We start from the raw sequence: 70,520 nt of genomic DNA on the forward strand, positions 1-70,520 counted from the left end.
TAGCCCTCATTTGGCCCCAAATGAAATGTTACTCACAGCTCTCACGTTATGCAATTACAGTCCACATAAGCCTCTGAAATTTTAAGGTTCTGTGTGTCACAACCTCATTGTAGCAAAAGATGACTGATAACAGCCTCCTGCAAATGACATGATCTGTGGTGCACAGGGCAAGGGCATAAGGGAACCGGCGTATGGAAACTGATAGGAACTCAATGTTTGTATGCCCTCAAAATTAAACCTCTGCTTCCCAATGTGAGGATGTTTGGAAGTGAGGCCCTTTGGGGGCCGTTCCTCTGCCCGGGAAGGGACAATAAGCCTCAACCCAGTGGCTGCAACACCCCCCCTTACTTTTCTGCTCAGGAGAGCACGGGGGGGCATCACCCAGGGACACCTCGGACGCGAGCCCCCGCTCACTGAGTCTGCGCTAAGTCTAGCTCACTTCGGATGACTCGCGCATAAATCCAGCCTGGTGCAGGGGTCGTGCAGGGGTAACCTTCCCACCCCGATGGGGTTGGAACGGGGTTTCCTTGCCCAGGGGTCAGCAGGCACAGCTCGGGACCCTTCCCTGCTGCGGCAGGTGGCAGCCCAGTTCTGTCCCGTCCCCTGACTCCTCCCCCCCACCCCGACATCCTGGAGGCAGACGTCATCAACTCATTTTTCTCTCTGCCAGCCCCACTGGGGGAGTGAAATAGCGGATGACGGCAGAAGTTCTCCAACGGGAGGGTGCTTGAAAATCAACAGGAAGTTGTTTAAAGCCCAGGCTTGCCATCTCTATGCCGTACCTGCGCACCCGAGCTGAGAGGGGACCCCCATTCCCAAGGCTGAGCCTGCGGTGGGGCCCTGAGGGCCACACTCAGGAGGTGCACGCACGGCATGGTGAGCAAGGGCTCCTGCCAGGAAGCCGAGTCTGCTCTGGCCAGTCGTGCTGGGAGGCCAGGGGAGGCGTGGAGAGTGGAGCTCCCGGATCCTCACAGGAGGGGAGCGGGGCCCCTGGAGCAGGTCCTGCCGCCTGTGATCCACCTCTGCTGGCTTGCTGTCTGGAGGCAGAGCGGCCCCCTTTCTATTCCGCATGGCACCCCAAAAATGACTTACCCACAGTAGGTCTCAGCAAGCATACTGAGTGAATCAATGACTCGTATTTTCAAGTGAAGTTCACCTATGGTGGGCCACTTGCTTATCTGTAACCAAAATATGTCATGAGTTAATGTTTACATTGAGAGGTAACATTTATGTAGGCATGATATCTGTGATTTGTGCTAATTATGTTGAGGGAGAAATACTGGGTTGGCACAGAAAAGAAGTTCCTTAACATCCCTTGTGGAGCTGGAGAATCCAGATGTTGGCTGAGACACACCCGTCTCTCCTGGGTATGTTTTCAGGACCTTCATGCTTTGACGGCAAGGCCAAAGAACTCAATTTTGAAAGGTTTGGATAACGTTTTCACGTATTGAAACATCCCCTCTGTGTCTAAATATTAGTAAAGCATCATCTTCTTCAGCCTTAGATTTACATTCTGTTTCTGAAATGTGTGTCTCATTATCTGAGAAGCTCTGTTGCTTTTTACCGCAAATGCAGAACGGGGGCCACTCTTGAGAAATCGTGGTGACTGGGTCTGCCTCGGGAAGCCAGGTCTGACCGGCCCAGCAGGCTGCAGGGGACCTGGGGACAGCCCTGCAGGTGGCCTCCCAGAGGGCAAGCTGGTATCACGCAGGATGCCAGGTGGACATGGGGCCGGCTCGGGCTGTGTGCTGGGGGTTCTGTGTCTCCATGTTGTGGCCATGGGTCTGCTCATGGGTTTTCTGTTGGGCGGTGAGATCCTGCTGCAGAAGGCAGCGCCCGGGGCCCTCTGCAGACCAGTGGAGGGTTAGTCTGCTGGTGCTGGTTGGGCTGGTCCCACCGCATCCCCGTTTGCCTGGTCCTTCCTCACAGCTAATCAGCCTGCAAGATCTCTTTTCCCACTAGGCTGGCTCTTTCCTCTTTCTTAGGAAAATTAATCAAAACCGCAGGAGAAATTTGTCCTTTTACCCAAATCCTAATGCTTCATTTCTCGGCTTCTAGATGCCAGGAAGTTCCCAGGCAAACTGTATCAGGGCTTCTGTGCACTGACGGATGGCTGGGTGGCTTTGAGCGCGATAAGCCAAGATGCCTTTTAGCAACGTCCTGATTTTGTTCCCCTGCATGGTGGGGTGCTGACTGAGACTGTCCCCAGGTGTCGTGTCCCCAGAGTACCATTTACTCCTGCCGCTGTCCCCTCAGTCCATCTTAGGTGGGGAAACCATGGCCCAGCGGTGAGAAATCCGCCAGCTTTAGTGTGCGAAGTGCTGTTAAAAATGTTCTCTGCAGGAAGCAGAAACGGCTGCGCCCTGTTGTGGACGTGGCAGCACCTGCAGGAGCCATGGTTTGATGGATCTTAAGAAAAGCAGACGCCTTAGAGCACAGTTCTGGGCTGGCGATAACCAGGGCAGAAAGAATTTAAAAAAAAAAAAAACAAACATAAGTACTGTTCCATGCCGAGTTGAAAAGCCCTGAAATGAACACAGGTTTAGGGGACAAGAATAAGACATGTAAGAACATAGTCTTGTATTCAGGCATTGCTGTGTATCTGCCCACAAGGTGGGGGCTTTTCTGGGTAGGTGGGGGAGAGTGGAGGGAAGTCAGTTCCTTATTCACGGATTCCAGATTTGTGAAGTTACCTCCTCGCTGAACTATATTTGCCACCCTTGCATCGATCCCTAACTGCACTTGTGTGCTCATGTGTGGACGTGCACAGGCCAGCAAAAAACGTGAGTCTCCCAGGATGCACGTTCCCAGCTGAGGCTGAACCAGGAGACATCCTGCCCTCGTATCTCTCAGGTCCTTCTGCAAACAGGCGCATTTTCATGGTCTACTTAGTGCCATGGTTTTTGCATTTTGGGGGTGCTTTTTGCTGGTGATCTTGGGTGGCCCCAGTCATCCTGCGGAAGTGCTGTCTGATGTCTCTAAGTGCACGAAGGCTGTGATGTCCCTTATGGAGAAACATGCGCTAGGTAAGCTTCCTTCCAGCCTGAGTTATAATGCAGCTGTGAGCGCAGCGTTCGTAAGTCAGCAATATATACGAGCGAAGTTTCTTTAAACAGGAACACACATATAACAAGGTTTTGTACTGATCTATTGACAAAAATGTCACAGATCGGAGGCTCGCGGGAAGCTCTCGGTGTCTTTTCCCTGGAGCGTTGGTTCAGTATTTGAAAATCCATTGTTTCCCAGTGACTTTATAGAATGTAATGACTGCAAACAGTGAGGGCCGACCGCGCGCTTTGTCTCCTGCGTAGGATGGAGAGAGAACAGAGCCCAGAGTAGCCATGCCGACACGGTGGGGAGGGAGGGAAGACGGGAAGGAGAGGAAACTGAAGATGGGTGAGTTACGACGTGGTCAGTGGCAGTAACTCATCTGACAGTTGAGCTCTGCAACGTCCCAGGCTCCGGTATCGTGGCCTTTGCAGCATTTGGGGTCAGTGCCTCTGACCATCTTCCATGGGGATGGAGGAAAGCAGACTGAGGTGGCAGCTCCTAGGGGCATCCACTGGGCCTCTCCCTCCTGACCTTCGAGGCTTATCTCCTCCTCCTCCCTCCTTAGTACCAGAAAGTTCTACCGTGACTCCACCAGAACCCAGCCTCACTCACTCCCCGGCCTGGGGGGCCTTGCTTGTCATCAGACAATTCAAATATGTATGAAGTGCCAGTGTTTCTCTCTCCCGGCCCTAGTCCACGTGCGGTCTTAGTTACCTCTTGTCTGTAACGGATTACCCTAAGTTTAGTGGCTTACAACAGCACTGATTGATTACCCCTCATAGTGTCTATGGGCCAGCAATTTGAGATGGTCCGGTTTGGGTCGGGGTCTCCCATGAGGCTGCATCACCTGAGGTCCCATCAGGGCCTGGAGGACCCTCTTCCGAGATGCCCCGTCCGTCCTGGCTGTTGGCTGGATGCCTCCGTTTCCCTAAAGAGCTTCACAAGCACCCTCGTGAGTTGGCGTCTGGCTCTCCCCAGGGTGAGCAATCCGGAGACCAGGGAAAGGCTGTAAGAGCCTTGACAGGCTAGCGTCAAGCATCCCACAGTGTCACTGCGTGGTCAGTCCTTGTTTGCGCAGGAGAGGCCGCACGGGGGCCTGGATACCCGGAGGCGATCATCAGTGCAGCCATCTTGGAGGCTCCCTGCTGGGTGTACATTTTAAGTCTCCACCGAGCTTTGCAAGGTGGAGGTCCATTCTTAGGGTGTTCCTGAGTCCAAACTCGTTCTGCTCGCCACACAGACAGGCCAGTGCAGCGGGACATGAGGTCTTGGGGCTAGGAAAAAAGGCTTTATTCAGAAAGCGGGCAGACTGAAAAGATGTGGGGCTAATGTCCTAGAGAACCATCTTCCCCAGGTCAAAATTCAGGCTCCTTTTATACTAAAAAGGGGACAGGGTGTGGTTGGTTGTTGCAAACTTCTTGGTGTCAGAATCCTTTGTTCTTGCAGCCATCCCTGTGGATCAGGTCATGGTGTCCCTGTAAACCGCCAGCAAGACAAATATTTTCTGTTCTGCAACTTTCTATCTTTATGTGAATGGGAAAATGTTACACCCTTACAGGCCAGAGCCTTGAGAATGCGCTCTCCTGTCTATTTCAGGCAAGAGGCAACAGTCTTTTACAAAAGGTGCGGAACCTGCAGGACTGAGCCCAGGAGACAGAGCCCAGGGTTAGAGTCAAAGGAACAGGTCTGACGTGGAGTCAGGTTTGTTCCTCCCAACCACAAGGGTAGCAGCAGGGAACGATGGGCTAAAACACTGGTCCTCGTGGAGTATCTGTCTATTCTAATGTCTCTGGGGAGGCAAACGAGGGAAAAGGAGGTTATAAAGCTGGGGTGGGCTGAGGAGCGGGGGTGGGGGGAGATGCAGAGCCCAGCCCCGTTCATCACGTTGACTTCGCGCTGGTCATTCTTCTGCAGGGGACGAAATTTCCTTCCACCAGAGTCGTGGGTTTGAGACAGCTTTTTTCATCTGCTAAGCCTGGGTGTGAGCAGCTGTATCGAATCTTCCACTCAGGCGGCCCCCAGAAACATGACTTTTTTTTTTTCCCCAAAAAAAATTAGCTCAAATCTTATCTGAAAAATTGTGTTTATGACGGGGAGCTTGGGCTATGCGTCTTAATCTACAAAACTGCCGTCTGATAAGATAGAACCACACAAGTGATGTTTTCCAGCTAAAGGCATTTTACAGGGCAACGGTTGTGCAGGGAGCCTTGGTCCCGGGATGGGCGACGTTGGATGGCAAGAGCCTGCTTGAAAGGGGGACCCATAACACATCAGGAAGAGCCAAAGGACATGGTGTTGCTGAAGTAAAAGGTGGAAGACATGAGGATGCTTGTTGGTTTCAACTGTCACAATAATTCGTCTTTGCAGGCTGCTGGCGGGGCTCCTCGGGGCTGGGGCCGCCAAAATCAAAGCCCCAGGAAGGCAAAGACTCTTTTGTAGATGTAACCCTTCAGAGCGCACCGAGTGCAGGATGAAGCCTGAGCTGACTAGGCAGGGTTTTCAAGCGGGAAAGCGTTGTCTCCGGCTCAGTTCTGAGTCTGTTTGTGGGGTGCACACAGGCGCAGTCTCTCCCTCTCCCCTGTCAGGTGCTCCCCATGCCTTTCCTTTCACCATCCCGTGATGAACCAATCCTTCTCTTTTCCATTCAGAGCCCTTGCTCGCGGGTTACCAGTTGCCATGGGTACCCCTCAACACTCTCCATCACAACTGCAGTTAGTTACAGGCACAGGACTATGGGGCTAATGTGCCCAGGTCACACGAGCTGGGACGAGGTGCCACCCTGTCCAACTCTCAGCCTCTGCTTTGCCCCCCGCTCTGCTGCCTCTGGGTCCAGTGCATACTCGCCCCCCCAGGGCGCTGTCCCTTTCCAGCCCTCCCTGTCCTGCGCTCAGAGTGACAATGGTAATGAATCAGATAAGGGGATATTCATAAATTTATCCAATTTATCACTGAAGATGCTAGAGCAACGGAAAGAACACATCCGATTTGTGAGCAGCCCAAACCGGGAACACAGTGGCTTCCAGCCAGGGGACCCCTGGGGACGCTGCCCCAGGGAACATTGGCAGTGTCTGGAGACAGCTGGCATGACTGGGGAGCCGGGGAGGCCGCTGGCAGTCGTGGGTGGAGACCAGGCTTGCAGCGACCCGGCCTGAAACGGACAGGACAGCCCCCACAGCAGAGACTGATCCAGTCCCGGTGTCAGGAGTGCTGAGGTCGCGAAAGCCGCTACGCCCTGTGCTGATGTAATGAAAGGTGACAGATGGAAATGGGTGAGACCAACACAAGAAGTGTGAGGGGCAAAGGCAGCCGTCAGTGTGTAAATCAAGGCTGGGGAACACGCTTTGACAGCATATGGAAGGGCGCCTTTTCATTAACCAGAAGCCCAAGTGGATGCCGGGAGCTGGGGCCACCCGGGGCCATGTCTGGGGGCCACCAGTGCAGCCCAGGAGGGCCCTGTGCACTTGCGTGTTTAGATCTTGGCAGTGGCAGCATCAAAGCCAGCTACGGTTTTAAGAGGGTCTTGGGGAAAATGGGATTGTGCGGGTCCAGGGGACCAGCTGAGTGCATGCTCTGCGGACAGCGTCGGATGAGGGAAGATGCGGGAACTTGGAGCAGAGCGGCCAGCAGGTTGCTTGAAGGTTGTTTCGGGGAATAGGAACTGGAAGAATTCTGTGTGTCCTGTGGGCAAACAGAGGGTGGGGCTGGAGGAGGAGAGTTCGCTGAGAAAGTCTTTCCTACCAGTCACACCCGTCCCACCCGGGACGGGTCCCCTCAGGAAGCCACGAGCTCCGTGCAGGGACCCGGGGCTCCACTGGGGACCGGGGACTCTCGAAGGAGGCTGGCTGCCTATTCTCTGAGGCTCTTGACTCTGGCACCGTAATCTCCCCCGGGGCAAAACACAGCCACACAGTGAGCGTTTATAGTTAGAATGTAAAGCATGTATGTGTGGAAGCTCTAAAAAGGAATGCTCGGCGTGTTTCCCTGTAGCAGGTGTTTTGTGAGCATCTGGGGCGCCCCTGACTGCTGGGTGCAGGTTGACACTTCCAGACCTTGGTGCTTACGTGTTAGAGGGGGGATCACGGGCTCGTGGTGACTGTGATGAAGGAGATGTGATGAGAGAAAGGTGGACAGGGGCACGAAGCCACCTGTCCGCACACACCCCCTTCTGAGGAGGTGACATAGGCTTGAGACCACAGGCCTGGGAAGGAGGGAGCCAGCCAGGAGCAAGGGCAGTGAGCAGGGCTGGAAGACGGTGGTATGGCTGGACAGGGCGAGCTCTGGCAGACGGGGGCAAGATGTGGGGGGCAGGGGCGGAGCCCAGGCCAAACCAAGCAGGGCTCCAGGGCCAGGGGATGGGTGTTTGGGGCACGAGGGGGGGAGGGGGACGGCCTGTCACTGTCACTCTGCCTGCTGTGTGGGGAGCGGACCACAAGGAGGGCCGGGCGGGAGGCAGGCAAGCCTTCCGTCCACGGGAGAGCGAGGCGGTGGGCCCGCCCCCGGGCGGCGCAGGAGGAAGCAGGGAGGAGCCGCGGCTCTGGGGTGCATCTCCGAGGAAGACTGGTGAGGCTCCCTGGAGACCAGCTGGCCCAGCCTCCTTGGAGACTCCCCAGCGCCTGACGGAGCCCCTCGGTCCCTGCAGGGAGCTCCCTGCTTCCTGAGGGGGCCCATTGCAGGAGGGACAGACCCATCTGAAAGAAAACGTGTTCTTTTCTGACCCAGTGGATTAGCTGAGATGTGCGCGGTGAGGGGGAGCGAGGGGCCCCGAGAGCACCGAGGGTCTCGTCCCCGTTAACTGGGTGCAGTCGGTGGCGTTTCCTCAGTTAGGAGGGGCCGAGGGAGGGCCGTGCGTGAGCGACTGGGAGCCCCGTTGGGGGCTCCTGGAGGCTGAGTGGCCTGTTGGACGTTGAGGTGGAAACGCCAGGTAAGCAGCGTTCAGGCCGGGAGCTCAGGCGAGAGAGGTGCGGGTGGGACCCGCAGGCACGTCCGCGGCAGTGGGGGCCGCGGGCGGGGGCGCTGCCGCTGGGCCGCAGAGCACGTGAAGGAAGGAGCCACGGAGGGGAGAGGGGTCAGCCGAGCGAGAGGCTGACCCCCTGATGTGGGGGCGCCGGGCCGCGTCCGGCGCTGCTGGGAGGTCAAGCAAGATGGGGCCTGAGGAGTGACCTTGAGGTTGGCCATTTAGAGGTTGGTGACAATGGTAGGAGCAGGTTCATGGAGTGCAGGCTAGAGACCAGGCAGAGACGGGGGGTGGAGGAGCTCCACTGGGAGGCGACCTGGGCAGACGTGCGCAACCAAGGTGCTGGTGGAGTTTGGGGTGAGTTGAGGGGCCTGGTCCGTGGGGACTGCGAAGTGAATTCACACGTGGAGAGAGAGAACAGAATGTTGAAATGGATACACGCAAAGTAGGCAGCAAGCTCTAGGCACTGCTGAGAACATTATCCCAATGGCTGTGAAATGGAGTCTGAGCTACGGGCTTTCCCTGGAGTCCAAGGAGAAGGAAGATGTAATCCATGCCTGGGACCCAGGGCGGGGCCGAGTCGATGGGCGGGTGGAGGGAAGCGCACGGCACATCACACGTCGGGGAAGCTGCAGTCTGTGCCGATTTATCACACGGAGCAAGGGATGGTGTCTGAGGAGCAGGGCTGAGGACAGCAGTGTGGCCACGCAGCGTCTGTGGACGGTGGCTGCAGCAAAGGGGGCCATCTCCTGTCACCGTGGCCCGTGTCGTGGACAGGGCCCCAGCCGGCTGCTGGCAGGAGCTGGTCCTTAGGAGACGCGAGCAGGGCCTCACACCTGGTGTTCACCCCCCAAGTTAAATAGCCAAGAGTGCGTGCCCTAAGCTGTCCTCGCAATAAAGCATTTCTATTATCAAAACCACCGCCAGCAGCAAGGGCCCAGGGCATCATTCTCAGGCCCACGCCCAGCGTCACCTGCAGCACAGGAAGTCGCACCATCAGAAGGGGAGGGCTGCTTGGCCAGACACTGTGTCTCCAGGAGCAGCCAGGCCTGCGCCCTCCCAGGGAGGCCGGAAAGGTGCCGCCTGCTCAGGGGCGAGTCTGAGGGTCCACCCAGGCCTGGAGCACGGGGCTGCCTCATCACGGCCCGTCATGTCACGCTGACTCGCCACGCCATGGGATTCCCAGCAGAGGGCCCGCGCCGATGCAAACATTAGTGGCAAACCAATGAATCTTAAAAACGATCGTTGTTCAGATTCATGTAAATTTTTAAAAAATGTCTGTAAACACTTAAAATATTGTTTTTGAAGACCCAAGATTTTAGTTGAGGCCAGTGGTGGGTGGCAGCTCTGCATGGGGTCCCGAGCAGTAGGGACAGCTGCGAGAAGGGTGCGTCTGGGGCAGGCGTACAAGACGGCGTGTCCCCCAAGCAGAGGGAGTGTGTGAGCAAGGGGGCGGGAGCCCGTGGACTGGGCCTGCCAGGGATGGGGCCGGCAGGCGAGCGGTGCTTACAGCCGTGTAGCGGAGTTGATGCGTCAGAACCAACAGTGATGATGGGTACACAGAGAGACACGCCCTTTGGGAAGGAAGCTGGAGAGAAAGCAGGGACCCTCAAAGGACTCTGGGCTCCTGGCCGGGGCAGTGCCTGGGCTGGGGAAGGCAGTCGGGTAATACGTCAGCCTCCGATATGACACGGTGGGGGGAAGGGTACGGAGGGGCCAAACCTACAATGCCACCAACACAGAGGGCTTGGCCTGAGATGGAGACAGAAGCAGAGGAGAAGCATTGCTTCCAAAAGACACATCAGCTCCCTGTCTCCCCAGAGATGCTCTCGGTGTCTTGTGGATGTCTCTTGTTTAAAAGCCAACGTGGACCGTACTTTTAAGAGAAAACAAAAGCTTGTTGAGAGATGAATGGTTAGAAACCTCAACAAAGAAAAATCAATCATCGACAGTCAAATCTTAAGAGACACAAATGAGAAAATTATTATACAAGCCGTGACTTTTTAGGGGCTCGCTCGGGAAGACTGATTTGGCGATGTTGCCTGGAGAAAATTCTGTTGCCCCCGCCAGGCGGGTGTTACATTCTGCAGCCCTTTGTACGGTTATTTATATCGGGAAGAGGCTTTTTCATGTAATCGTGTGTGCATGTGTGTTTGTGTCTCTGTGTCTCTGTATGTGGGCAGGGTGTGTGTGTTGCAGTGTGTGTGCACATGTCTCTGTGTGTGTAACACAAAGGGGCAGGTGCCTCGCTCCTAGACACACAGGTGCAGTTATCTGAATACTTCTCTGCCCATGCATGACAAGCCCCTTCGGGTTAAGATGTGCACCACTTTGGGTACTTCTGGGATGGGCAGTATCGGTCCTTCTTATCTACAACTGCAGCTGGTCAGTCTTCCCCTCGAAGGTGCATCCACTGCCTTCGCACTTCCCCTCTGGAGTGTGCGTCTGTATGGTGCAAGAAGCATCTCTTTCTGTGACAGTGTCCCCACCAAATGTGGAACCTGCCCTGTGTCTTCAAAATCGGCCCTTCAGACGGTGCAAGGCGGGGGCCAGGAAGTGGTCTGGGGGAGGGCAGGGAGCAGCCGGCATGTTGCTGCGGCCTGGGGCTCTGGGCGGGTGTCACTTTTCATGCCTCCAGGCAGCCGCTTGCCCATCCTACCTCCCGGCCAAAGGTCTTACGTGGTACAAAAATGCGGCCCATACTCAGCTCTCTGGTGTCTGGTGTCCAGTTACAGCGTACGACGCAGTAGACCCTGAGTGTTCGGGTGGGGGTCCGGTAACATCCTCACTGCAGGTGGCTGGCCAGTGTGAGTGTTTACAGCTCTCTCCATCTCAAGAGAACAGTGGGTTGCCCGGGTCCTGCCCCTGTGCCCTGCTGACGGTCAGGTGAGCTCCTAAGCCCTGTTGTGCAAGGGGATATCTCATTTTAGTTAGTCCCAGAATTCTCTGCCTCCACTAATAATAATCATAATCATCATCATCATCATCATCATCATCATCATCATCATCATAATAATAATAATTTGGCCATATTGGTCCAATGTGCTGTTTTTTGGTCCAACATTGCAGGGATGTGTTTGCGAAGCTGATGGTAATGTGGGCAGGAAGGACGCAGGCGCGCTCGTTAGGGCTGTAGCCCCGAGTCCCAGCGGCAGAGCGCCCGCCACCTCTCGCTGGAGGCGCGGCGCTCAAACCGCTTCCTGCTGCTCGGGTCCTGACCGCTGTCCCGCCTTTGTTTCGCCAGGGGGACTCCCGCGCGCGCCCTCGGCCCCAGGAGACGCCGCAGGCATGGCCGACAGCGCCAACCACCTGCCCTTCTTCTTCGGCAACATCACCCGGGAGGAGGCGGAGGACTGCCTGGTCCAGGGCGGCACGAGCGACGGGCTCTACCTGCTGCGCCAGAGCCGCACCTACCTGGGCGGCTTCGCGCTGTCGGCGGCGCACGACCGCAAGGCGCACCGCCACACCATCCTGCGCGAGCTCAACGGCTCGTACGCCATCTCGGGCGGCAGGGCCCACAGCAGCCCGGCCGAGCTCTGCGCCTGCCACTCCCAGGAGCTGGACGGCCTCGTCTGCGTCCTCACCAAGCCCGTGCACCGGCCGCCCGGCGTGCAGCCCAGGAGCGGCCCCTTCGAGGACCTGAAGGAGAACCTCATCCGCGACTACATGAAGCAGACGTGGAACCTGCAGGTGGGCCGCGCCTCCCAGGGCCTCGCGTGAGCCCCTTTCCCCTCAGCCACCAGCCTGCCCCCCTCCAGGGGGACTGCCTCTCCTCCTTTGCGGTCACGCCTGAGAGGCTGGGCCCCGAGGCGCCAGCGATGGGGTTTCTCCACCGCAGGAAACCACTGCCACCCAGTTCACACTGGCCCTTTCGGACGGGCGTCCCAGGCACATACTGGTTTTTGTCTTTTTAAATTTACCCTAGAAGGTCATACTGTGCACATTGCCCAGCACTGGATTTCACAGCCTCAAATCGCCTCTTGCAAAACTTTCCAGATCAGCCGACACACGGCTGCGTCAGCCTGTTATTGGCTACCTGATACTTCCTCCCGTGAACCCTAGTTTATTTAACTATTGACGGATACCCTCACTATTTACAAATAATGATGCTGCTAACATCCTTCTCAACTTCTATGCAGCATCAGCAGGACAACCCTGAACAGGCTGGATTCGCCACAGCGAAGGGGGGTGTGTGGGATTCAGACGTATTGACATACTGTCTTCCAGGAAGGCCCCGGGGTTGTGACAACTTGCATTCCTGCCACACTCTTACTGTCAGGAGCCAGCAGGCTGGTGGACGGTCTCCTGCTCTGACTTACGTGTCCGATTTCCTCGCATCCCCCGGGTGTCTGCTTCACGTGTCCTCCTGTGCTGTCCTGTCCGTGTGGATGTGTGACGGCACAGTGCAGGCTTTCTGAGGAGTCTGCACATCCTCTACTCCTTTAGTGTGTCCTGCACTGAATTCAGCCTTGCAGACAGATCCTACATTTTCAGTATTTTTATTAGTGTTTCTCGAATAAGTGTCAGACCATCCTTCTACGTTTTTTAAGTCAGGTAAATCAGATTTGTTGAGGTGTAGTTTACACCCTCTTTTGGTGTACAGGACTGTGATTTTTGACAAATGCGTGACATCACGTAGCCCCCCGTGTAGTCAGGGTGCACGGCAATTCCATCACCCGTTAGGCACTCATGCCCGGCCCCGGCCCAGCCCCTGGCGGCCCCTCATCTGCTTTCTGGCCCTGTAGCTGTGCCTTTTCCAGAATGTCAGACAGAAGGGCCACCCGGCACGCAGCCTTTTCAGACTGGCCGCTTTCACGCAGCATGAAGTCCTGGCGAGTCAGCCGCGTGTCAGTGGCCGCTCTCTGTTACAACAGAATCCCGCACCCGTATTGCTTCTGCCCTTTGCTCTCTTTGAGTCGGGCGCCTTTCTGGTATGTCACTGCTGCGGCTTTGGCTTTTCATTCCATCCATGAGGAAACCCTTCCATGTTCCCCTTCCCTTCCGTCGCCCCCCCGCCCCCTCCATCTCCTAGTCTGGGGGGGTTGTGGTTTTCTTTTCCCTCCTTCTGGTTCTTCCTGTAACCTTGAGTAAGCACCTTGGATTCCTCATTCACTGCTGCGGGGGACAGCGGCGTCTCTCCCGCTGAGGACGAGGAGGACGGGAATTCAGCCAGCTGTCCGCCTCCTTCTCATTTTTGTTTTCCGCGCTGTCGTTTCTGTGTTGTCGAGGTTCGTCTCCTCTTGCTGTGGTCGCGTCTCCTGCAGGTACAGGCGGCAGTGCCTGTGAGCGTTCAGACTGCAGCCGTGTAGAGGGAGACGGGAAAAAGCACGTCTCCTTTGCTGCACGCGTCTGAAGGCTTCCTGGGGGTGATTAAATGACCAGAGTCTAATACGGAACAATCAGTTCTAGGAGGCGATGGTGGGGAGAGGGCGGGAGGGCCATTCTCTAGATCTCATGGATTATGCCAGGTGGCTTCTAAGGCCCGATGTGGCTTTTAAAAGGCCAACCTCTGCATTCTAAAATCCATTTTGTTATTTATACACTCGAAGGTACTCAAGTAATACATACGAGCTATCGGCTTTATTTCTTGAATAGCCAAACAGGTAAATAAATGTGACTGCATTTTGCTGCATCAGGACTTAGGACAGAGTGGAAATGCCTTCTGCATCTTCCTTGTCGCTGTCACTCAGCTTGTCCCCACTCTCCTCTCCGCGTGGCAGGGTCAGGCTCTGGAGCAGGCCATCATCAGCCAGAAACCCCAGCTGGAGAAGCTGATCGCCACCACGGCCCACGAAAAAATGCCCTGGTTCCATGGAAAAATCTCTCGGGATGAATCTGAGCAGATCGTGCTGATAGGATCAAAGACAAATGGAAAGTTTTTGTAAGTATTGTGTCTTTTCCCTTCGCCCCCTACCGCCAGGGCTGCCTGGACAGTTAGGGGTAACGCAGCCTCCCCGATCCTGGATTCCTCGTGACCCCGGGGAAGGAGTCACTGCTGTCATCTGAAATGAGCGTGTTGGTCGGCCACACCGACGTCTCACATTGAAGCCGTCCCACTTAATTCGGCATTTGTTTTGTCCAGTCTGACCCCAAAGCAAATACGCTCCTTGGGCCCTGAGGGACGCCGTTTAAAGAAAACGTATTCAGCCACATAGTCTGCTTTTAATGAGAAACATGAAAGGTGTCACATCGTGGTGTGTCCGCTCAGATCTTGCCCCAAGATCTCAGACTTGACTTCTGTCTTCCCTTGGAAAGAAATGCTGATAGGGTGGACGGGAAAGAAAATTTGCCGAGAGTCGGTCATATGAGAGGTCAGTGCAGAAGCTTGATCACAAACAGGTGCGTGGGCTCCAGCCTTTTCCACTCAGCAACGAGGCATGCATCCCGAGCTCTGTTCCCTGGAGGTGCTGGAGATGAAGACCACCTTGGGGCAGGGTCGGTGGTCTGGAGACGGCAAGGCGCTGTCTTGGGCACATGTCGACCTTATTCCCCCGGTGCTGTGGCCGAGGGTACAGAGGGGCGTTGGCAGTGGAGGCACACTCGCTCCTGTGTCTTTGTCCCTGCTCCGTGCCCCTCCAGAGGTGCTGGCTGGGGGTCCCTTCCTTGCCTTGGACACGCGCAGCAGTGGAACCCCATGGTCAGGCACGGGGAGCCACGCCCTGCTGGCCTTAGGAGCTCTTCTTAGAAGTGGAAGTGGTTTCTCTGATCAGCTATCTAGTGAAAGAATGTTCCTCATACTTTACCATAATATCTATTATTTAAGAAATCCAGACACACACTACTGTATATAAAAGAGACAAGCAACAAGGACCTCCTGGAGAGCACAGGGAACTCTCTTCAGTTTCTTGTGATAAGAAAATGCATTGAGCCGTTAGACTTGTGCACTTTTCATGGGTTATGCTTCATTAAAAAGGTTTTACAAATGAAAAAAAAAAAAAAGAAATGATCTTAAGCCCAACCCTCTTTCTCCAGAAGTGATCCTAGAGGGGGCGGGGCACAGCTCAGTGGCAGAGCACCTGCTTAGCATGCATGAGGTCCTGGGTTCAACCCCTGGGACCTCCATTTAAAAAACTATTTTAAAAAAATATAATAAAAAGTGATCCTAAAAACAAATGCAGGGCAGCCCTGGCTGGCACACAACGTGCCTGGATTGGTGGTTTCATGGTTACAGCAGTGGCCGGGGCAGGAATCCTGTGGCAGGCAGATGTCCTTTTCCCTCAGTGTGGCACCTGGCAGCTCATCCCCCCTGAGGTTTGGACTTTTACTGTCTTCTTAGTAATAGTCTCCAACACAGGTGTCACAGGACGGCGTGTGTGGCGTCTGGGCGTGTGAAGTCAGCCCCAAGGCGTGCAGAATCCAAAGAGCAAGGCCTTGCTCGCCATTCGGAACCCCACTCTCAGGCTGGCTGGGGGGCAGCTGTGCTCAGGGAGGCCGCCTGTCCCCCACTGAGATGTGGGGTGCTGCCGGGACCCCCCCCCAACCCTGAGCCAGCCCCACAGTTGTGGCACCTTCCTCCTGAGTCTTGGCAGGCCTCAGCCAAGTGTCCCTAGAGAACATGCCTCCTGCCTCCTTTCTGATTGTGTGAACTGGCTTGTCCATCTGTGGGCTTGTCCACTTTTGTCCACAGGAGGCACTGGATGCCAGGACCGTCCTGGGCAGTGAAGAGGGGGGCATCTTCCTGGTGGAGGCTGCATCTCAGTGAGGGAAGTAGGTGCTGAGCCACTGGACAGGAGCCTCACCATGTTGGAGCATTTAAGGAAGGGGGTAGAGCAGCCATGGTTGGGGTACCAGGGTCCTGTTTTATGCTGGGTAGTGAGGCAGGGCCTCGCTGTGAAGGAGACATTTGAGCAGAGACCCAAGGGCAGCTGGGAGCCATCCTGATGGGGGAACAGCTTGTGTGGGTGCCTGGATGCAGGAGTGCACGTTGAGAGTCAGGCCACCACCGTGCCTGGTGCAGAGTGAGATGGGGAGGGGTGGAGGGTGAGGGCCAGGCCTCCGAGGGCTCTCAGGCATCAGTATGTCCGCCTTCAGGAAGGTGTTAGGGCAGATCCGACTGAAGTTCAGTGGGACCCGCCGGGCTTGGTGTAGAAAGGAGCCAGTGCGGAGGTGGGAGCCTGAGCCCGTTCGCCAGCCACACTGCACGCATCTACATCCACTTGAACCAAAATGTGCTGCTCATTTCTCTGCAGTGATTTCAGGGCTTTTACCATCTCGTGCCTGCTGACACCGGCACGGCCTTTCGTGCTTGTCGGCAGGAGGGGTGGAGTGGGTGCCGGTGTGCAGCCCTGCTGGGTGGCTCTGCTCTGCACGGCGGTCAGGGCAGGCCCGGTGTCTCTTCTGCGCAGGCAGGCCCTTATTGTGGGGATCTGGGGTTTCCTTGCACCCTCCATTGTCCCCAGCCAAGCTGCAGCGAGGAGGAAGGCAGATTTCAGGGCACGGGGTGCTGTCCGTGGTGAGCGGACCTCACCCCACCCCCTTTACCTGATGTTTACAGTTCCTTGTTCAACCTCGTCTTGCTGCTTGATTTTACGCACTTGGAGCTGATGTTTTTGCTTGCAGTTCCCCCACTGGCCCATTCCCAGCCCTTCTACACTCGATTTGGCTCCCACTGGCCGCCCCTCCACGCTTCTCACACCCCCGCTGCTCCCCTCATCCCTGCACACTCAGAGGTACTTGTCCCCTGCGTGACCCGGTCTGAGCCTTGCCCGGCCCGACGGGCCTTCCCTTGGACCCCCCTGCAGTGACTGGCCGACACGAAGAACCCAGGAGGCTTTCAGATTCAAAAACAGAATCTGATCTTTGTGATTCCTCACGCTGGTCATCTTTGTTAGATTGAAAATAAGTTACTGCCTGTGAACGGATCCTGCCTAATGTTGAGCGCTTCGTGAAAGGTTAACCGAGAGGAGTAGTTAACGGACAGAGGGGAAGGGCCGGGGGACGCACGCTAGTGCTGAATGCTTGCATTTCCCAGGAAGGACGAACTTGGAGAGTCCAGTGCAAAAATACAAAAGTTCATTCCAGAATCTCTGGTCTGCGTTACAGCTCAGGGTAGCAAGGTCCCTTCCCACCTTGGGAAGGCAGTACCCCTGCTGCCCCCAGAGAACATGGATGGAGAGGCATCGCATTCCACGAGGTCTGAGAGCTCGATGAGGTTATAAACCCTCACCAACGCAGTTTGAAGTGCGGAGGCTCTGTCCCAGAGACGCCTCACCGTCAGGGCGGGCTGTGCCCGGCGATGCCCGCCAACTCCGGTTTTCTCTCCTCTTGAATTGTGCTGTGAAATCCATTTGCGGTGACCAAACACCTGCGCCGGAAGGGACCTTACTGTTGATGCTCTGAATCCCTTGATTTCCAGACAAGGGCTTAGACACAGGGGAGCCTGCCCAAGGCTGTTGGGCAAGTGAGAGGTGAGGGTTGGCATGGGGGGGGGTCCCTGATGTGTCTGGGCTGAGAATGGGTGGCAGCAAAACCTACACCAGGGGACCCCAGGGCCACCAGCCCCAGCCCACTCCCCCGGGAACTCAGCTGGGACTGTTCAGGAGCGGCTTTGCGAAGAGAAGCCGTCAGGGACTTCGCACTGTGCTTGGGGATACAGAACGTAGGTGTGAAGGCTCTTTACAGGCGAAATGCACAGTGCGCGCCTACGGCCCGTCTCTCTCGGCATCTGCGGTGTTTCTGGAGGCGGTTTCGCATCGCCTGGCGTTGCGGGCCCAGTGTTCGTGTCCTTACAGTTTCACCTGGTGGAGCCGCAGCCCCCAGCGTGACAGGTGGAGGTGGGGCCTTTGGGGGATGATGTAGACAGAGCCATGAAGAGGGGGCCCCGTGATGGGACTGTCTATGACAGGAGGAGACGGGAGCGTCTCTCCACGCCCGCACCGAGGCGAGGCCCTGGGAGCACACGGGAGGTGGTTCGCCTTGGGCAGGCTCCCCGCGCCTAAGCCTTTGTCTGGAAATCAAGGGATTCACAGCATCAGCAGTGAAGTCCCTTCTGCGCAAGCGTTCTGTCACCGCCAGTGGGTTTCATGCCATAACTCAAGGTGGATCCCTCATGAATGGGTTTCGAGTCCTCATTAAAGAGACTTCAGAGAGCCTTCCCCCTTCCGCCACGTGGAGGCGCTAGGAAGGTGGCATGTGAACCGCGAAGCAGGCTCTCAGCGGACACCGGCCCTTCCAGCATCTTGGTCTCAGACCTCCAGCCTCCTCCAGGACCACAAGGATGAAATGCCTGCCGTTTAAGCTTAAGTGTCTGTTCAGGCTGCGGTGTTCTGAGGAAGACACCCGTCCGTGTCTGGGCCTCCAGCCAGATGGGGACGTCAGACGGGGACCCCCCGGCCCGGGTCCTGTGGGTGTGGGACCGGAGCTCTGCCCCATTGGTGACACCAGGGACAGAGGCAGAGCAGACGGGCTGGTTTGGGGGTGCGTGTCCTCGGCTCTCCGAGGCCCCATCCTGACAGCACAGTTTGCCGTTTGAGAAACTGGTCGCGGCTCAGGTGTGGTTTGAATACGAATCTGTTAGGCAAGGGAAACAGAGCTTCCTTTCCAAAAATGTTGCATCCTCTCCATCGAGGGAGGGCTCTAGGATTGGTGGGATACAAAGCATATGCAATTTGGAGACCCTTTAAAAAAAAGAACACAAAATTTGGCACAAAATACAATATTTTGGGAAGTAAGGAAAAAATCACAATAAATTACATTTTTTAAAAGCTGATAAATACTACAAACATACAAAATTTAGAAAAAAATAGTATAATTTTCTACTTAAGTGCCTGACACATCTCTATAGTGCCTTTGATTTTGACATCTTTTGACTGCTTAGTGTTTGACTGCCTCTTCACTGGGCAATAACTTGGTAATATTACTTTCTACGTATCCCAAAAAAGAAAACTCTGTCCTTCTGGTAGGTTCACAGCTCACTGTGAGTAATGCAGGTACATCTTTAGGATCGTTGTCAACGCTGAGATAGGCAGTCAGAGTGGAGGAAAGAGTAGTCTTCTCTGGGGGTAATTAAGTATCTTTTACAGATCGTACAAAACCCTCCGGCCGCGTGGTGACATTGCTTGGGCCGGATGAGGCCGTGGGGACAGGCCGCGGTCAGCAGGCCGCGCACCCTCCCGTGCAGAAATATCTCACGCTGTGGTTGGTGCAGGGCAGCTAAGAGCTCTCGTGCGCGTGCCCAGTGTGCATCTCGTCTGCTGAAATGTGATGTGCTGTGCCCTTCATGTCATCATGTCAAGTGTCTCAGAACAAAAACGCTGTAAAAAGCCCACGTTCTGCAAGCGGAAAGTAATGGAATTGGCACCCTCTTTGTGTTTAGTACCTGGTGAATGTTTTGTTGTTTCTGGCTTAAAGTCCTTGCAAGTCTTGCAGAGTCAAGAGTGAGTCGGAAGCGACCTTTAAAATACACAGATCGTGGTTCTCCAAGTGGCTGAATTAACGTTGCAAAGAAAAGGGAGGATTTCAGATTTGTCAAGGGAGTCACTAAACCAGGAAGTCACCAATGCCTTTTTCATTCTAGTTCCTACTTTCTGACTTTAGAAGTGTGCTGCTTTAAAAAAGGAAGCTACAAAAATAGGCTTTCATTCCACAAAGTGTAAATGCATTCCACCAGGTAAATGCCAGGCATTGTGGTAGGACTGTGACAAACATGACAGACGTTGTTCCCTGCCCACACCGTGCTTCCAGCCTAGGCGGAGGATATTAAACTCAGAGAGACATGCTGCAGAGTGTGTGACATGTGACAGTGTTTCCCGCTCCATCCAGCACGGTCATCCCATCCAGCTAATGACACTGCTGACCATTGAGCAGGATCTTTATTTCCACTCACTCGTTTATTGTCCGTCAGTCCACTTGTTCTGAGTGTCCGAGCGCAGGGCCAGCCACCGTCTTCATGAGTGGAACCCCACTGCTCAGAACAGGGTCTCAGTGGCAGGAATCTTTCAAGGGAAACGGACCCTTGAGCCTCGCTTTGAGCAATAAGGAGAAGAGGATTGATGGAGAAGGGGAAAGGGGGTCCTGGGCAGGACGGACTGCTGGTGCAGAGTCTTCGGGGTCAGCACTGTGACCTGAGTGTGGCCTGGCCTGGGGCTGCGCAGGAGTGACAGTTAGTGGTGACGGGGAGGCGGTCAGACCCGCCAGGAAGTCCCTGCTGGTCCTAAGGGGTGGACCAGGGAGTGGATTGTCCACTTAGGGACACACTGAGAGGGGAAAAGGGACCAATGACAGGATGGGAGGGGTCAGCAGGGGTCAGCAGTTTGAGTCTACCCAGAATCAGGGATGTGCAGGTCAGAGCCATGTGGTCCTCTTCCAGGACAGCCCTGACCTGGGGACACCAGATGCCAGCCCTGACACCCTTGACCATTAGAACAACACCTTTCACCAGTGCCCTCCCCTCCGCTCCCCCATCCCATCAGGCAGACTGCTTGGCAGAGGGATCCCTCTCTTTGGAAATAGCTGTCAGTAATCTTTTCCAGTGCACGTGCAACTCTGTATAAGGGAGCCCTAAAAAAAACGGGTTTACAACGTGGCACACTTTTCAGAGACTTTGAGATAGCTTGTAACAGTGTACACTTGTGTTCCCTACGAGCAAGGAACAAAGGTTAATTAGGAGAAGGGAGAAAGACTGAAAGCAGTGCCTTCATTGGGATTCCACAGGACGGAGACAAAGTCCAGAGCGGTTGATGTAAGCTGTGGTCCTCAACCTGCTGTGCGTGTGCAGACCACCTGCAGGCTGGAGAAAACAGCCTCCGTACTGTTCCACAGATTCATATGGCACAGGTTTCAGCCGCCTCCCCTGAGTTTTTAACTCACTGGGGCTGGGTTTTTGTTTTTGTTGTTCCTCTCATCTTCTGTGCATCATTAGGGCTGGTGTGTCTCCTGGGCCTGCGGAGCTCTCGGCCTCACGCTGGCAGACGTACGACTGTGCGTGCCTCTGCTGCAGCCCTCCGTCCCCGCTCCCCAGCATCTCTCTAGAGAAGCCGCTGTCGGGGACCCAGCGGCAGTGTCTGCCCGCCCGATACAGCATCAGCCCTGGAAGGGAGCCCCTCCCCGTCTCTCCGTACAGCCCCTCCCGGTCGTAGCCACACAGACGCCCGCCTTCCCCTCCACCAGCCGTGCTCCTCTCTGCTGTGAACGGAAAGAAGACGCGCCAGACAATGAGAATGCCTGATGGGCTGGGACGTGCCCAGCCATTCCATTCCGTCTGCAGCAGACACAGTGCAGTGCCCCCAGACTTTGGCTGGTGAGGGTCACCTGAAGGGTGCCACCACCTCCCGGGTCCTCACTTCCCCATCAGTGTCTGGACATCTCTGATCCAGGAGAGCACAGGAGGGTGGAGGAGGGGCTCAGGCCTCCAGGCCCTGCCTGGCAGAACGAACACCCTCCCTGCCTCGGCTTTGCCGAGCGCCTCGTGTCAGTGAGGGCAGGACCTGCTCATCGCAGAGCCCGAGACGTCCACCTCGGAGGGGAGGTGGTGCTCCTGCCCGCTCACCAGCGGCCTCGAGACAGTCTGAAGGCCGGTGAGGACGCTTCACAGCTCAGGGCACTGAAGCCCCACACTCTGTAGCAGCAAAACACAAATCTGTGGTGAGCCCGCTTCTTGTGAGAGACTCGCCGGGAAAAAATACTCTAGTGCTTCTGGGAACGTGCTGAATGAAGACGGCTGGCCCGGAGGGCGGAGGCCGGCAGCCCCCAGAGAAGCTGGAAGGCTAGTCTTTGCTCGTGCCTCGCTGGGCATCCATGTGACAAACCTAGTGAGTGTCCCAGGGACGAGGGGGGCTTCTGAGGAACAGGAGGGGCCCAATAGGAGGAGCGACTTCAGTTTCCAAACCAGCATTTTCCATAGGTTAGACTAAAAATAGCCCAGCCCAGGATCTGCCTGCAGCCAGCAGGCGTCTCACGGTTGCTGGCCGTTAGTGTCACCGAGCCTCTGGTCTTTGTCACCCACAGATGCCAGGCCTGTGGGTTTCCCTTCTCTGCCCTTGTTTCCTGCCAGCTGCCTCGGGGGCTGTTCAGGCTGCGTGACCACCGCCTGTCCCTGCGCCTGCCAGTCCTTCAAGTGTGCTCACCAGGGAGCTGTCGCCGCTGGCCTCGTGGGAGCTGGCCCAGGCTGCCTGGCTGGGGCTCTGGGAGAGAGGCTCCTCTGGGACCTGCTCCCTGCAGGACTCATGGAAGCACGTGCTTTTGCAGAACTCCCCGTCCAAAAGCAAGACCTTCCCTTTCTGCCTTACACAAGCTCTCTTTTAAGGCTGTTTTAATTATGAAATATTAAACGCACAAAAGAGTGCATTACCCTCTATGTGTTACCAAAGGCAAGTTCACGTGCCCACTGCACCACGAGGCCAAACAAACTGAAACACGAGTTTGGAGCAGAGAAAGGTTTACTGCAGGGCTGAGCAAAGAGGACGGGGTGGCACATGCCCAAGAAAACCCCAAACTCCTGGAAGGGTGGCAGCAAAGCATATTTAAAGGCCGGGTAAGGGTGGGGGGTGTGCAGGGCACCTGATCAGCTCGTGCACAATCTCTGACTGGTTGATGTTAAGGGAACAGGGGGTCAACACTGTCAACCCCCAGGCGCCAGACGGTCTGGATCATCAGGTGGTTCATTTCATCCCTTTGTTGGTGGTTTTAAGCATCTGACAAACTCAGGAAATATGCATGAGATACTATTATCTGGATGCTTCAGAGAGGAGCTCCAGCAGAGGACATGGGGAGGGGGTCTGACGCTGGAAGCCCCGCGGGGCCTGCCCCGCACGTATGCGCCGCTTACTGGATGGCTCTGAAGCAAATGCCGCTGGAGTCAAGAACTAAACCACGGACAGTGTCACCGGGGGCCCCGCCCTCACACCCCAGCCCCTAGAGGACAACGCTTCCTGCACCCTTGTGTCCAGCCTGTTCTTGCTTTTTTCTTCTTTTCTCTCTCTCTTTTTTTTTTTTTTTTGCCACCTAAGACTGACCTATGTGTACATCTCGCAACAAAACCGTTTGCTTTTGCCTGTCTGGGAACTGCATGTGTGTGGAATCACGGTGTCCGTTTTGCGATCGTGAGAGTCACCTGTCCTCTGTACCCCTGCTGCTTGTGTGTTTTATCCTGTGACACTGCGTGGTATGAATCCCCCCCTGCAGACTCGCTCACCGTGCAGTCAGTGAACACTCAGGCTGTTGACAGTTTTTGATAATCACAGATAAAGCTGCTATCAGCATCCTTGCACTCAATCCAGGTGCAGGACGCACACAGGTGGCGTATCTTCGAGTAGGTTGCTCACTCACAGGGGACAGACAGGTTCAGCTTTAGCAGAGAACTCAAAATGGTTTCCCAGATTGGTTGAACCGACTCACGCTCCTGCTGGCCGCATAGGGGAGTGCCTGGTGCCCCCCTGCTCAGCAGTGTTCAGTATCTGGCATCAGTCTTTTATTAAATTTCTTCCAGTCTGAAAGGTATGTAGCAGTATTTCCATTGCAGTGTTCATTTGTGTTTCCCGATTTCTGGTGAGGTGACGGCACCACCTCGCTGGGCGTTCTGCAGTCCTCCGTCTGAGTTTTAACAACAAAAGGTCAATCAAGGCATAAAGCAAGATGGAGAGGTAGCGACTGGTCGTGAATCCAGAAAACCAGAGCTCAGATCCAGTTCATTGTTTCCAGGACCCCGAAGTCCAAGACTTAGAGGACTCGAAGTCAAGGAGGGTGATATTTTGCAATGGCTTGTGGACATTGTTATTCCAAGGCCACCTGCTTATATGCTTATAAATGCTTCCTGTTAAGAATGTATATAATTCTTTATACTTCCAAACTATCTTATTTGTTTGCCACCAACGCTTAAGAAACAAGCAAAGCAGGCATGAATAGTCCCACGTTATGAAATAGCTTCCCTGCTAGATTGACTCACTTCTCCCCCGTATGAAAATCTGTTTTACCTTTTATGTGTGGCTGTTTTTCAGTTTGACAGCAGCCGCCTGGCCTTCCTGCGCCGTGTGACCGTGAAAGAGAGCTTACACTTTGAGGTGCGGGTGATCTGGTTGAGTTGAGAGAAAAGGCTGTTTTCACAGTGCAGGGTCTGGGCGTGCCCCGTCACCCACACCAGCTGCCCTGAGCACTGGGGCATGGCGGGAACCCGTTCCTCGTGCACAGCCAAGCACGACTTAACAGAAATGTATTTTTGAAACAAAGTTCCAACCCCACGTGACACAGCTTAGCTCTCAAGTCCTGGGTTAGCTTTTGGCGATCAGTCTACCAAGTCAAGGAAAGTGTGACCACGTCAGCTTCCAAAGCCCGTCTCATAGGTGTGGCCTCGTGCAACCAAGAGGAGGCATTGGAAATGTACGCCAAACGTGGAAATCCCACCAGCTTGGCACATTTGAACTCTTCCCAAAATACAGTACATTGGCCACACTGCTTAACATCTGGGGGGACTCAGGGTCCTCATTGTAGAAAATGCCATGGCTAGAGAGGCTTTCTGGGACCTTCTGGGACCTTCTGAGACCTCTGTGACTCACCGTCTCTCAGATTTCATGATCCGAAGGGCTTGAGTGGCTGAGGGGGAGGATGGCCTGAGGATGGTGATGACTAAGGAGTTCTTCTGAGGGAGGGGGTTCACCTCCATCCCCAGCCTGTACGCCTCGGCCTGGACTGCACCCTCCCCACGTCCCACAGGCCTTCCCCGGAGGTCTCTGTCCTCCCTGGAGGCAGCAGCCTCCCTTGGGCAGCACAGTGGGTGTCTCTCTGCTTGGGACTCACAGGTCTCATTCCCTGAGTAAGGGAAGGGTGGCACCAAGGCGCACCTGCTGGGACAAGGAGGCTGAGCGGGGGTGGCCGGCACCACCAGCGCAGCCCTGGTTCTGCTCGCTGGTCCCCACCCTGCCGTGGGTGACATTTTCTTCTCTTGGTGACTTCATCTGCCCTGTATCACATGAAACAACAGTTTAAATTCTGGTCCTGCCCTCTCCTGCCTGCAAAAGGAAGAGGGCCCTGGGAAGTGGGAGCTTTCACCCTTCTCCATCTGGGGTCCAGAAGGTTCCAGAAGGTTCCTACTTTACAAGCCCACCAAACACCGCCCATGCCGCAGCCTCGACTGGGTGGTGGAGCTTCATCGTCTGGAATCCAACCCAGATGCAGACCTCGCTGAAGAGAGGCAGGCTCCACAGAGGCCTGTGGCTCCAGGATGCTGGGGTCCCTGCACTGGGATCTGGCGCGGTGTTACTGCTCCAGGTGAACAGAGGACTCACCCACAGAGCCGGGCTCTCCTGACGCCCACCTGGGCCTCCCAGGCCCCCTGGGCAACCGTAGCACTGCCTTGTCTGGAGTCACGGTGTCACTGAGCTGTGGGCTGGGCCTCCCTTGACCCCGAGGGCAGGGTGCTTCTCCCTGCCGGGCGGTGGGAGCGATGCTGATGCGCGGTCCCTGTCTTGCAGGATCAGGGCCAGGGACAACGGCTCTTACGCCCTGTGCCTGCTGCACGAGGGGAAGGTGCTGCACTACCGCATCGATAAGGACAAGACCGGGAAGCTCTCCATCCCCGGCGGGAAGAATTTCGACACGCTCTGGCAGGTAGGCGTCCTCCTCGGAAGCGAGGGGCCCCGGCCCCTGGACCTTGTTAGAAACGTTCACCTGGGCCCCCGAGGACACCTGGCCCAATCAGGGTCTGCTTTTCGACCTCCAGGTCCCTTAGGTGACGGAGGCTCACAGAGCTTGTCCGGGGCCCCTCGGGTCTCGGCTCCACGAGGTGGAACCCGCTCGGGTCTGCGCTCTGTTTAACAGGACACCCCGCCCTGGGGGCTAGAGGCATTCCTTTCTGAGATGTTCTCCTGGAACCAAATACACCCACAAAACAGGTGTGGATGGCTGGGAAGGGAGGCCCAGGGGCAGTTGATCGGACTGCTCTTTGAGTTGTGAGAGGCCCAGTGGAATATATAAGGTCACATTCTCACTGCAGAACGAATCTTGTTGCAAAATTAAGGGAATGTAGAAAGCACCCAGCATTTCCTGTGCTTCAGGCTGCCCTGGTCTTTTTCAGCCCTGGTCTGAAACGGGGTTATTCTTAACCCACCTTGTAATAAACCCAGAAACAGCTCATCACTGGGGAGCTCCTTAGGCACTAATGGGCCCTGATCCGAGGTCCGTCCCTCCTTCCATCGGGCCAGCGTGGGCACGAACACCTTGGCTTCATTCGAAATCACAGCTCCACGAGGGAACAGCAGTCACCGTACTGAATGCATCGCTTTTAGCAAAGCAGCCTAGATGGAGCCAACCAAGGGACCCTGCCACCCCAAGAGCAAAAGCTGCAGTGAGCTTTTGTAGGTGAGGGACTTCAGCAGGGGGTGTGTTCAGATGTCCACACCCAGGCCCCACGAGGAACCTCGTGTGTGGAAAGGACCCAACTCAAAACCTGATGTTTTTAAAAATTAAAATCAAGGATCCGCATTACCTTTAAAGCACGTAGCGCAGCCACCGCATGGTGTATCTTGGTTCCTAATGCTGCAGTTGTAAAGAAACACTTCTTTTTGGAGTGCTGGGTATTAGAACGTTGATTCATATTAGCCATCACACCGACACTGTCTTTTGGTTTGTGGCTCATTCGTATATAGCTTATGAGGGACCACAGACTTAGCTTTATTTCAATGGTGTCACTTTGTAAGAGTATTTAGCCTTCTGGGTGCTAGTGTCCAGTGGGAGTCAGAGCAGTGAGCAGGGAATGTCACCTTCTGGGATTAAATTCCCAGTGGAGCCTCTCACCTCCCACAAGAATTGCTGACGGTGTGCATTTAAAGGCACCGGCTGGAGTCCATCTGCCAGCCCGATGCTTGAAGGCCTGGGGCGCCGTCGCTGGCATGCGGCCACTTGGCTTCTGTTGACCGCCTTCTCTGCGTGAGTCCACTCACGGCCTCCAAGCCCGCACGCTCACCACAGTGTGTAAAACGTCTCTAATTGACAGAAAGTCCCTTCCTAAGACTTTTTCCTGTATTTTCTGATCCATCCAGCGAATCGTAGTATTCAGCCTTAATTAAATCTTCCCCATTGTATATATATTGAAGAAAGAGCATCAGAAAATGCCGCAGTGCCTCCCACTTTTACAAACGGGGTTTCACTGGTTTTCCTTGACAGCGGCGTCAGATACCTCTGTGTCCTGCCTCCACCCGGGAGTCTGGTGCCATTTTTCTGACGGTCGGTAATTGCCACACCACCCTGGTCTTCCCTTCTTTAGAGCAAGCGTCCACACACCAGTGGACCAAATCTGGCCCTTTTTGTTTTTGTTTTTGTGTTGTCCTCGAAGAAAATGGGTTTTATACTTAATTTTTTCAATTCTTTTTTTTTTTTGAAGCGTAGCCGATTTACAATGTGAGTTTCATGTGTACAGCAAAGCGATTCACTCGTCCATATACATACATCCATGTATTTTTGGATTCTTCAGCATTACAGCTCATTAGAAGAAACTGAATATAGTGCCCTGTGCTACACAGTGGGTCGTTGTTGTTTATCTATTTTACGTACAATAATGTGTATCTAATCTGTATCTAAACTCCTAGTCTGTCCCTCCCCCCAGCCCTTTCTCCCCTGGTAACCACAGTTTGGTTTTTGTGTCCATGAGTCTACTTCTGGTTTGTAAATGCAATTTGTATCTTTTCTTAAAAAATAAATACAGGACTACGTGACAGAGATGGTCTGTGGACTGAAAAAGCCCAAAATATCACTGTCTGGCCCTTTACAGAAAATGTTTGCAGGTCCCTGCCCACGAGGGGAACCCGCTCTCACAGGTATGCCCGCCTCCCAGCCACCCTTGGAGAGTAGGTGGTAGGAAACACTGGCGTGTGAAGAGATACTTAAATGGCGCTGGAGAGATGGACAGGCTGTTGGAGCTGTTTCAGGGACCTCCGCACTATTAGCCTGAGAACACACTATCGCATTTAACAGAGCAGAGGGGGAGCTTTCGTGTCCACTTCAGTAGCGTGTTGGAGCTGGCCAGGTGGAAGCATTTGCTAAGAGGGTGGATCTCATGTTGTGTTCTTGACCACAATGAACTAACATTTTATAAAAAGGATGCCACCTGGAAGGATAACATGTATCACATTCAGCAAACATTCACCCGAATAGGTAAGTTTTGGGAGGAAAGAGGAGTCAGGAGCAAGGAGTCCTTAACTGGAAAAGGTAGCGATAAACAGATAAGGACGAGAATTCAGATCTGAAGATTTTAGCTTGTCTGAAGATGAAGTATCAGTACGAGAAAAGAAAATGTGAACTCTGAGACTGTGTTCCTAGTGCATAATTTTGATTAGATATGAATAAATCTTCTTGCTATTAATTTATATTTCGACGTAGAAGTCAGACACTGTGGCCCAGTTTTCTGGGAGCCGTTAGTCTGTGTTTTGTCAACATCAGGCCATTCTCCAAGGTCACCATTCCCCAGGTCCCAGCTCCTGTGTCCCCTGTGCTGGGATGTCTTCTCTCTGAAACTTTTCGGCTGAATTGTCGGGTCCCTCCAAAGCCTTTGCCCACAGCACTCTTTCAGCATTAATCACTCTCCGTTGTGACTCATCTGTCTGTCTCTCCACCGGGAAAGATGCATCTCATTCACCGTAGTTTATTTTTTGTCCTATCTCCGGGCCTAAGCACACAGCAGAAGTGTTTGTTGAATGACTGAATAAATGAGTGAGTGTTAGCTTGCTGAATTCATTGTCATAATATCACACGGATATAAGAGAATATAAACAAAGAAATGCAATGCAACTTACCAAAAAAAAAAAAAGAAAGAAAACAAAGAAAGAAAGAGAAAGAGGGTGAGTTGAGACCAGTAGGGTCTGCGTGGGAAGGTGGCATGTGGCCTTCTGTCCAGAAGTCTGAGGACGGCAGGGGAGAGGCACAGGGAGGGATCAGGAAGACCACCTAGGAAGTACCATTTTTTTAACTGAAGTCTGGTTGATTTTATAATATTGTGTTAATCTCCAGTGTACAGCATGGTGATTCAGTTATACACACACACATACATATATTCGTTTTCATATTCTTTTTCATCATTGGTTGCTACAAGATATTAAATACAGTTCCCTGTGCTGTACAGTAAGACCTTGTACCTTTGTTGTTCAGGGCTGTCCTCGAGCCATTTTTAAAGTCTGAAAGAGGAGTCCAGGTCAGGGTTGCTCCATTTCCTGCCTCGGTCATTAATTGTATTTCCTTACTGTTTTCTTTTCCAGCTAGTGGAGCATTATTCTTATAAGTCCGATGGTTTGTTGAGAGTTCTTACAGTTCCACGTCAGAAAATTGGGCAAACGGGTGAGTAGCCGAGACACGGGAGTCTCACTCTCTCAGATGCTGCTGACAACCGGCCTCGTTTTCAGTCTGGTCTGTTGCAAATCCAGGTGGGACAAGGCGGTTGTGTCCTGCTGGATTAAAATGATGCTGGATTGCTCCAATCTTATATATATGTGTCATTCATCAAAAACAGCCAATAACTTTAAAAAAACTAATTCATTTTCACTGCTTATGTGAGAAAGGTGAGTGAAAGAGGATAAAAAGGAATGTGTGCAGAGAATGTCCCTACTTCTCCAGCGGTCACAGCGCACAGTCGCAGTGCTGGATCTGCAGTGGAGGTGGGGTGGACATAGGGGGTTCTCACTGACGCAGCGCTAATTGTCCGCGTTCTTTCTGACCAGGCAACGTAAATTTCCGTCCACAGCTGCCAGGCTCCCATCCTGCTGTAAGTGTCATTCAGCGGCGCCGTCAAAGGTGGGGCAGTTGTAAACTAGCACAGTGGAAAGCGCGTTTTAGATAGCGGGGAAGCAGTGATGGTTTTTATCACCCTCGATAAACTGGGATTGCTGATGAGTGTCGGCTAGAAGGTTAAGTTCCCTCCGCTTTCTAAAAGTGTACACAGTGACCATGCGCCCCAGTGTTAAGTCAGACGTACGCCTCCTGGCAGATTTGGGAAATGGCCACATGCTCTTCAGGGTCAGCCCTGACCCAGCCATGTGGAGCCGCGTGCACAAGCCACATGGCCACGTGCGCGATGGAGCAGTGAGCCTGGTATACAAGATGTAAGGTTATCACATGGCGGTAGAGGGTGCGCTTGGTATGTCTGGGGTCCTGGGGTCGATCCCCAGTACCTCCATGAAAACAAACATAGACAAACCTAATTACCTCCTCCCCCCAAAAATGAAAATAAATCAATTAAAAGTACAAATAATAATAATAAAATAGTGGACCAAAAAAAATTTTTTTAGAAAGATGTCTCCCTGAGGTTGACTGCCCAACTCTTTTGGTTAAATCACCCAACACACTGTTGTCAGAGAGCTCACCCTTTCCAGGAGAGCTGCTTCGGCAATAACTCAGTGGAGGAGGGCACAGGATGGGGGGGCGCTCGGGGCCATGACATGAGGGACAGCCCTAGAGAAGGATGGAGCTGGGGGCTTGGCCAGAACCCCCCTCCCCTCCTAGTCAGTGGGCGGGGAGACTGTGGCCTGACCACACTTCTCCCCGTGGGTTTGCCTCCTACGTGCCTGATGCCCCGAAATTGAGAGGATCCTGGCTCTCTCCTCCCTCCAGACTGTTATGAGCTGACACACAGATTTATATTTAAAGCAGGAATGGCATCCTGCCTACCCTGTCCATGGTGGGGACTGCTGACTGCTCAGAAGCTGTGTCTGCACTGAAACAGGAAGGCCCTCCCAGGGACGGCACCTGTCCCCAGACTGGGGGAACCAGAATTTGCTAAAATACCCATGATCTTTGGGGTCAGCCTCTAAAATATAGCACCTTTATGGAGTCATCGTTTTATTTCACCTTTTACGTGGCCCATGGGCCCGGCCAGCCGACTTGAAGGCTGTACCCTCCACGAGACAGATCCGTTTTCCTCTGAGCGGCATGAGGGCTTCGGGCTGAGAACTCTTAAAAGAACAGGAAGCCCTCTGCTCAGTCATTCATCACCTAACGGCTTCAGGAAGTTAGACATTTTGGAAAAATTTTTCACTGACCAGTGAGATACATCCAGGAAAAAAAAATGCATGTTCCTTAAGGGTCCAACTCGGTGAATTTCCACAAATGTCACAGAAGCAGCACAAGGAAGAAGTAACAAAATTGGGCACTCAGGTTTACTTTTAGTTTCCCTAGGACAATTTGTCTTGAGTTTGGGACTTAATAATTCTATATGAAACGTGGGCTAATTAATGCAAAAGCTCGTGTTTTATAGCCTCCCATGGAAAATATTGCCAAAATGTGTTTCCAGCTCCTGCTGCTCAAGTGGCAGGTTTTCCTGGAGTCTCCCCATGATCAGGTGTCGCCCACCGTGCGTCTCATCAGCAGAGTCTGGCAGGGTGATCACAGAGCAGGTTAAAACAGCTTGTCGTGTAACGAACGCAGCCTGTGTTTTCTGAAACATTTACTGTTCCTCTTTGCCGTTGTGGTTTCTAGACTTGGTCAGCGGGCGGAATAATCTCAAGAATCAAATCGTACTCCTTCCCAAAGCCTGGCCACAGAAAGGTGCTAACACGTCCCCGCCCGCTGTCCCTGAGTGGTAGGACCGACACGCGCTCGGCCCCGCGCTCTGCTCTCTGGCTGCCCCTCCGTGTGCCCTGCTGCTGATGCTCCCGCTGCCGCGGTCTCCTGTCCCCGCCGCGTGTAGCCCTGCCAGGCGGCCCACGCCCCGGCCCTCACTGTGCTTTCCGTGTGGGTCCGAGTCACTTCGCTGCCATGTCCATCACGGTGAGCGCAGCTGTCTGCTAACATGTGCGCTGGAAAGTCACTTCGCTCAGGGTGATGGGTGGGAGGGAGTTCTCACCTGGGAAAGTCTTTTCAGAGGGAGCTGAGTCACTTTTGAGTCGCCGGAAGCATGTGCTGCGGCGTGAGGGTCATTGACTAGATAACTTACATGTTGGTGGAAGGAACACCGAGGTTGTGTGGGTCCCACCCAGTGACAACACAGGACCCATCCCTTTTATAAATGCCACATGCCGTGGTAACTTCATGGTGGCTGTAGAGTTCCCACACAGAACTTTCAGCATAACGTGTAGGAAGACGAGATGGAATTTGAGAATGAGAAACACCGTTTTTATTTATGGGACAGTAAGGTGGACATTTGGCTGTACGACAGGATTATGAGGGAAATAAAAAGATGTTGTTTTTTAAAGACTTTTACTTATAATGAATCACCTCCCTCAAAAAGAAAATATATATATATAGCATGCATGGATTGCTTTTTGTTTTTCACTATGGTATAGAATTAATTACTTTATTAATCATTCTTCCAGTGTTCATATCAGTTAGTAGTTTTCCAAACATTTCAGCATATAACTGAGCATCAGCTCATGAAGCAGATTGCCTAAAGTACTTGTTAGAAACAACAGAAATAAAAGACGTGTAAGTCCTAAGATTTAATTTCCAGGTGGGCAGTCTTAGTTTCAGTGTTCCCAGCCTTGCTGACCATAGAACAGAGAAGTGAGTTGAACGTGGTGTTTGATGGGAAGTTCTGTGATGAACCCGGATGGAGTGACTGTCTATTTTGATGGCTGCCAGGCAGCATGGATCACCTATGACAGGGCATCGCTTTTGGGAGGTGACAGTAGGGCTGCCCACGCACGGGTGGCATGTTAGGGGCTGGGGGCCAGGTTGTCAAGGCAAAGCATGCTCTATGTCCATGTCCCTTCTGCCCCATGACCTGGTGCTTGTTTCAAGAGGCTTTGGCCTTGAGCGAGTAACACTGCCCACGATCCAAGGTGAAACTCTCCACAGCTGCCGCCTCTGGCCCACATGGCCCTCGACCCCGGTGAGCATTTGCCCCTTCTCCTTGGAGAGGGCTCACTCCGTGGCCAGGGTGCCATCTCACGGGACCATAGTCCAGGGAGACGTAGGCCAATTGGTGCCCCATCAGCCAAGGGGATTCAAAATGTGTTCTGGTTCAGGGTGCTTTCCAGTCGTGAGTCATCCTTTCAAGAGTCCTTAGTCACCTGCTGCACTGACACAGCTCCATGGAACACCCCAGGGCAGGACCCTGGGCAGGCACAGTGCCCCTTCAGCAGACCCGGACCACCTCCATCGCCTGGCTCCCTTGGCCAGGAGCCCTGGCAGGTGCGGGACACACCCCTGGACCCCACAGTTTGTTTGTCCAGCATTCCCTTTAGGACGTGTGCCACCGCACAGCCCTCCGCCCACGTGCAGTCCCAGAGATGAGTGGTTTCCCTGCAGGGTAGATGCCGCATTCCACAGGTATCGCAAGTCTGTGGTTTCCAAGGGCGTCGTTCAGGGTTCAGCCAGGGGGGCACGACCATTTGGAGATTTATGTATAAAACGTGCATGCACACACACACAAGTACATAGATAACACACACACCTACATATTTATACACACACATCTACATACATGTACACACACGTAAGTACATAGATGACACACACCTACATACATGTACACGCACATGTAAGTACATAGATGACACACACACCTACATATTTGTACATACATACATCTACCTACATGTACACATACACACACACACACACATACAGATATATTACCAGGACTTGCCTTACACAACTGTAGGGGCAAGTTCACTGTCCACAGGGCAGATCATCAGGAAGGGAGGACACCAGGGTATTTTATTTTTAATTATCTCAGGCAAGGCTGAAGCTGTCATTCACAGCCTCTCCCCCAAACCCCCCACCTTTCTCCCTCTTAAGAAAGCTGCAACTCTCTTCTGAGGACTCTCAACTGATTAAGGCAGGCCCACCCAGGGAAATCTCCCTAAATTAAATCAACTAATTAGGAATTTTAAGTACTTGCAAAATCTCTCCGCAGCAGTGCCAGGATCACTTGTATCACGAACACAGGAATATAGTTCAGGCAAGCCAGGCCGACACAGCAGAAAGCCATCACCCCAGGAAACAGTAACCCAGCACTGTTTTAGGGGACAAAGCCCACTCCCACCCATGTCCTTTTTCCAGGCAGGCTGAAGCCAGCTCAGGCCACCCATGGTGACTCTAGGAAGTAGCCAGAAAATACATTTTAGTAGATTTTTAAGTGAAAGAAGAATGTGTCTGAAGAAGTGTAAGACTAGCTAAAAATAAAACATGTGCATGAATAATAACCACAATATCATCAAAAGGAACGTAGTAAACTTGGAATAGGTATTAGTAATGATGATACAGATGGAAGGTTAATCTCTTTAATATATAAAGAGACTTTATAAATCAATAAGCAAAGTTTCAGCCACCTAACAGGTTAATGGGCAGAGGATAGTTTATGGTAAAGCAAACATAAATAGCCCTTAAACGTAGGAAAAGCTGTTCTGTTTCATTGTAAGAGAAATGCAAGTTAAAACTATGGTGCTCTCTTACGTCCATCTGTGAAATGGACCCAGATAAACAAGCTCGGTGTCACAATGTACAGCAACCGTGTGGTGAGTGAGCCTGGCCACACTTTACTGGAGAAGTGTGAAATGGTGCAATCTCTAAGAAAGGCAATTTCACATCCATCAAAATTAAGAGCTCACGTAACCTCTTCACTGCAGTTCTATTATCTGGGTATTTTTCATACATTATGTGCAATCGCGTTCATACGGAAGTGTTTGTTCTGACATTGTGTAATGGACAAAGTCTGGAAATCATTTAAAAGTCAGCCGATGGGAAATAATGCAGTCAGTCACAATGACATCCGTACTATGATGGGTAGCTGGGATCTAGAATTGTTTCCGAAACACAGTGTTAACTGAAGACCCCAAATTCATGCACAGATATGTGCTGATATAGTACAGAATGTTCTAGAAGAATACAGAAAATGCCGATAACCCTAGTTGCCTTGGGCGTAGGAAACGGGGTGTCAGGGAGAACCATGTCGTAAACCCTGCCGTGCCTGTTTAAATTTGCCCTTGCTAAAATTATTTAACCAATTTTAAAAGACAATTAAATATTAGAAACTAATTAATCTGATTAATACTGTGAAAATACTTCTCTGGCAAACAAAAAAAAGGCTGTTGCCTATTTAAATTTATAACAACTTTGAAGTATGCATTGAATTTTCATAGATGCCAGAAATATCAGTAGTTAATTGATGAAAAAAGGGATTGTGTGATTTAAGCAGTGGATTAAAAATATCTTAATTGCTCATCAGAAATATTTTAGGAGAACTAATCCTTATGTTTTCACAAATAGAAGTAGAAATTTCCATTATTTAACCAGAGAAAAAAACTTGTGGGCATTTATGTCAAATAGCTCATCTGTTAAGCTAAGGTGCAAATAACTTGCGTGAATTTGTTAATTTGCTCAACATAAATAGCTGTTTTTTAATGCTTCACGCACAACAAGTGCATGTTAGAACTTGAAGTAACTCAAGTACGTAGTTAATAACAAGTACGTTTTGATCTGCAGGACATTAATTATTCAGAATATTAATTGTGCAGACTATTATTAAACCGGTAATTTGAAATTTCACGAAAACTTAACAGCAGGTGTATTTTTTCTCTTCTTTAGTACATTTTAACGCTTAAAAATGTAAATGAATTTGACTGAAGAATACGAGCATTTGACCCACGCTGTCCTCGCCCCCTGCCATCGCTTGCTCTAAGGACTGGTAGTCCTTACGTGAATAAAATTGCTCCTATTATCAGCATTGGAATCTATTTCTTCACTACTTTAAGGATGCAAACCCATCCTTTTATTAAGGACAGTTGGCAGAGTTTAAACAACAGCATTCTTAAAGGCCGTGCTTCTGTTCCACAGTTCAAAGGCACATTCTCTAAGGTGAAACATAGCAGTTGTGGGAAAGGGTCCCAGAATTTCAAATTAAAACGTGTTTCGTGTTTTCTTCCAACATTTGCATTGATGATGGGACTGTTTTTTAAGACATATTTCATGATTCACGAGGGTTCAGCTGAGAGAGAGAAAGAAAAAGTTCTTAAGTCCTACCCGTTTGCCTGGTCATGTGGAAGCAGTGGCCCAGACCTCTGGGACGGTGTTTCCGCATCACTGTATAAAGCACTGGATTTTAGATCTTTGCTTCAAAGGTGAGGGAAGATGAATGATGAAGGTCGAGTGTTTATTCTCATGGATCTGAAGCAAACCTAGTGTTATCTCATGCCCTGGCCAAGGAGAGTCTGCCTTCGGCTCTGAGTGAAGCCTTGGTCCCCGCTGGGACCACGATCATCCCACCAGGGAACAGAACCGTGGCTGAGCCTACAGGCTCTTTTTGCCCATTTTTTTCGTGAAGTTTTCGTGAAATTTCAAATTACCTGTTTAATAATATTCTCCACAATTAATATTCTGAATAATTAATGTCCTGCAGATCAAAACATACTTGTCGTTAACTACTGCAAAAGTATGTTGGCGTCTTTATTACTGCTGTTGCCTGATTAGAAAACGTCTTTCAAGAAGTCTAGAGATTAAGATCCAGAAACGGACAGCAGGGCACGTGGCGATGCTCCCAGATCAGGAAACTGTGAGCAACCCTGCCGGCTCCCTACCTTAACATATTTTTTCTCTTTTGTTCACTTCTGAATTCATACTTCTTAAACACAGGCACTCAAAGAGTAATTGTCAAATAAATTTTCTCATTGCAGTTAAGCCTGGTAAATAAGAGATCACGATTTATCACCTAAAGTTTCTTTTCATTATTGTGGGGTGAACAGTTTTTACCTGAATTTGTAAAACTTAAAAATCACAAATCGCTCTTTGGAAGATGGGATGGGAAGGTGGCTAGTGCCATCTTGTGGTGTCCTGCAGGTGTGACTTCTGTTCCGAATATCACCAAAAACCAGGAAAAAGACAAGCCAGCCTTTCATTTATACCTTGTTCTATGCAGAAAAGGTGATACTATTGGTTAGGACAGAAAAAAACGATCAACACAAAGCAGGAAGAAGAGTGATGACTTACATAGTGGACCGGCAGCCTGTTTTTCTTTAAATTAAAATTTTTTTTTTAAGTTCAAAGTACTAACGTACTTATAGTTGACCATTTTTGCCTCAGAGCTCACTTTTTTACAAAGTCCTCAATTTCTTCTTTTCAGCTGAGCATTCGATTCCCGAGGCTGTTTGTTGTTCTTTTTGCTAGATGGCACGTTCACCGAGTTCTTTGGGAAGGATGAACCTTGCATTTTGTAGCTTCATCTTTATATAAAGCCACCCCTTTTAACAGACACGGGAGAAAACCTCCCATTTCTCCCAAAGAACAGTCTCTCGAGTGCAGTTGCATCCTCCGCCCCAGTCGGGGGGCGAGGAGGGCCAAGGGGTCCGAGCGGGGAGCTGGCGTGGTTCCTGAGGGGAATTTGGGGCTCTCCGGGCCTGGGGAGGCTTGTAAGCACATGGTGGTCTCTGTGGGCAGCGCTTGAAATGAATCCCTGAGTCGCCTTGGCTTAACAGATGGGAACTGATCTTCTAAAGGAGACCCCCAACCCGTTTGCTTATCCATAGTGAAGACAGACTAGGGGCGAACCCCACGCAGCCAGTCAGAGCACACATTACTCGTCCAGGGCTTCAGGCCGACTGTCCATCTCTGCTAACTCTTATTCTTCGTACCCCAGGTATCCTGTGCAGTACTTTCTACACCTCCGTCTCTGCTTTTAAAACCTTCCCCACAGGATTCCTACGTCAGGTAATTGCATTCTGGCTTAACTGCAACAGCCTTTATGCAACCTTCCTGCTCTGGAGACCGTTCCATCCGGGCGGAGAGGCTGCACCCCGGGAAACGTGCCTAAGCGGGCAAAGGGCCGTGGGTCTTACGGGCAAGAGCAGGGGTGCTGGTGCCCTCTCCTCGTCTGTGGCGGCTGGGCCTGATGTCTTGAAGTTTTGTCTTTGCATCAAAACTTTCCTGCCCAGAGGGAAAATCAGAGAAGCTGCAATGGTAGTAAAATGTGAACTTGAAGGTCTTCATGTGCAAAGTCTCTCCACCTTGGAGTCTGATGGCCGGAGGGACCTGAGCAGAGCGGGAGGACGGCCAGCCTTGGGAATCACCTAGTCTCTCCCGGGACAGTTCTGTCGAGACGGGGTAACTAGACTATACGTGCGAAGTGACGGCCCAGCACATCCAATAGCCTCGTAGTTATACGCCAGTTTTTAAAAGAGAGATATTGTCTTTAGGAATTATTCACACCTATCCTTTCTGTTAATATAAAAACTGGAGCCAGAACTCATTTTTCAATCACATTAGCTTACACTTCACATCTCCCAGTTTTAAGGTTGTTTCCATTCATTCATTCATTCGTTCATTCTCCATATGTTTGTTCAACCCATCGCTACCTAGCACCAGTGGTGGGCGCGGCAGAGCTCTGAGGCGGGGAGTAAACGACTTCACCCCACAGAACTTAGATTCTGTTTTCACCCGTGATACGTCGTAGCTGCTTCTATGAAACAGCTCGAGAAGAATGCTGAGACAACCGTCCAAAAACGGATCCGGTGACATCCCGTTGACAGCACATCAGTGTGTGATGTCCTTTATCCCGTCAGGAGGGCCTCTGCCACAGCCAGCAGTGGTTCCACAGAGCTCGGTGGGCAGCAGGAAGAAACAGGTCAAGGTTTAGGAGACCAGCGGTCAAGTGGCAGCCATGACGCACTGTGGCTTTTGTCCCTGTGTTTTTGGTCCCCGGTCTTGGGCCGGCAGGAAGGCAGACGAAGATTCAGTGTGTGCGGAAACTCAGTGGCTGTGTCAAATTGAGCTTAATGCCTCTGTTTCTTTAAATTTCTCCAAAATCTGGCATTATCTCATTTCTTCGTGGCCAGCGTTGGGGCACTGCTGACAAAAGCAGATATATGAAGTGTCCGCTCAGTGCACACCCCCAAAATGGTTTCAACTGTGCTTTCCCTGCAAAGTCAAATTTAGTAGCAAGGCCTTTGTTTTAAGTTGGGGGTGAGAGTGTATTAGGAACACTTGAGACAGAGAGTTGCAGAAGGGAAAGGTTGTAGGAACATAACACGTAACAGTGGATTTTTACCCCATTATTTCAGTATGCACATTGGTGCAAATCAAGTGAATAATAGAGCAGGTTGCTATTAAGAATGGCCAGCAAATATTTGTTCTGCTAATGCTTCAGTTAACCTGCTCTGGGTACAGGGAAGAATTACCTTCCTCCGGGTTAGCAAAACGAGTCTTCCCTGCCTTACAGGATCCGTGATGATGGTGACAAGGATGGTGACGAGGATGACAGCTAGCAGCATCGCTGGGCCCTGGGCTGGGGGCAGCCGCTTCCTCTCGGGACCCCTAGCTTAGCGGCCCGCGCTGCCCTCTGGCATCTCCCCAAATGTTGCCTGAATGCCATGGAAGATAAAGATACAGGAGGATACTCAGAATGCACGGATGCTTTGCAGTTGGGAAGCAGCTGGTGGAGAGTTAATGTCTCTTTTTAAGTAATTTCCCTATAAAGTAAAGTTAAAGAGAAAGAGTTAATGGAGGGAAATTATCCAAGGGGTAATGAAGACCCCCCAGCACCTTCTAGCAGGTGGAAACAGGCTTTGAAAGGGTGTGTTGGTAGGAGGTACCTTCACCCCCACGGCGTGGTTTGTGCTCTCACAGCACCCCCGTGACCTTGCCGGCCCTCCCACTGCAGGAGCAGGGGTCCTATTTAAGTCTCCGAGCACCCCAGCAGTTGCCCGAAGGATGAGACAAGCCATGTTGTTGTCTGCTGTTTTCCTGTCTCTTTTCCTCGTTCCTTTGTCTTCCCTGCTTAAGTTGAAGTGTGATGATTTAAAAACAAAAATAATTACCCACATCAACTCAACAGTGTTACCAACGAAGAAAACTGAGCTCTTATCCTTTGTGTGCCTCAGACCTCCTCATCCCAAGAGAACCGGCCAGAGAGTTCGGTGTCGTTCAACCCGTATGAGCCAGACCGAGGGCCGGCCAACGACAGAGGTGAGAACCGCTCCTGCAGCCCCTGGGCGTTCGCAGCGCGGGGACACACCCCGCGCTCACTGCAGACCGCAGGCCGGCCTGTAATTCACCCCGCTGCCGGCAGCTGTGACGTGGCGGCGGTTGGCAGTGAGCGGCCCTGTGGGCTGGCGGCCGGTGGCAGGTGCCACGTGCCTGTGAACAGGGGAGACTTTCGGAGGAAATGGCCTGCACAGCCTCCCTCCCAATAAACCGGCTGCCCTGACGATGGTCTTCAGTCCTGCTGCTTCGGAATCTCTCCTCTCTCGCAGTGATCACCAGTATTCCTCACAGCTTCCTTTTCTAAGATTGCGTGCGTGGCAGGGTGTCTGTGTCCACGAGGAGGTCTCAGCAGGCGGTGCGGTAGTGGGCGACTGGTGGACACTGGAGCAATGTCCGAGTTGTGGGAATCTGGATTCTGTGAGGCCTGGAGAGGGTAGGGTTCAGGAAGACAGCCCCTCGGACTCCGCAGGCCTCCGCTAGACTTACCGGATGATCGCCGCTGGGTGACCTTCTTAGGTTTTCCAGGAGGTTTTTTAATTGGTGAAGTTGGTCTGTTTATTACTCCCCCCAAACCGCCCCACAGCTTAGTAGCTTAAAACCACCGTAGTCGTGCAAACCCTCACGCGGGTCAGGAACCTGGGCGGGGCCCGGCTGGGCCTCTCCCCGTCAGACGGCGGGTGGGGCCGGGCCAGCACGGGTGGAGGGGCGCTGAGGCCGACTGAGGCGTCTCCCTGCCTCCGCTGAGCCCCGGGGGCCTCCCGGCCGGGTCCCTGTGCCCGGCCCGGCTGGGCACTCTCCCAGCCTAGCAGGGCTCGGGGCAGCCAGACAACCTGCACGGCACTGAAGCGTCAATAGCCAGTTTCCCGCAGGCCAGGCAGAAGGTGCATGGCCTTCTGGCAGCTCACCTGAGTGTGCCACCAGCCTCGCTCCTGCGGTGCTCTCGGGGGTGACACGGTTACAGAAGCCACCAAGGGGAGATGACACAGACTCCACCTCTCGATGAAAGAGGGTCAGAACTTTCAGACATGGTTTAAAGCCACCATGGCCCGTTAGGAGGACCCCGTCTGACTTTGCCTCTGGCACAAAGGCCCCTTCCCGATGCAAGAAGAGGGGTCAGGTACCACAGGGACGAAGGCTTTCCCTTCCCCACCGTTACCAGCTGTGGGAGAACGCGTCTTGAGTGCCCACAGGCCCCGTAACTGCCCCGGGTGACCCAGGGCTCGAAAGGGGAGGCGTGCCCACAGGATGCAGGAGGGCGGCACTGTCTCGTGGGACCCAGCCCCAGGGTGCTGTGTTTCTGGCCTGCGTTGCAGAAGCCCAGCGCGAGGCCTTGCCCATGGACACCGAGGTCTACGAGAGCCCGTATGCGGACCCCGAGGAGATCAGGCCCAAGGAGGTCTACCTGGACCGGAAGCTGCTGACCCTGGAGTACAAGGAGCTGGGCTCCGGCAACTTCGGGACCGTGAAGAATGGCTACTACCAGATGAAGAAGTAAGTCACGGCTGTGCGCCCTCACATCACAGCTCATGCTCGTGCACGCTCACATTCCAGAAGCTCCTGAGTGTTTTCACGTATCGTGTTCATTTAATCCCAGACACGAACTATAACCCAGCACTGCTGAATCCTTTTTCATCAGCAGTGTAATTTTTGTTCACTTCTGGTACAATTACAAGCAATGCATCCACTATGCATATTAGCTATGTATATAATAATTATATATATCAGTGGTATTATTTATATTATTATATTGGTTGTGTTATTATATTAGTTGCGTGCCTTACAGAGAATTAGGAAATTGAAACAGACAAAACATAAGAAGATAAAAACGTCGTATTTTATGACCCAAACACTTCTCCTGTTAACGAGCCTGAATGTCTATATAATTTTTTTGGATCTTTATGTTGAATTAAAATGCAATCATTCAATGATAACACAGTGCTTTCACTTTTTTTTTGATTGTTTAAATTGTTTCATTCCTCTTAACCAGAAAATTCCTGTTGACAAATATCATTCGTCTGATTATTTATTTGCTTTATCCTATCATTTCAAATGGCAATACATGTGATACAACAATTGGAATAGTGACATTGCTAAAAATCTCTTCGTACTTCATTTGGTCTTTAGAAGACACCCCACAAGGAATGTTCAGGAAAATACTGGTTTCTGAAGTCCTTTGAAACAAATTCTCTCTTTGCATGTGTATGTTTGAGTTAGTATGTTTCTGAGATAAATATAACTGGGTTTGGGTTTTTTGATGCCATTCTGAATTTAAGGAATTTGTATAATTTTTTTTTTCTTGAGTAGGAGGTCTACATGAATCAAGGGTCAAAAATATAGACAAAAGTATAGACGGAAACTTTGGCTTTTAATCCTGCCCCTTCCACCATATGTGTGTGTGTGTGTGTGTGTGTGTGTGTGTGTAATGTATATGTGTGTGTGTGTAATGTATATGTGTGTGTAATGTATATGTGTGTGTAATATGTATGTGTGTAGTGTATATGTGTGTGTGTAATGTGTGTGTATAATGTATATGTGTGTGTGCGTATGACAGCTATGCTTGTTTTTAAATGTATATGTATATATATACACATATATAATCTTACACTTATTTTGAAAAATGAATATAAATTACCCTGTATTAAGGCATAAATTTTCTCAACTAGTTTGCGATGCTGAAATTCTTTGCTTAATTAAATACGTAAATTAGCAGGCGTGACCATGGATGCGTTATTTCGGCTAGAGGTTTAGGGAGAGGAGAGGCCGTGTAGGTCAATTTGGGGCAAAATGACGTCTTTGCAACACTGAGTTTTCCAATTAATAAACACGACCCACCCTTCCATTTCCTGGGGTCATCTTTAACTTCTCTCGGGTTTCTCTTGGCATGGTTGTTTAGTTTTCTGCACAGAGGTCTCGCACAACTTTCCTGTTGGATTCATTCACAGGGAGTTAGTACTTTTGATGTCAACATGTATGGTATAATTTTTAAATTGCTATTTGCTATTTCTTCTAGGACTGGTTTTGCCTGTCAGCCTGAAGCCCAGCAGTCTTGCTGAAGCCCCCTATTATTTTCCACTTATTATTTCCAGTAGTTTATCTATGTATTCTTTAACCCAGAAATTCTCTGTAAATGATGCCAATTTGATTATATTCATCCTGTCCAATCCTTATTCTTCTTATATGTCCTCCTTGTCTTATTGCATTAACTAGGAACTGTGGTTTGATGTTAAATTTAAGTGGCAGGAGCCTCATTCCTTATTTCAGAGGGAAAACATTTAATATTTCACCATCAGGTTTATAGCTGCTCTTTATCAGATTATGAAAGTTTCCTTCTGTTTCTACTTTTCTGAGAGATTTGTTTTTAATCATAAATGGTCTTACATTTTCTGTGGACTTTTATTTCCTCTACTGATATGACCACAGGTTTTCTTTCTCTTTTGTTGTGTTTATGTGGTGAATTACACTGATGGACTTTCCAGATGTTAAACCTGCCTTGCATTCCCAGAATAAACCCACCTTGTCTGTGAATTATGTATCATTCTTTCTTTTTCATAGATTACTGCATTTAATTTATTAACATTTCCCTTAGAATGTTTACATCTATGTTCATGAGTGGTTGTCAGTACATTAGTTTCTTGTAATTTCTCTGCCTGTTCCTGGCATCAGGCTAATGCTGGCCTCATAAAATGAGTTGGGGAGTTCCCTTTCTCTTTTGTTTTCTGGAAGAGTCTGTGGGTGTTCTTTCTTCCTTAAACATTGGGGAGAATCAAGAGGTGTCTGCTTGTTAACTTAGACCCTTACCTCACACCATACACAAAACCACATCCAGGTGGACGGTAGACAGAAACGTAAAAGGTAAAACAGTAAACTGTCCAGAGGTCGCAGAGGAGGCTGTTTCCTTGGTCTCAGGAGGAGAATGAACGGGGAGGGGGCGGACCCAGGATGCTGATGATGTTCTAAACCTCCATCTGTGTAGCAGCTACAGCTTCTGTCCAGTGACACAAAGCATATAAATACTCTTTGAGTCCTAAGCTGAAGCTGTATGTGCTTTTCTGAATGTTATGTCCGACTTACTCTGTTATTCTGTTGTTTTACCTATTTCATTGGATAGTTCTGTTTTTATTCTCCCGTTTCGGAGTTCAACAGAAGAGGAATACTTCCAGCATTTCTGGGAACTGTATCCCAGAGAGATGCAGTTTTTCAAATCATGCCTAGTTGAGTTCCATTCCTTTATTTAAGCCCTGCTATATCAGAATGATTTCAAGAGCTCAAACGTGACCTGGATGATGTTTTTACTAGAAAACAGAAATAATTTGTTTTTTGCAAATTTGTTAAAGCTAGCTTAAAATGAACAAACTTTATTTTTTTAAGTGTTTTGTAAATAATGAACTGTAATAGTGTATGCTTTTTAATTCTGCATCTAGAAATTCATTGTAAGATATATTAAAGGAATGTTGTATTTACATACATTAGAAATACTCTTGAGATGGTAAATCTCAAGGTGTTATTGGAATTCATGTATGTCATAGGTTGCAAAGTTTATTTGAAAGTTATTTGAATATTCCATAATACGTAGGCTTTCCAATTGCTTGGGGCAATCTTCAGTGCTCTCCCATTATGTTTAACTAATTAGATGTTACTTTCTTTGTCTATAAAATGAGAGAACATGATTGGAAAACTAGTCGTTTACAGCATGGCTTCTCAAGATGACTTTCTGTTCCGTGACAGGTACCATTTCTAGCATAGGAGTTATGCTTCATGGAAAATAATTATGTACGAGTGAGCCACTTTGAAAAATTTCTTATGTGTTATGACTTCTTTTGCAGAGTCGTGAAAACAGTGGCTGTGAAAATCTTGAAAAACGAGGCCAATGACCCCGCCCTTAAAGATGAATTATTAGCAGAAGCCAACGTCATGCAGCAGCTCGACAACCCGTACATCGTGTGCATGATCGGGATGTGCGAGGCCGAGTCCTGGATGCTGGTCATGGAGATGGCGGAGCTCGGTCCACTCAACAAATATTTACAGCAGAACAGGTACCTTTAGGCGCCCCCACTGGTTATTCTCTGAAGGGCAGAGTCCACCTGCCCAACACACACAGTAGCCTGATGTCTACAAGAAGCCGTCTCTCCTCCCATGCCTACCCGGTGATGGTCCACACTCAGGGCTCTTGCACGGGGAGGCAAGAGAGGTGCGGTCTTAGGATCAAGTGCTCTTAGTTGTGCAAATTTTTTATCTTTTCCTTTGCTCACTCTGTATGGGCCTGTGGAGAGAATCATTCTTAGACTATCTTGGCAAGCAGTCTCCCCTCGTTCAAGCAGGCAGAACGAGCGCGCTCTTTTGAAAGAAATATTTATTTACCTGTTTGTTTTTGTATTGATTTATTATTTTTAATTCACATATAGTCAGTTTACAATGCTGTGTCAATTTCTAGTGTACAGTATAACATTTCAGTCATACATATATATACATATATTCCTTTTCAGATTCTTTTTCATTATAGGTTAGTACAAGATATTGAATATAGTTCCCTGTGTTATACAGTAGAAACTTGTTGTTCATTATTTTATATATAGTAGTTAGTATCTGCAACTCCTGAACTCCCAATTTATCCCTTCCCACCTCCTTTCCCCCAGTAACCATGTTTGTTTTCTATGTGAGTCTGTTTCTGTTTTGAAAATAAGTTCATTTGTGACTTTCTTTTTTAGATTCCACATATAAGTGATATCACTTTATTTTTCTTTCCCTTTCTGGCTTACTTCACTTAGAATGACAATCTCCAGGTCCAATTCATGTTGCTGCAAATGGCATTGTTTTATTCTTTGTTATGGCTGAGTAGTATTCCATTGTTTAAATATACCACAGCTTCTTTATTCTGTCATCTGTCAGTAGACATTTAGGTTGTTTCCATGTCTTAGCTATTGTAAATAGTGCTGCTATGAACATTGGGGTGCAGGTATCTTTTTTGAATTAGAGTAAAATAAACATTTAAATAAACATTTCACAAGGGAAACCAGTGATATTTTCAGAAATCACTTCTGAAAATATCTGTTGGTCTTTATTGAGGACAGCCGTCAATGGAGTAGCCATGCTGTGCTCACCTGCAGCCACGGTGGGGATGTAGGGACTCACGTGGAGTAAGTTATATTAACAGCCACTAATTACTTCATCCCATTTGCTACATTATGTTCCTACTAAACTCAGGGTTGGTTTTGTTACCTGTTCAATGTTGGAACTGGGATTCCCACTGACGCCTGGGTCTCCGTGAGACAGGTCTGACCACCCCCTTACACGGCTTTCCATGCAATTCAAAGCACACCTTGAAAATTCTACCAGTTAAACACCAGGAGAATGGTGTTCACACTTGAACACCTGTAGGTTAACATGGTTATTTGTCACCATTTGTGACTCTTGCTTGAGAAGAAAAGGAAATGAGTGGATTCACATTCCGTCTGTGCAAGGGGCGTGATTGGTTGTTCTGAAATGAACTACTGTTCACTTTTACTGACGACACCTCTGTGACTTCCAGGCACGTCAGGGACAAGAACATCATAGAGCTGGTGCATCAGGTGTCCATGGGGATGAAGTATTTGGAGGAGTGCAATTTTGTGCACAGAGATCTGGCTGCAAGGAATGTATTGCTGGTTACTCAACATTACACCAAGATCAGTGACTTTGGACTTTCCAAAGCACTTTGTGCTGATGAAAGCTACTACAAGGTAGGGACAGCTCAGCTGACGTTCAGAGCAGCGGGTAGCAAAAATCTGAAATGCAAATGTGTGTCTTCTTTATTTTATTACAGTAGGGTTTCAAGAGGCAATTTCCTTGTGTAAATATAACTATGTAAGAAATGTTCATAAGCTTTGATTCTCTTGTTTTAAAAAATGGGAACACTGTAATATATCACAACTTGCGACTTACTCGGAATAATGTCTTCCAAACTATTCCTTAGAACAACAGGGAATCAGGGTATTAATGATAATTTGTTTAAAAAAAAAACAAGAATAGAATTATTGTATTGAATTACTTTGGAATATACAGGTTGAACAGGTTGATTCTTGCAGGGTTTTTCGAAGCCCCTCTCTGAGCCCTCAAATGAACTAATCAGAACTAAAACAAGGGGGAAAAAATACGAAAGCCCCATCCTCATATGAACTCAAACACAGGGCGTATGTAGAGTCTAAGTTGGTCAATTGGAAAATGCTGTGGGGTTGAGCCCAGGCAGTGGAAGAGGGTGCCAAGGACAGATTCCCAACTCTTCCCTGGGAGTGTCCGGTGGTCCAGAAACAGAGGACAGACCCTGAGGGTCTAACCAGAGAATGGCAGGACGGGGCGCTGTGGGGTTGCCCTGAGTGGCTGGGGAAGCACGGTTAAGTGACCACACTGCCCCCCACTGCAACGATTCTCCAAGAGGCCAGCCAGGGGAATGGCAGGTGGCAACAGATAGCAGATCTCGTCCAGCTAAGAGTCAGCACAAAGGACGACCGACAGGAGCAGAGCTCCCCCCTGCATTCTTCATAGAGGAGCTGGCCCCCGAGCAAAGCCACTTCAGACATGAGCCTTCACTAGAAAAGCATCCAGTGAGCCCCATCCAGGGACTGCTGGGAAACGGAGCAAAGGGAACAGCTCACCTTGAATGACAGCCAGACATACACAGCAGTAAAAAAAAAAAAAAAAAAAAAAAGGAGATTTTAAGGTTGGAGGTGCTTTGGGTCATGCACCTCATCACGACAATGAGAGAGAAGAAAACATAGACCATCCAAAACATAGACCCAAACAGGAGATGGAGAAGTGAGAGAACAAGTCACCCCAAAACTTAGTGCCTTAGGGCGACGCCAGGCGTGGGTTCCCTCGCAGCCCTGCCGCGCGGGCAGGGCCTGGTGGGGGCGCGCCCCCTGCTCCACGCAGCGTCCCAGTGGGGAGTGGTCCTGAGGGGGCGCGAGGGTTACTCCCGCTCTGCGCACTCACACAGCTCATGACTGACTTGACGTGGACCGTGGTCGGGGACCTCCACTGGGCTGTGCTCACAAACAACGACGCATCTGCACGCGGCCTCCCCGTGTGCCCTGGGCTTCCTCACTCACATCCTGGCGGCTGGGCCCTGAGAGCAGGTTATTCAGGAGGCAGGAAGGGGGGGCTGCCGGGCTTCCGTTGCAGAGCCAGGACCACCCTATTAAGGAGAGCGGGGAAGAATGACAGCGAACAGGGGGCCAGCTTTTCCCACTGCCACTGGTATTAAATGGCACACCATTGAAAAGTAAGCCAGTTAATCTCTGGAAACCAAAAAAGAAGAAGAAAACGTAGAAGATAGTGTAGAAGTGAAGTGAATCCACCCAAGGGAGCAGGAGTAGCTCATGCCAGGCTGAGCCCCCGGCCCCGAAGGAAGGGTTTTGCTGGGCAAGATTTTCATCTCTTTATGGCCATTCACTATTTTTTTTTAATTAGAAAGTTTAAAACTTTGTTTTAAATGACAACTAGCAGTCTACCCCAAAATAATTAGTATTAATATATAATTATATTATAATTAATATAATTAAGTATAGTTAATATCTATTAATATACAGTAATAGTGAAACATGCTTGTGAACAGTCCAGTATTTCGTGGAGCATAACCACGAAGCCATATTCAAGCTCAACACGCCAAACTCCAAGGAGCTGCGAAGAGGTGAGGGAAAGAGGCTAAAAGCTACAAAAAAAATTCAGTCTGAATCTCAAAAATACATATTTAAATCTTAAAAACTTAAGATTTTACAATGTGATGGCATTTTTGAGTCTCAAATCAAATATACGTACACAGGCATTTTGCGAGTCATGATTTCATTTGTTTTCATTGTGGTAAAATACACACAACCTAAATTTGACCGCCTCACCCATTTTAAGGGTAGAGTTCAGCGATGTGAAGTACATGCGCTTTGTCTGCAGCCCATCTGCAGAGCTCTTTTCATCTTCCAAACTGAAACTCTGTACGCCTTAAACGACGCCCCACCCATCCCTCTCTCCCCGTGTTCTGCTTCCTGTCTCTATGAATCGGACTCCTCCAGGGGCCTCAGTGAGTGGAGTCACACAGTATTTGTCCCTCGGTGACCTGACTGGCTCATTTCACTGAGTGTAGTAACAGGTAACTGCATGACTCATCCACGCCTTCGCATGCGTCAGAATTCCCTCCCTTCCTAAGGCTGGATGGTGGTCCACTGCATCAGTATACCCATCTCATGTATCCATGCATCTGTCCACGGTCACATGGGTGACTTCCACCTTCGGCTGCTGTGAACCAACACGGTGACCATAATGTTATTCTTAACGGAACGTCTCCCCTGGCGTGGTGAACAGACGCGGCGTCCATATCTTCTTAACGGAGCGTCTCCGTGCGTTTCAGGCGCAGACGCACGGCAAGTGGCCCGTGAAGTGGTACGCCCCCGAGTGCATCAACAACTACAAGTTCTCCAGCAAGAGCGACGTGTGGAGCTTCGGCGTGCTGATGTGGGGAGCCTTCTCCTACGGGCAGAAGCCGTATCGGGTGAGCGACCTCTGCTTCACTTCCTGATTACATGGCCATCAGAACAGATAAGCACCAGATTAGCTTCACCAGACCCTGAAGGTCATCAAATCTGGGCCCCCATTCTGAGTCTTTATCTTTTGAGAGTGGGCAGTTAGTATGATCTCAGTTTCTTCTAAAACTGAAAGAAATATTTGAAGCTACCTGGACAGTGTGTGTTTTTTTTTCTATTATGTCTTACACATTTAAATATGCATAAATATATGCCCAAATCAACATTTAATAGGATTGAAATAGAAATAGTGACTACTCCCATTATCAAATTGGCAGCTCCGTTACCGTTTTTTGGATTTTTTTAAATCAAAATATACGTACTGAAAAGTGCACAAATCCTAGAACACAGACTGAGGAATTTTGACAAATGGGACATGCCCATGGAACTGGCCCCAGATGAAGAAACAGAACAGAACCCCAGAAGCCCCCCACACCCGCTCCATGCACAAGGCTTACCCCGAGGGCAGCCCCGTCTGACTTCCAGCATCACAGATTAGGTGCTTCTGTTTTGCACTTGATGTCATGGAAGTCGCACAGCGTGCACTCTTGTTTCTTTTCGGGGCTGGGTTGTGTCTGTTGTGTTTCGCTGAATGCTGTGTTTTAAAAGCTCAGATGTGTTTTGCATGTTTCAGGGAATGAAAGGCAGCAAAGTTTCTGCCATGCTGGAGAAAGGAGAGAGGATGGGGTGCCCGCCAGGGTGTCCAAGAGAGATGTACGAGCTGATGACCCTGTGCTGGACCTACGAGTGAGTACCCAGCCCTCCCTGCCGCTCAGCCCAGCACGCTGCAGGCAGGTGGCATCGCCAGGCACTCAAAAGCATAAATGCTGTCCTTTATGAATCGGGGTGGGCTCCCTTCTAAACAAGCAATGGGGGAGGGGGCTTGCTTCCTGGACCAGGTGCTCGTGTTCTTCAGTCTAAAGAGTGTAGACAATTGCTCTAATTCAGGGCACCGGAATTTAAATGTCGGTAATGTTGGCCCAGGGGTCGGAGGGGTGGTCAAAGTGAAAAAAATATTCTTTAGCGTCTGGTCTGGGGGTGTGTGCCATTTCTGGTGACAGAGGATGGTGGCGGTACTTAGGGGGGTGCCATACTTGGCTAATTTCTGATTCCCGATCACCTTCCTTAGTGAGGCATGACCACGGATGTGGGCCAGCTCACAGATGGATTGGCTAAGGTAGCACGTCCCGAGAAGCGGCTCAGATCTTGGCACAGTGGCCCTCAGATTCTGCCCTGAGGGCCCTCACGTGGCCTGCCTGGTGGAGCACATGTGATGTTGTGGGCAGGTGATGTCAGGGCAGTTCAGCTGGCCAGGGAAATGCGCTGCACCTGAGAATCAGGAACGTGGCCTTTGACCTTGCCTGGGTGTGGCAACCTGGAAATGCATCGTGGGGAAACCCTAAGCCATGGTCTCTGTCCCTCTGGCACTGAAACATGCAGGTTGGAAGTGATGCGGCTCATATAACCAGGAGGTTTGTTCTCAGACACCGCAGCTGAGGCTGCAGGAGCGTTTAAGGATGAGGGATGTTCCAAGTGCCTGCAGATGCCACCTGGGGTTTCTCCGCATCCCAGGGAGCGTCTTCCGCCACCACAGCTGGGAGTGGAAGTGAAGAATCTCATTATTATCTAGAAGTGACCCTGGCACGAGCCCCAAAGGGGGAGGGCGGAGATTTCCCTGTCTGCTGCTGACACGGTTCAGGGAAAGGGCCTTTCGGTACCCAAGGTGCCCGTCTAGGCCCCCAGGGAGCTTCTCTGGCCCAGGTTGCCAAAGAGATGTCAGGGTGTCAGCAAGAGCGAAATCCAGCTGATGGATCTTAGGTGTCCATCACGTGCAGTCTTGACCTCACCTCCCCACGCCCGAACGGGAATCAGAGAACCACTGACAGGCAGGGCATGACATTGACATGGAAGTTCTGGGCTAGAAATCAAGGTGGGGGAGAGATACAGGAAACAGATAAATTACCCCAAGGTGATGTTACAAACCTTGCAGTCGGGCCACCGTGTGCCAGTGCTGAGTCCAGTCCCTGCTGCCCCACCTCTTGGTGCCTCTGACAGGCAGGGGCGGGAAGCACCTGCAAGACGTTCCAGGAATCCCATAAACGAGGACAGGCTGTTAAGCTTTTCCTCGACACACAATTCCGAAGGACCTATAAAGCCACTGGGAACGGGGCAGGCTTTTCCTGGCTTTTAGTAGGCACCGTGCACACCCTCCCCCCAGGATTTGGAGACCCGGTGGTCTGTGAGGAGTCACTGGGAGCAGCAGAGACCCCCCCTCAGGGTGGGAGGCAAGCTCATGGCATCTCCCCCACCCTCTTGTTGTGGAAAAATGTGTTACAGCTCTGTTATATCTCAGTTGTGACAACAACCTGGATCCAGGCGAGAGACCAAGCAGCACTCAGAGTTGGGGAACTCGGGTTTATTACACCAGCAGGCCCACAGGAGCTAACACTCCAAGCTCTGGACCCCGTCTGTAGCTCTACACAGGCCTTTATAGGCTGCCTGTTTACACTTTGCAACATCATATGCAAATAAGGTATAACAGAGTTTGACCAACTAGGAACAAAGGGGAACAAGGCACTCCTGGCAGTGCCCGTGGCGGGGGTGGCGTTGCCAAAGCCAGGAAGGAAACAGTCCCCCACCCCACCTCCAAGAAAAACAAGAACCCACGCTGGGGGCGGGGGCGTCACTCATAAGTGTGTCCCAGGGTCAGTTCACATCCTGTCTGTTCCCACATGCTTGTGGGAAAAGCCCTTGCAGATTGCGAGAATATGGAGATCCTGATCCTGAAAACACAGGGCCTCTGCCTAACGGAGAAAAGCTGGGGATGTTCGGGAGTCTCTGAGAGCTGGCAGTGATCGAGGTGGAGCCCAAGGTGTTGTTTAGAGATTGGCAAGCCCAAGGCACAGTGTCCCTGCTCTTCCCCGGCGCCAGGTCCTTGGCCTCTGTGCGCCTCATCGTCTGAGAGCCGCGGGCATTCACTGGGGCCACACTCACCACCCGAGCCAGCTGCATGCAGGCCATGCTGCTGTCCCCAGCGGGCGTGTGGTCGGCAAACCTCACGGAAGGCACAGGTCCCACCCCTGTAGGAGCCCGCAGTCCAGGGGAGGGGCAGGCAGGCAGGCAGGCAGGGACCGAGAAGCTCAAGAACCAGTGCATCTGTGATGTGTTCTCAGAAGGTGCCGAGTCCACGGGCAGCTCGGAGCCCAGGAGGACCCCGGGCCTGGGAGGGAGCAGCACGTGTGCGTGAGGACCTCCTGGGTGGTGGCTGTTACTCTGCAGAAGGAAAGGAAACAGCTGCTTGGGGCACAGAAGCACATGGAGCTACCAGAACCTGGTGGATTCAAAGAAGTAAATACAAAAGATCCCCATATAGTTTCCAGCCAACCGTTTTAAAGCATTTTTTTTTCATGGTTTCCTCCATTGTAAACAGTCAGCCACCTTTTGCCAAAGTGATGGATCGTCCCATGGATGTGTAGATGAATAAATGGTTAGACTGATGATAGACGGATTAGGCAGACAGATTGATCAATTCATGATGGATGGATGGGTGGACGGGTATTTTGACAAACATACACATACACAGTTTTAGATTTGTCACCGACACACTCTGTTGATGGCCCGGCACTACTGAGCCCCGCGAACAAGCACTAGCTGACACTGTCCTCATGGAGGTTACAGTTCTGGGCTGGGCTGGGGGCTGGGCGTTGCTAGGCAGACGGGAAACAAATTAACCCTCATATAAACACGTGATTACGTATTCTGATGGGTGCTGTGAACGACAGTAAAGGATTCCGGTGGGTGTGCATCTTTCCATTGGGGCGTCCGTATCAGCCTAAAGGAAGGGGCATTCCAGCTGAGAGCTGCAGGATGAGGTGCTTGAATGCAAGAAATGAGACACGAGGAAGGGGGCCACTAGGCAGGAAAAAGCACCCCAGCTCCAGGTGGACAGAAGTGGGCGGGCAAGGGGTGGATGGCAAGATGGCACACAGGCAGGACGCTTGGCCACCCTCCTCTGCAGGAGCTCGGCATTGGCCTGGCTTCCTAGAGGCAGCCTAACCCATGGTGGAAAGGAGAGGTTCCCTGGAAAACTGACCAGGTGTCTTTGCCGAGAGCCAGTCCGTATTCCTGTTTACCTACACTAGCTTGTTTGCTTGGTGCTAGGCTCCTGGGTGGATGAAGCCCTCGTGGCCAGACTCAAAGGGACGCTGTGCATTGGCATCCCTGTGGCTGGAGCAGAGCGCCCTGCCCTGCAAATATGATAAGGCTGCACTGTTTGGCTATAGAAGTTTAGTAACAGGGGGGAGGCTTCCTCGCTGTGTGGATACAGGTTTCCGCACATGATCCTGCATCCCAGGCTTGGTCATCGCTTCCCCTCCTGTCACAAAATTTGGTGGCCAGAGACACATCTTCCTGCAGTAAGCCAGAGGAAGCTTTGGTCTCCAGACAGGACCACAGGTGGCTGATTTTTGCAAACAGTTTTATCACGCTTTTCGCTTGCTCTTGGAAGCTCTCGGTCCAACCATCTATTTTGATGCCATTTGACGGAACTACCCATTTTGGTCCTGCAGACATCACTCTGCTCTCATAGTGGCGAGCGGTTCTTGATCCCTGGCTCTTCTTTCGTAGCTGGACTGAGCCACGTGAAACTGCAGCTGTTGCAGGTCGGAAAGGTTGAGTGTGGACACTTCCTGCAACCGAACCTCAACGTCTGTTTCACTTACTGGGCAGTTTTACCCACTTGCCATGTGGCCCCAAGTCTTGCAAAATAAAATTAATTTCCAAGCGAAGATAGAGTCTCAGAGTTTTGAGAAATATTTGCTCCCAACTTATATCCTTTCAGTGTGCCCGTGTTAGCGAAAGCAGAGAGGCCCAAAACAGTTTTGTTTAGATGCTGCACATTGTTAAAAACGTTTACCTGTGGTTTACGTACATCATCACCTCACTGGCCAACAGTGACAGAAGCAAGGCCTTGGCATGTTAAGGTTTATAACAGCAGCACGTCTTCAGAAAATTCAGAGCTGTCCGACTAGGGTGTGAGGAGGGAACCTTTGAATCGTGTCTACATTTTAATTTTCACAAGATTGTTGGTCAGATGTTCCATTTATGTCTGCAGCACGTTCACCAGCTGAGCATTTTCAGACACACTCTGTTTTGCTAGATCATAAAGAGACAGTCTCTGAACGTGGGATTAAAAGATTGTGACTGTGAAATTGACACAGCATTGCAAATTGACTTCAATATACACATATATGCACACAAAAAAATCTTTTTTTTAACTTTTTTTATTGAGTGATAGTCATTTTACAGTGTTGTGTCAAATTCCAGTGTAGAGCACAATTTTTCAGTTACACGTGAACATACATATATTCATTGTCACGTTTTTTTCGCTGTGAGCCACCACCAGATCCTGTATACGCTTCCCTGTGCTACACAGTATCATCTTGAAGGGACATATGGGGACGCGAGCCACCCGGAGACCTCGCTGAGCGCAGACTGGGCCCCGGGGGTCTGGGGTGGGCCTGACGCCGCGTTCCCCACAGGCTTCTGGTCGCCGGGGGCTGCGGCGGGGACGCTCTGAGAGCCGCGTGGCCGCGGGGACGCCGGCAGGGGGCGCTCTCCCCGCAGCGCGCTAACGATGCCGCCCCTCCTCCCTTGCAGCGTGGAGAGCCGGCCAGCCTTCGTGGCGGTGGAACTGCGCCTGCGCAATTACTAACTGATGACGGCGGGCCCACCCGCCGGTGGCTGCCCTGGAGCAGATGCGCCGCCGCGGGAAGACTGTGCCAAGCGCCTTGATTTTGAGTCTCCATCCCCCTCCGCCCGTCGGGAGAGCCGTGCTGACTGTTGTTCCCCAAAGCCTGTGCCGGACGGAACCCGCCCTCCGCCAGACAAACCCGTCCCGGAAGAGCCGTGGGGGGATGGACAGACCCCAGGATCAGAGGGCCCGTGGGTTCGTGTTTCTTGACTGCGGGTTTTCATGGCAGGTTAATTTGCAGGGTGTGTTTCCAAACTCCTTTCCGTCTGCAGCCCCCTGGCTCCTGGGCTGCGTTTGAATCGCGCAGCATCACCACCACCCGGGGTGCTGAATGTCCCCCCACCCCCAGCTCTGCGTTCTAAGCGGCCGCGGCCGGGGGCAGCCGCTGGCCGGTGACACCTGCCCTGGGGGAGGAAGGAAGCGGAGAAGGGGTGTGGCGGCCACCGGAACGAGGCTCCCTCAGGTCCCAAGACCGAGTCCTGCCACCGGAAAGCTTTCCCCATAGAAGTGCTTTGAGGCTTTAAAAAAAAAAAAAAAATCAAGCTGAATCTTTACAGGGTCCAAGCCGGTAGCCAGTTAAGGGGAAAAAAACTCGGTACGGCTTCTGCTCTGTGAGTTCTGAGGCGGAGGGCTCCGGTCTGCGTGAGGTTGGGGGCCTGCTGCGATGAACTGGCTTGCTTGTCGCCCCAGAGCCCCTCTCCTGCGGGCTCCTGAGGACGGTGCTTGGCTGGAGATGCATTAATAAAGTTCTTTGTGGAGACGCAGTCGGGGAGAGGCTGTGGCCATGTCAGGCCTGACGCAGGGCAGACCCCGGGTGCTGCGGGCTGTCCCCGCCTGCCGTGGTCCACGTTCCCTCTCCCCTGGGGACGGCGGCCGGGCCGGAATTCCCTTCCTTTTCCTGTATTCGTAGTGGGGGCAACCTGGTAGCCAGGGCCGTCTGCAGATGGGTTTCTAAGTGTGAATTCATCGTAAAGCCGCAGATCGTGACCTTGCCTCACGCAGGCCTCGCTGAGTGTGACTTTGGGCTGAGGATGTGAGACCCACGGAAGGATAGGGGACCCAGGAAATCTTCTCCAGCCCCCTCGGCCCTTGCTCCTGGCTAATGTTTGACCTTCTACAAGTCATCAGCCCATTGGTACCAGTTTTGCTGTGGCCTTTGAGGTCAGAGCTAATGAGCCCGCATTCTTAGGTCAGCTGAGACACAGACTCAGACCGTCTCGTCTTCAGCGGCGCCCAGGACGTCGTAGCGTCCTGCCCCCGGCTGGGAGAGGAGCCGCACTCCTAACAGGGGGCCAGGCAGCACTCAGCACCCAGCTCCGCCGGACGGGAGCCCACTCTCAGAGCTTGCGTTAAGGAACGTTTAGGAACCGCCCGTGATTTGTAGAATGGTGCCACCTCGTGTTAAAGAGAGGGTCCCCGTGTGCTCAGCAGATGCTCAAACCAGTGGCCACGCACGCTTGGTGTCCCTGGAATTAAAAAGATGAGCAACGTAACGTCTGTGGTCAGGCTGGGCATAGCTTTAGAGTCCTCAGAGGAAGGCCTGGAGAACGTGGCCTGAGAGGGAAGCCGTCCCTGCATGCCGCTGAGCTTCCGCTGTCCCCCCAGAGCGTGTCTGTCACAAAGGCCACCCGCTCACGGCAACGAGGGGGCACGTGCAGAGCGCTTTCCTTCTTTCTGGTGGGATTTCCCGCACCGTCCAGCAGCCCCTGCCCCGCCCTAGAATGTGAGAGGACAGGAGAAGCCCAGCCCGGGAGGCGGCCAGCGCCCCCTCCTCGCTGTCCTCCACCTCCTCCACGCTGTCCTCCACCTCCTCCCCACTCCCGGCAGAGGGAGTGCCTGCGGCCGTGTGCACATCCTGCCTAGAAAAAACAAAATGTGCCCTGTGTTAGGAGTAAGTCTCCTTTCCCCTGGGGTCACAGTGGAGGGCACACGAGAAAAGGTGACTTCACGGAAGACGTAAATGAGCAAAATTCAGAGGGTTAGGGCTTCTTGCCGGGCATCAGGCTGGGCTCCCCCGCACGCCGCGCTCTTCCTGGCTCTCACCCTGTCTTCACCCTGTCTTTGCCTGGGTCTGGGTTCCCTCCACGTGCCTCCAACCTTCCCATCCTTGTTTAGCGACAACTGAAGGACGCCACCATCCCATCACACTGCCCTGGCAACACCAGTTGTCTGCTGATGCCACAGTCACTTGTCCCCTCAGTGGGACCAAAGGTTTCCATGAGAGAAACATAATCCACTCCATAGTTAAAATAATTACAATAATAATGATGATGATGATGATGATGATGATGATGATGATGATGATAAATGACAAGTTTTTTTTTGAGCGTGTCCTTTCCTGTGCTCGCTGGCACCAGCCTTGCCATTCTGTTGGGTGGTGGTGTCACACGTACGCCAGCCCAGTGACTGCCACCCCACCTGGGTTTTCACGTCCTGGGGTGACCGCCAGATTTTCAGGCACACCCCCCCAACCCCAGCCTCCCAAGGAGCACACTTACCAGTTAATCTGAGCATCATATTCTCCATCCGTTTCAGAAGAGCAATCTTTGGTCACTGGACTTTTTTTTTTTCCAACTGTGATTTTTAATAAAAATTTAAAATGAGCTTTGTGATGATCTTCATGGATGATTTTTCATGGGTGTTCAGAGGCTAGGTTACACTGTCCAACATGCTGCGTCAAACAGCATTGTCAACTGTGCAGCATGTTTAAACAAAAAAACAGATTAAGTTTCCAGCCATCTCCTGGAAAGATGGACGTGTGCAGGCCTGTTGGAGCGGGTCTGGAGGCTTGTGCTGCGCGCAGAGGGAGAAGGCCGGTGGCTGCGGGTCCTGCTCCGCTGGGATCCTCTGTGCGTGGGCAGGGGGTCTGCCCAGCCAAGGCCTGACAGCCCACATGGAACCCCAGCGGGAGGTGGGCTGAGAAGACGGGAACCCGCAAAGGGGCCGGAGCAGGCTTGGGGGCTGCGAGTGTTCTCCATACAGATAGCTTAGGGAACATAGGGGTGTCAAGGAAAGAAGCCTGGAGCCCCCATCCCTTTTTAAAGGAGATGACACACGTATACATGGGCATATACGTACAAACACCCCATACACACACACCACACAAACACACACACACACTCAACCTTATTCCAAATGGCCAGCTCACTGCCAGGATGAGGCATACATCCTGCCCCAGGACATAAGCTGGTGGCTCCATTCACTTCTCCTCCACCCTCTCTGGTTCTGGGTCCAGTACTAGAGACTTGCCCAGCCCCCAGCCTCCCTCCCAGCCCCACTAGAGGGCCTCCTGCTCCCGGCAGGCAGTTGGAGGAGACCTGGGCTGGCCGGCCTCATGCTCCCTAGGTGGGTCCTGAGACCGGGACAGCCCCAGGATGGGAATGACACAGACCGTCAAGCAGCCCCGTGGCCCGCTGCCCTGGAAGCAGCATCAACAGGTGGTCTCCATCACTGACCCTGAGCGAGCCATCCACACTGCAGCACCGCCGCAGGTGAGGGCTGCCCGCCAACCCTGTGGCCACACGTGTGTGCCGGGCACAGAGGCGGGGGCTGCGCTCTAAAACCCTCAGCCTGGCCCGTGGGGATGGTGCGGGCCGGCAGGTGGTGCTGTGTGATGGCTCAGGAGGTGACTTCAACCCTCAGCCCCTGCGAGGGCGCAGAACCCACGTGCTCACACGTGCGTGGTCTCTGGAAGCCTTGACGTGAGCATGGCCAGAGATTCTAAGCCCGTGCTTGCCTCTCCCAGGTTAGAAGAGGACTTCAGACTCTGTCCATAAACTCGAGCTTATTTCAGGGAAAAAAGGGAACGTTTTGAAAGAGCTGGGTGAGCAGAATGAGGTTTTAGTTCAGGACAAGTGATGCTGGCTTTCCCCACCCCAGGCAGCGCTGCTTCCGTCTCTTGGACTCGAGACAGCGTCCGTCCCTGCTTCAGGGACCACACCTCCTCCTGGATCACGGCGTTTCTCAGGCGAGGTGAGCCCAGCAGAGGCAGAGTGTGGTCAAGTCCCCCCGCCCGACCCCTTCTCCCTGCCGTCCACCCCCAGAGAGGCCCCCGGAGAGCATCTCACAAATGTCTTCCCGCGAGTGTGAGTCTGGAAGACAGAGCCGTGCTGTGGCCCCGCAGCTCCCTGGTCACATGACACTGGGAAACACTGCCGAGCGCACTCCCACGTCAGGGCCCGTGCCCCTTAGCCATTCGGAGCTCGAGGACTATTGCAACAAAGACCTATTCACAGATTTTTTTCCTAGTTCATCATTTTCCCGACTCCTTCGACCACAGAACCACTATTGTGCTCAGTGCCTATTCGCAGGATGAAACTTGTGTCCCTCACACACTTCGGGGAACACCGCACTCACCACGCAGGAGGGAGGGGCCTCTGCAGTGTGCTCGTGGGAAGGCAATTCCATCCCTGAAATCACCCAGGGAGGCAGCTACACGTGTTCTCATTTGCTGAAAATCCAGCCCTGTCCTGTTCTCAAATGTGGGTTATTAATACATCGTATTCCCTCATCCTCTCTCTCTCTCTCCCAAACACACACACACACGTGCACACACACATCAGGACACATATAACCAACCTTTCCTTCAAAGAAAAAGAAACACTATGACAACATTTTGATACAGAAGGACGGCCCAGGGCACATGACGTGATGCTTCATTACATTGAGAACTCTTCTTAAGGTTGCTTCTTTTTTTATTATACTTATTGAACGGTAAGGATTTGTATTTTTTTTTATTGAGGTGTAGTCAGTTTACAGTGTTGTCAGTTCCTGGTGCACAGCACAATGCTTCAGTCATATGTGAACATACATATATTCATTTTCATATTCTTTTTCACCATAAGCTACTACAAGTCATTGAATATATTTCCCTGTGCTGTACAGTGTGACTTTGTTTATCTATTTTGTATATACCAGTCAGTATTTGCAAATGTCAAACTCCCAGTTTATCCCTTCCCACCCCCGGCAACCACGAGTGTGTATTCTATGTCTGTGAGTCTGTTAAGGTCGCTCCTTATTTCGCAGTTTTACAAAAGTACCCTAGAGGAGGAAAGAACACATTTGCAGAGCCACCGCCACCAAGTCCGGTGGGCACCCACCTCGGGACGCCTGGTACCGCCTGAGCTGTGATTCCACCCGCCCTGTGCTTGTTTGAGCCCGTCGTCTCCCTGGCTGGGCGCTGCCGGTCACTGCCGGTCACTGCCCTCTTACGGGACATTAGCTGACCAAGTGATGCTCTCAGCCCACATGCCACTCAGCTGAGGATGTTTCCAGGAGCTATTTTTTCAGCCAGGCGTTATTTTACCAAAGCCGTGAGTCATAAGACTTCACGCCTTTGCAATCTTTGCAGTCTTCGAATGACTCAGTTTTCCATGACTGCCGTTCGGCTGTGGAACAATGAGTGGAAAATGTCTGTGGTTCACAGACGACGCTTTCTCATTCATAAAAGTAAATAGCCGGCGTCTGGGGCTGTTTATTCTCCACGGCGCGTGTGAAACGGCATCATGTGTTTCTGTAAACCGCTGAGGATGTCGCAGCGCTTCCGAAGACGGTGCTGGGTGTCCTCAAGGCTTGTGAACACCTGCTCCGAAGCCTGCCTTCCCTGACATGGGGGCAGGAGAGCGGCTTCAGCCTCACAGGGAGCGAACGGGTCAGGAAAGGCAGGCACGATCGCTGATCAAGAACACCGTTTTGCTAAGTTCACGTCCCCATCAGGTGGGTTGTGCCGGAAAGAAAGTGACTTCCGCAGAAGTAGGCAAGTCACCGGCACCCACGGTGCGGGAAGTGAGTCTTCAAGTGCGCGATGTACCTGGAGGTTCCTGGAGACCATCGGGAGCGGTGTCCCCTCTTACACTGAAGGGGCTGGTGACGCACGGCCTCCGGACACTGGATGTGACCCAGGGGTGGCAGGGAGCCCTGGCTGCCGGCGGCGCCCGGGTGAGCCGTGTTGGAAATGACCCGCCTCCAGTGCTGTTGGTATGCAAGGCAGTGAGGCTTAAACCGTATTTCCTGCGCTCACCACAGATCAAATGCACCAGTTTCCTGACACCAGCCTCTTCCATTTTCTTCCAGGGGTCACCTTGAGTCTTGACTATTAGACGCGCCCACGATGGGTCTAAGCTGCCTCACACAGACTGTACACTATAATCCCACCACAGCCCCCGTGCGGCTCCGTTGTTAACTCGACAGACCAAACCGTTTGCTTCCGGCTTCACTTACTTAACACACGACGTGTGACTTTTCTGCATCAGCTGTGACAATGGTAAAGAATTTCGGTCTACGGGAAGGAACAGAGAACTGATACTGTTTTAAAGCATCTGTAATTTCTTTTTTTTTTTTTTTTTTTTTTTTGCTGAAACATGGTTGAGATCATTCTAATACCAAGTATAACAAAACTGAATGTCTAATCAACTCTTTCGATCAGAGGTAAGTGTCCAGGTGGAACTGAAGCATTTCCTGGACAGAGTGACGTCAACCCTCCTGGTTACCCCCTCGCGGGTTGCCGCACTGTGCTCTCATTTGCCTCCTTACCTTGCTGTTTGATACATCGTGTGCATTTCTCCATCACTGTAACGATTATCACCACACGTTCTCATCCTGCTGCAGTCAGGAACGGACTCCGGGGGCCAGGCCTGAGCAGGGAGCCGCTCACTCAGGCCCGGGGCTCAGTCGTATGGCCTGGATCTCTCAATGTTTGCCCTCTCTGTTACACATATGCTATGCCATTAAATGCTTTGAAATTTAAAACCAAACCAATTACCCCCCCCTAAAAAAACCCCACAGCAGTGTGCTTTCATCCTTGGCACCTGTCAGAACTGAGGGGCACGAGCCACCAGGTAAGCCCCCAGCCCACCCTTTCCCTCCTCACCTCTTGTTGCTTCTGTCAACGCTCAAGAAAGAAAACAAGATGCTTGATGAAGCCAGCCCCGCCTCCCTCGGCGCTGTGACTCATGCAGCTCTGTACGTGGTGGGAAAATCAGGCAGAAAACAGGGGCTCTGGACACCCAAGGGGGTGTCAGCAGTCCGGACGCGTGCAGACTCCGCTCGACTCAGAGAGAGGCCGGCCTTCTGAGATGCACAGAATTAAGCCGAGGAGGTGGCTTCGGAGAAGAGCCTGACCCACTGACAGCTTAGCCCGACACGGAGGCCGTGTCAGTCGTCTCCTCTCTGCAGTCGAAGCCTGCAGCCATTTGTTCATTCTGGGGCGCCCTTCTCTTAAGTCAGTGCGTTGTCCGTTCCTGGATGTTCTGCTATGAGATTTTTTTCCTCTCAGTTTCATTCCAGCACTTTATTCTCGGGCACCGAGTCAGAGTCTCCCTAAGGCTGCTGTCTGACTGAGGGCGAGGGGTTGCCCTGAAGTGCCAGTAAGTCCGCTCTCGCCAAGTCCCAACGTCTTAGGTCGTCATTTGAAAACACAGGGTCCAAAGTTGCCGCATGGGGCCTGCACTGGATGGTAATGTTCCCCAGGGATTCTGTGTGTGTGTGTGTGTGTGTGTGTGTGTGTGTGTGTGTGTGTGTGTGTGTGTGTGAGACTCTGAGTCACAAAGGTATCTGTGTCTTTTCTTTTTCCCAGGTCTTCCTCTATTTTTAATACTCCTCTCAACATGAAAGTAATTCTCTGTTATTAACCAACTTGATCACTGCTCTGCCCATGTCGGTTCTCAGTGTGCAGAACCGGTTTCCCCACTCACCCACGTGGACCTGGGGAGATGATGCCCTGTCACTGACGTCTTCATAAGAGCCAAGCATTGCACAAGGAAAGATCTGCTTTTCTGACGCTGTGCAGAGACTGGCTTCCTGCTGTGGCCCTGCTGGAGCGAGAAGGTGGGGTGGGTGCAGGGAAGCCCCCAGTCAGGCAAGAGGCAGAGCCACCAAGAACAGGGAGGGCATGCTTCCCAGACCTGCAGGCACGTCCTCAGTGGCACTTGGACATCTGCTGTGGCTCCCTGTCCTCCTGCCCCTGATGAACCAGCCTAACCAGCAGAGCCGCACATGTGCACGCCCTGGGAGGCCAGCCACGGCCCAGGTTGTCCCATAGCCAACTCCCTGCAAGGCTGACAGGGAGGGGACACTTCCTTGGCCTCAGTGGACACCTCAGGCCACTGGTGATCCTTGGAGGCTTCCCCAGGAGCGAAAACAAAGTTAGACAACGCATTCACATCACTTGAGGGTGACGTTAGAATCTGCAGGGAGGGCATAGCTCAGTGTTAGAGCGCGTGCTTAGCGTGCACAGGGTCCTGGGTTCAATCCTCAGTCCCTCCACTAAATAAATAAAGAAAAATCTGATTACCTCCCTTCTCAGAAAAAAAAAAAAAGAGAGAGAGAGAGAGGATCGCAGGCGTCAGAGTCTCTCTCTCCCCATCCTCAGCATTTGGAGGGCACCCAGGTGAGCAGACGCCACCTTTGGGAGGCCCCCAGCAGCCCAGGGGCGGCTCCCCTGGCCGCTGGGCAGACCAGCCTGCAGAGGGCTTAGGGTTAGGGGGAAAAACCAAACTTGAGCAGCACACGAGCGCCTGGAGCGTGGCCCGCACGCACAGCCGGGCTCACCTGCCCCTGCAGGCCGGCCGCGGGCAGGCTGCTCAGGAGCGCTCTGTGGCGGCAGCCGCGTCTGCTGACGCTTCCCAGCTCGCAGAGCCATCTCAGGCATGTTTTCTGTCTGAAGTCAAAATGCAGCCAGCTTCTGAGGCCTCAGTCATCACTGACTCAGTTTACAAGTGAAGAGGCCGCGACTCAGCAAAGGGCACCGACACGCAGGCCAGCCCGGGTGACTGTGTGGCAGCTCTGGCTCTCAGGCCTCCCTGCACAGTGGGGTCGGCTGGAGCCTCAGAAAGCCCAGTGCCCAGGCTCTGTCCCCAGAGCCCGGCTGCATCGACCTGGGGGGCCCCGGGGGCCAGGCGTTGATTGCATCTTGAGACATATAACCCATCCCCCATGCTGGCCGCTCACTGGTCCCCCCTCTGTCGGGGCTCTGACTTGGGGGACCTGGAACCTATGGGGTCCTGGGGCAGGAATTCAAGGGTAAGAGCCCCCCCTGGGGTTCCAGCAGGTTGCGTTTCTCCAGTGGAGGCCAAGTGGCCTCGAGCGATGTCTCCTATGCTGGGTCCTTGAATGCCTGCCAGTAAAGTTCTCTAGGGGGTGCCAGCCACCCCAAAATGGCTTTGTGATGAGGGACGACCTTGAATTCTCTTGGCTGACAGAAAGCTGACCTGCGGTTCTCACTGTTAAACCTCATCCCTTGTCTGCGATTTGCGTTCCCACTGTTCATGGAAGAAGCAGGCAACCTGTAGGCTGGAGAAGCCCTGTCGTGGCCAGCCTGTCCGTGCTGGCTCAGCCAGCTGGGGAGCAGCCTGGGAACTGAGCCACCTCCCCCATCCCTCTCTGTCTGCAGAGTCTGACAGACAGGGATGGGGTGTCCCACAGGGGAGTGGGGGGCTGAGAAGGTGTCGGGAGCTGTTGTCAGCCCAGGATGACTCAGAGGCCCCTGTGGGTTCCAAGCCTTGCTCAGGAGAAGAATCTGGGCAATCTCAGCCTCGAGGGCCACACCCAGCACCTGTGTCCCCGCATGGCTTGCAGGACGACCAGCAATGAGCAAAACCCAAGGTAATTTCAGCCCGAAGCCGTTCCCTTACAAATGCCCCGGTGGGGAGCCACATCATCTGGTGCAGACACCCTGGAGGCTCGGAGGAATGACTCCCTCAGGCAGGGAGACTGAGTCTCCCTCACGGCTCTCCCGGAGGCCAGGGCAGAGTCAGGCCTGAGGGCTTGAAGCTCGCCCACAGGGTGGTGGAGCCGACTTTAAGAAAGAGACTTCTTCGGAAGCACCACGTCCGGCTCTGGTGCAGGCATGCCCAGAGCTAAGACTCAGTCCAGTGTGCTGGGAGGTACGAAAAGTGCGAATCTGGGGGACGTGACTCAGCCTGAAACACTGTGCAAATGGACCGTTTGTCATTCTGTTCACTGGTTCATCCCAAGAGCCTGGAAATGGCTGAGTCCCCACTAGGGTCCAACCGAGGCCTGGCTCCCAGCTCAGAGAGATTCTGGCTGACGGACCCAACAGTTCCTTCAGGGCTGGACACTCAGGCCGGGCTGTGAGTGGGCGAGGATGCCTTCTGAGGATGGCAGGGGCAGCGGAGTCAGGCTGCAGCCGTCAGAACTTCCTGCATGTCCCTTGGCCGCGGATGGTTCTGGCACATTGATGGGGCGGGGTCGGGGAGGGGATGTGCTGAACACCAGCCTCCCCTCCAGACACTCTGGACAGTGCTGCGGAGTCGTGTCCCCAATGAGACGTCGCGGTCCTAGCACAGGTCCTTCAAGCACGAACTCACTCAGAGAACAGGGTCTTCGCGCAGGACTTCAGAGAGATGAGGTCCTGAGGGTGGGCCCTGATCCAGCACGACTTTGTCCTTATAAAAAGGGTCAGCTTGGGCACGGAGACACGCACATGGGGAGATGCCATGTGACCCTGGAGACAGTCATTTACAGGCCAAGGAGAGCATCCCGGGACAGATCCTACCTCACAGTTTCAGAAGGAGCCAGCCCCGCCGACCATCCGATCTCAGACTTCCAGCCTCCAGGACTGGGAGGCGATAAAGTTCTGTTGTCAAGCCACCCCGTCTGGGGTCCTTTGATACGGAAAGTCCAGGAAGCAAGTGTCAGCAGGGAAACCCGGGGCCCAGCAGCCCCGCCACCTCTGCCAGGGCGCCTCTGTCCCTTAGTGGCAGGGACCCATGGGAGGGGAGGCCGAGAGGCTCACGCGGCCTTCCTGTGCCCGAGGGTTACGTGGATCTGGTTGGAAAGTGGATTCTGGCTCAGCGGGCCTGGGGCAGGGCCTTCTTTCCTCCCAGCCCCCGGGCGAGGCGAACGCAGGTCTGAGGAGCAAGTGTTCCCAGCTCGGATGCTCGATTCGCTGCCCTTCACGCTTGCCCGCTGAGGGCCTGGGCAGGGGCCTGGGCGTGGACGGTGTTTCAGGCCCTGGAGGAGTCAGGTGAGCGGCCTTCGGGAGGAGGACGCTCCCTGGGTATTCGGGGCAGGTGGGGGTCAGAAGCATCTCCGGTTCTGCGGGGTTCTTTCCAAAGACCCCGGTGCACTCGGGACTCCACTCCTGTGTGTCCCGTGTTGCAGGAGTGGGCACTGTTGGGGGATCTGGGAGCGGTTGCCCCACTGTCCCCAGGACCACACCCCTGGTCAGTGAGGGTGCCTGGCCTGTCCCCTCCTGCTCCCTCTGGCCCTCGGTGGCTTCCCGGGGCCAGAGCGAGGAGACAAGATGACTGTCCCCACAGAACCCACAAGCCTGTAGGGGTCAGAGTCAAGGTCACGGGTGGGAGGGGAGCCCCACACCCACCTCTGTGACCCCGTGCCCAGCCCAGCGTGGGCTCGGGACAAAGTGCAGCAGGACCTTCCTCCGAGGGGGGTTCATTGCACTGGGATGAGCCTCCTTTAGGAGATGCGAGGGGAGGAAAAGAAAGGAAAGATGGGAGCGGTGACTGTCACGTCACGTCTCTAACACAGGCGGCCTGGCCTGACCACAGCAGGAGGAGCAGGCGGGCCGTGCCCCTCCCAGGGACACATCGGACCCTTAGCCGAGCCCCTGGCTCCCGGACCGGCAGTGCGCGGCCATTCCCCGAGTGCCCACTACGTGGTGGCCTGACTCCGGGGCGCGTGCTCACCGGCCCTGGAGAGCGTGATTTCAGTTCTGCCCGCTTCCACCGGAGCCTGAAGGTCGCCGACCGGACGCAGCATTAGAGATCACATCTCAGCAGGTGTGAAAAGACGTAGGAAGTGGTTTACTTTCAAAGTAAGTGGCTGGCAGCTGGCTGCTCTATTCCGGGAAGCAATTTCTAATCTTTGCCGTTGGGCACTGGCCAGTAGAGGGGGTTCGAAAGGTTCCTTGACGTCCCCTTACTGAAGCTCTGCCTGGCGCGTGTTCGGTCCTGCCAGCCCGCCCCGGGGGAGCTCACTGCGAGGTGGGACGCCAAACGTTTGTGCTGGAAGGGCCCCCCCCCCCCCCCCCGCCAGGCCTGTTTATCTCCAGCCCGCAGACCTCGGGGACCGAAGGACGCATCACGAATTCCCGGCGAAGGGCACCCGGACAGCAGAAGCACGTGGGTTTGTTCACTGGGGTTCAGATAGTCCGGGCCTCTGATAAGAGAAAGTCTGAACAGCGGATTCACTACTTGGCCAGCAAGGTTTGCATGTGGGTTCTAAGGAGGTAACAACGGGTCCCGGGTCTAGCCCACCCTGTTGTACGGGGGAAGCCAGTAAGGCCCCCGGGGGGTGTGGATGGAACGGTGGCCTCGTACCCACTTGCTTGGAGCGCTCTCCACCCCACTGTGCCTGCGTCCGGGGCCCGGGGCCTTAGCGCGGGGAGGAAGCCCCCGGCAGGGCTGAGCTGTCATCTCCTGATCCCCAGACATAAAGCAACGACAAGGATGAGCTGCCTCCTTGACACGTCCCCCCCCCCGCCGAAATCTGAGGACTGTCAAGAAGGGTGGCAGGTGACATTTCTAGGTTGGCCAAAAGAGATGTTTTTTGCACGTGTTCTCTGACTTCCCGCTGGTTATGCCCGCGGATAACACCACACGGAGGTCAGGAGTTCAGGCCTTAAACAAACGTGTTTTGCCCTCCGGTGTCCCCTGCTCTCCGGCACGTCGCTGTGAAGCGTTTCAAGCAGCCCGCTCGAGAGCCAAGTGCCAGCCCTCTCATGACAGCTTCTCCAGGCGACGTTCTGGTCCACGCGCGGGGACGTCTGGCTCAGGAAGCAAGCTTCTATATTATGGGCAGCGGGTCCCCCCTTATCCCATGTTTCTGCAGCATGAGAGGGCAAGGTTAGACTCAGAACTTACACTCGGGCTGAGGATGTGCTGGAGAAGGAAGGGCGGGCTCTAACGGCAGAGGGAGGAGCCTCTTCGAACTTTGCCTCCCCGGCCCCGACGGAGCCGGGCTGTGCAGGAGTCCAAGTGGTCCTCAGGCCCCGGTGGCCGCTCTGGGATCAGGTTCCAAAGCGAGGAAGAGCGAGGGCATCCGCCACGTGATCCTCATTTGCCCAGATTTCCCAGGGTGGAAGTTCAAAGGGCTCTCCATCCGTGTGGACCTCAAGGCTGGGGGGGTTGCCATGTGCCTGGGGGTGGGCACTGCTATATTCCCGAGCCAAGCAGGGGTCTGGCACTCTCAGATGGTCCAGGACGAGTCCCCAGACCTCAGGCCAAGCACGGAGCCCCGCACTGCCCCTTCGATGCTGCCTGACCGGCTTCCCCGTCTCCCGCAGGAATAGAACAGCCTTCCCAGAGCGGCCAGTCAATACACACTCATTTCTGTTTTTGAATGACTGGACTTGGAGATTGTACTGCATACATTCTCTTTCCAAACAGAGAGGACGGCTAAATGAGACTCCCTCCCTCTCCCGCCCTCATCCCCTTAACCCTTGACTCCATCCTTAATCCTCAGAGCCCTTTATCCCCTAAGGCAAGCCCCTAACCATCCAAACAGAAGCATCACCAGGAGAAGTCGTTTTCTGCGACCACCTTCAGCACGTGGATTGTTCAAAGTCCATTTTAAGTCAAAGTGGATGGCTGCCATTGTCCCCCACATGCAGTCTCTCCCTTTTCATGTCGATAATGACCCTCCTGGAAGTCCAGCTGTACTGGACCCCCTACTGAGGTCATTTTGTATTTCATCCTGAAGGTGGGCTGAGCGGACACATCCCACACTTTGCATTTCTCTGCAGGTGGGCTGCAAATTCAACCAAGATATGTGAGCAAACGGGTGAGGGGTCACTCCTGCCATGGGGCCGGTCCTTTTATGCCAACAGCAGCTTTCCAGCGCCATGCAGGGCGGATCCACTCTGCCGTGCTTTAGAATCAGGACCCTCTTGGCCCGTCTCCCAGCTGCAACCTGTCACCTTCCAGTAACCCTTACAGCCTCTACCATATGCTCCCGTCAGTGTTTACAGATTGTGTTCTGCTCAGCAGAGAAGCGTCTGTGGTTGAATGTTTATGGAGACCTGTGTCAACTGCAGTCCCCTGTCGGAGATCCAGAAAGACATGTAAAATGCACAGAACTCCTGCAGCACAGAAACCTGCTCACAGCATCCCGTATGTCCTCGGGGCCTTTAGCCTGCTCCACGAGGGCGCCCGGCTGCCCGGCCTGGCCTCACTCTCTGGCCTGAGCTCTTCCAACTGGAGAAATTGGCTCCCGCCTCCTTCCCCATAAAACTTCCCCTCCTTCCTGCCGACCACCCACTCCCTCACACTCCCTCAGCGCTCACGGTCCCTGGAACATGATGCGCTGTCCAGTCTGAGGCATGTGTTTTACGGACGTTGGGCTGTGAGTCCTTGGAAGCTGGAGTCACGCTCCGTCCCTTCCCTGAGCCTGGGCCAGCTCAGCAGACGGAGCTGAGTGAGGAGCTAGCGGGGACGGCCAGCCCCCGCCCGGCGGGGCTCATCCCCAGGGCTTTGTGACTGCGCGTCCTTGCCCCGATGGCTTGGCCGGCTTTGCTCATTGGAGCCTCCACCAGGGGATGAGGGGGAAGGCGCAAAACGCAGGACCGCGTCTCCCCGTTTGCTTGGCCAAAGTGAATTGTCTGCTCGCTTCTGTATTTGAGGAGCCAAAGGAGAACTTCCATTGCTGTGTGTGTCCATGTGTCTGTGTGTTTGTGTATCTGCCGCTGTGTGTGTCTATGTGTGTGCCTGCATATGTGCGCATCTGTGTGTGTGTGTCTGCGTGTGTCCATGTGTGTCTGTGTATATTTGTGTCTGTGTCATATGTGTTTTTATGTCTGTGCTGTGTGTGTCTCTAGGTGTCTGTCTGTAGATGTGTGTGTGTGTGTCTATATGTGTATCTGTAGTTGTGTGTGCGTGCGTGTGTGTGTGTGTGAGGTCTATGGCACGTGAACCCAGGGTGTGCACTCAGAGTTAGTCCTGTCTAGCCTCTGGCGCGGGAGACGGGAGTCTCCCAGGCGGCCGAGTGCCCTCCAGTCCTGGCCGCATGTGTCGCAGCCTTGCCCCACCACCCCGTCCCCCCTGGCTTTCTGCTGGGCCGTGGTGTCCGGGTGCCCAAGCAGCAGGACGCTTTGTTCCAGCACGTCCTCGATCTGCAGCCCGCCGCCTGCAGCCCCGCAGGGACAGCCCAGCCAAGCTGCGTCTCGGCACATCCCAGGACCCGGCCTGGATCTAGAGCCAGCCCTGCCGGCTCTGTGAGGAGACGGCCCCGGGGACTTCACAGCCAGCCCGCTCACAGCCCCAGGACGCTGGTTTCCCCACCTCCTCTGCTTTCTGGACCAGAGGACGGCAAGTTGCAGGCTGGGCCTCCCGGCTGTTCAGAGGCTGTGGGCCTGGCCCACACAGGAGCGGGGAGTCCTGGAGTGGGGGTCCCCAGGCCCACGTCCCACGTGGTGCGA

At 52.5% G+C, this 70,520-nt stretch overlaps 1 protein-coding gene across 1 annotated transcript; it reads left to right on the plus strand.

Moving 5' to 3' along the window:
• The first annotated feature begins 11,249 nt into the window (after positions 1 to 11,249).
• On the plus strand, positions 11,250 to 57,781 carry LOC105080508 (tyrosine-protein kinase SYK). The gene is made up of 13 exons (XM_074366263.1): positions 11,250 to 11,695; positions 13,726 to 13,886; positions 25,408 to 25,543; positions 29,182 to 29,260; positions 29,641 to 29,684; positions 31,394 to 31,462; positions 39,727 to 39,811; positions 41,143 to 41,320; positions 44,653 to 44,862; positions 46,356 to 46,545; positions 49,203 to 49,343; positions 50,009 to 50,121; positions 55,033 to 57,781. The coding sequence occupies exons 1-13, from the start codon at positions 11,294 to 11,296 to the stop codon at positions 55,085 to 55,087; spliced, it is 1,863 nt and encodes a 620-aa protein (XP_074222364.1). The 5' UTR covers positions 11,250 to 11,293; the 3' UTR covers positions 55,088 to 57,781.
• The last annotated feature ends 12,739 nt before the right edge of the window (positions 57,782 to 70,520 follow it).

The sequence above is a fragment of the Camelus bactrianus genome, chromosome 6 (assembly GCF_048773025.1).
Source record: "Camelus bactrianus isolate YW-2024 breed Bactrian camel chromosome 6, ASM4877302v1, whole genome shotgun sequence".
Taxonomy (NCBI): domain Eukaryota; kingdom Metazoa; phylum Chordata; class Mammalia; order Artiodactyla; family Camelidae; genus Camelus; species Camelus bactrianus.

Coding starts and splice junctions, on each gene's coding strand:
- LOC105080508 (XM_074366263.1), top strand. CDS start 11,294: ATGGCCGACAGCGCCAACCACCTGCCCTTCTTCTTCGGCAACATCACC. Junction 11,696..13,725: donor AGCAGACGTGGAACCTGCAG/GTGGGCCGCGCC, acceptor TCCGCGTGGCAG/GGTCAGGCTCTGGAGCAGGC. Junction 13,887..25,407: donor AAGACAAATGGAAAGTTTTT/GTAAGTATTGTG, acceptor CCTGTCTTGCAG/GATCAGGGCCAGGGACAACG.